We start from the raw sequence: 71,640 nt of genomic DNA, 5'->3' as shown, positions 1-71,640 counted from the left end.
GAAACTAGTTTACTAAACTGACTATGACTTCCTCCATCATTCTTATCTTCACTCTCCACACTTTTGTCCTCAAATGTCACCACCAGAGGTCATGCAGCGATGACTGACACACAGGTGTAACACTGTATGGGAGTACAATAATGATCATCATCTCACAGCCCACCCACCCGGCCACCTCTAGCCCCGTCCCTGGACCATCCTCTCCCCCACTGTCTCATAAAACACTGTCCCCTCTAGCCCCGTCCCTGGACCATCCTCTCCCCCACTGTCTCATAAAACACTGTCCACTCTAGCCCCGTCCCTGGACCATCCTCTCCCCCATTGTCTCATAAAACACTGTCCCCTCTAGCCCCGTCCCTGGACCATCCTCTCCCCCACTGTCTCATAAAACACTGTACCCTCTAGCCCCGTCCCTGGACCATCCTCTCCCCCACTGTCTCATAAAACACTGTCCCCTCTAGCCCCGTCCCTGGACTATCCTCTCCCCCACTGTCTCATAAAACACTGTCCCCTCTAGCCCCTTCCCTGGACCATCCTCTCCCCCACTGTCTCATAAAACACTGTCCCATCTAGCCCCGTTCCTGGAGCCTCTCTCTCTGTCCCTGGTGGCATTAGAGGCTGCGGTAAGGAGAGGGCAGATGAAGACGAAGGAGGTGAGAGAAGCCTTTGTCTCACTCAGCAGCAACTTATAGTCCCTTACCATCAACAGACTTACGCTTACCGGCGAGTTATAGTCCCTACCACACCCTGGTGATGGTGGTGGTGTGTTCGCGCGATGGTAGAGGTGGTGTTTTTGGTAGTGTGGTGGTAGCAGTGGTGGTGCTGATGATTGTGTAATAGTATTGGTGGTGGTTTTGATGGTAGTGTAGTGGTATTGGTGGTGGTGTTGATGGTAGTGTAGTGGTATTGGTGGTGGTGTTGATGGTAGTGTAGTGGTATTGGTGGTGATGTTGATGGTAGTGCAGAAGTATTGGTGGTGGTGTTGATGGTAGCGAAGTGGTATTGGTGGTGGTGTTGATGGTAGTGTAGTGGTATTTGTGGTGGTGTTGATCGTAGTGCAGTGGTATTGGTGGTGGTGTTGATGGTAGTGTAGTAGTATTGGTGGTGGTGTTGATCCTAGTGTAGTAGTATTGGTGGTGGTGTTGATGGTAGTGTAGTGGTATTGGTGGTGATGTTGATGGTAGTGCAGAAGTATTGGTGGTGGTGTTGATGGTAGCGTAGTGGTATTGGTGGTGATGTTGATGGTAGTGCAGAAGTATTGGTGGTGGTGTTGATGGTAGTGTAGTGGTATTGGTGGTGGTGTTGATGGTAGTGTAGTGGTATTGGTGGTGGTGTTGATGGTAGCGAAGTGGTATTGGTGGTGGTGTTGATGGTAGTGTAGTGGTATTGGTGGTGGTGTTGATGGTAGTGTAGTGGTATTGGTGGTGGTGTTGATGGTAGTTTGGTGGTATGGGTTGTGGTGCTCGTGGTTATGGTTGTGTTTTGGGTCATGAGACTGCAACCTCTTAGTAGACTGTGTTGCAGGCTAGGCTATGCCCCATGATGTGTTTGTGTTGCAGGCTAGGCTATGACCCATGATGTGTTTGTGTTGCAGGCTAGGCTATGCCCCATGATGTGTTTGTGTTGCAGGCTAGGCTATGCCCCATCATGTGTTTGTGTTGCAGGCTATGCGAGGCACCATGATGATCGGAGCGGTGGTGGCAGTGATGGTGGCAGCGGTGGTGGCAGGTCGGATGTCAGCAGCACGAGCAGACACTTCAGCCGTGGAAGCCCTACAAGCCATGCATGAAGCAGCCATGGCTGGCATCCTGGGCTCAGCTGAGATCCAGTACCCTAACAGACCCAGCATGTTCAAGTCACCAGTGGAACTCAGGCAATACCTCGACGCTCTCAATGCTTACTACGCCATTGCTGGACGACCAAGGTACTCCCACGATAACTGTATCGTCAGATAATATTATTATTTTTATTATCACACTGGCCGATTCCCACCAAGGCAGGGTGGCCCAAAAAAGAAAAATAATAATAATAATAATAATTTTTTTCTACAAGTACAAATACAACTTATACAGACCGTAGCTGACATCAGTGACATACTATATAGAAAGCCCCTTGTTATGCAGAGTATTTCGGGCAACTTAGGTTAATCTTGTCCCTCAGGATGCGACCCACACCAGTCCACTAACACCCAGGTACTTACTGCAAGGTGAACAGGGACAACAGGTGTCTTAAGGAAACACGCCCTAATGTTTCCACCTGTACCGGGGATCGAACCACGGACACTCAGTGTGAACTGACTGCGCTACCAACCGAGCTACGGGACACGACTATACTAAAAAAAATGCTTGTAACAACACCAATGAAAAATTTTAGGCGTCATCCTTAACCCCAAGTTGAAATTTTATTTTAATTTTTCATGTTAGGAGAAGAATATGCGTAATATCACGCTTGTAACTGCAGCCTATTGTGAACTAAATTATCCTAGGGCTGTATGGAACCTAGAGTGAGAATAACTCTTATGTATATTGCATTTTATTCACTATTTATTTAATTTTGTAACAAACGTGGAAAACCAGATGATGATTGTCTGGCTCATGTGATGCCATGATCTCATCTTATTTAACTACACGTGAGTTTGGCGTGAATTCACGTCTATTTAAACGCACCAAACACACACATGTAACCCATATACCAGTAAAAAAGTTTTAATCATTAAAACAGAGATTACAGTAAACTCTCCGTGTATATAAACCGAGAGACTCACATCTCGGTCCATCTTTCCTGGAATGACTTAACAAATTCATTCTATATTACAGGTTTGGTAAACGAGGCAACCACGGCCCCCAGCGGACTGAGGAACTTGATGATTACTGACCCACTAATCTTCCCATAACTCCCACCCATCATACATCCTTACAATAAACTCTCCGCCACTCAATGACCCACTAGTCTTAACTCTCACTTATCATCCCTCCCTAATTTTACCTCTAGTGCCCCGCCACCTATTTTCCCGACCCGCCTACAGTGTCAGCCGTCCGGCTTCTCTTACATCCTACAAACAACACATTAACTTTACATAAAACATGCAACCCCTACAAACAATCGTGTTAAAACTCTTACAATCCCTGCCTGCCAGGTAAACACAACCAACATTTACACACTCTGAACAGTCCACATCCCTCTTCCCCATCCCTAAATCCTTAAACTACTGTTGCCTCCGATTACGAACATGCATCCATTTTATAAGACGCTTCAGGAATTTCACTCAGCTGTACGGTGACGTCAAGTGAACGTAGTCATCAACAGCCAAAACGTTCTTGTGTGCTGTCTAGAAACTAAACTGAGGGGTTCAAATCTGGCTGATCATCCCGTGTACATGCAAGTTGGTCTCGTCAGTTGGTTTCATCGTATATCAATGATCTTGTCTAATAGTTAATAGTTTCACCTGAAAAAATGGTCTCCCCTCCTCCGCTGGTTTTGCCTTGCATGTTTCCTGGTCTAACTTCAAGCTCTTATAGTCTTGTCAGCACGAAAGTCTGGTTCCATGCAACAGCAGCCACCACACGCTCACCCTCTGGTCTCAGGCCACCTCACTGTCACTAACTTACCGAGATAAAGGAAAACTCCCGGAAGCTGCTCAGTGTTGTCGACGCTCCGAGCAATTTGTTCTCGCTCCTGATTCCATGTTAAGGAAGTTCTGGTTCACCTGCACTAAGAAGCTAACACCTTTCACATACTACTGATACTCCTGCTGTAGACCTCTCCTTGAATACTCCATAAAATATACGAGAACTACATCTCTCTATACTGTAGGAGGTTCAATACTACATACTAAGACAGAACAAACTGATGTCTTATTTTTTATTTTATTTACATACTGTATGTGCCAAACATTATATATTAAGAGAAAAATATATAAGAAAAATAATATGAATTTTTTATTATACCTCAAAGCAACAAAGGTTAACCTAGTGTTATTGGTATCATCCTAGCAGGTAAGACTAGGTTTTAAATCAAGTTAAATTATGACTATATTTCTTAATCTGCTAATTCTAGTATAAAATAAATCTCATTGTTTTGAGTAGACTCCAGAGGTAGATTTAGTATCAGAAACATAGTTGATAAATATATACATTTTAGTAATTATTTTGTACATGAGATCAATCCAGAAGTCTTAAAATAGTTTAAATGCTAGAAAAAGGATCTTTCTTTTAGCAGAATTACCTGTTTTTGGAACCCATATAGGTCATATAGTGCCTGGGGAATCACAGGTAGTCAAGCTTAATTCGAGGAAGGGTACGGTAGCTCCAATACCTTGGAACAAGAACCCTTTGCCATAATAAAGGCACCCTTCCCACCCCCTTTAAAGAAAGCTGGTCATAGCTGTCTAGGTACAACTAATATATTCATATGCTGAAGGGTGTGTTCACCAACCCTCTAATTAGTGCAACTGGAAGTACCAGTGTTATGTAGAACGATGGATTTAGTGTAGACACTGGAGAATGCATCAACTGAACTGTTTGGTATACTTCTTACACTCATATTTATGTCCATACATTTAAAGTTGACATTTAATTGTATGTGATTATCATCCATATATGTTTTCAACTCCATGAGTGTTAATTGTGGCATGCTTGTGCCAGGAGCCAGACAGGTTTGAAAGAATTTTAGACTGGAATCAGAGTACACTTTTGTGGATTCCCTCTAGTACTGGCCTTCAAATGCATGACAGAACTTTTGAATTGGCAACAGCGTATGCCTTCACGGAGGGAGATTAAAATTTTGTCCGCCATCTGGTAGTTTGAGGACAGTAATACGAAAAGAACTTCAACTGTGACTTGAGACAGAGGGAGAGTGGTACCAGTCAATCCATCTGTCACCATTCTATCATGGGAATCTTTATTGAGGAAACGTTTCGTGCAACATACGGGAATCTTCATTGAGGAAATGTTTCCTCAATAACCAATCTATCATGCAAGAGGAGTCACAAGTCTATGGTGCATCCAACAAAATTAACACTTGATGTCACCACTGCCCAGCTTCAGCTAAGCTCAAGGCACAAGCTGATGTAAGCCTAAACTTACCACAGTATACAACACATGTGCGATACTTATCTCATCCCGCGTCATTATATATTGGACTACGATAAAATTTGTGAATTCAATTACAATTCACAAATGTTCAAGAAATGTCGAATTAATTTACCCAGTAACATATTATCAGCAATTCTGGAAAAAACTATTCTTTGCCTATTTTTAAATAACTCATAACCACATATCACTCTATTGCAATGTTTTTGTGACTGAATTCATGACTGTTTAAAGTCATTACTATCTTTCCTGAAGCTAATAAATTTGTAAATAGTTCATTACTTTGTACATTGGGGCCCAATTCCTGGACCCATTATGTGACTCCATAATTCTATGACACCGCCCACAAGAATCGTATTTGGGGCAGAGGAGATAATAAATAACAATAAAAGCCACAATATCGTGACTGGAACTTTGTAAATGGTCCAAGTCGGACCGAAACGCCGTCGTAAGCTCCTCTCTTCTATGTGCGGGTTATTTGTGTACAGAGGAGTTAATAGTTGACTAAACTGTCAGTTGCATAGTAATCTGAATGTGTAAACAAAATCATATGGGATCGAGCCAGGCGGCTGTTGTTTGCATAAGAAGTGGGAAATCTTGAAGTAAGTGAACGTGTTAATCCTGCTCAGATGAGGTCAGCTCATCCTGGAAGAGGCCAGGTGATCCTAGTACTGAGGCCAGGTCATCCTGATTAAAATGCTGAGATTGGCACCTACAGCAAAGTCATGTTGCCTTGACTGGGAGATCAGGTTGCCCTGATAGGGAGATTAGGTTGTGGTGATAGGGAGATCAAGTTGCCCTGATAGGGAGATCAAGCTGCTCTGATAGGGAATTCAGGTCATCCTGGTAGTGAGTAAGACAGGCTTGGCACCAGCAGCACGGATAGAACGGGGTGCCACAATAGAAGACACACGACCCTGAACCTGCAACACAAATATAATACTTAATATTTAAGATAAAATCATAATAATAAAACTTCAGCGGTGTAAACAAAATTTAGATTGAATAATTTCATGACAAAAATGTGAATGTAGTAGATGAGAGACGATGGAGAAATGTTTGGTATAAATAACACAAAAAAGAGACCTACATTAGTACTACGTGTCGCCTACATGAAGCTTTATAAAGTATTTAATAAAGCTTCCTTTTGATGTAGGTGTTTTTTTTACCAAGTGATCCCTCTATCGTATTAATAAAGGAGCCCTTTATTAGTACGATGTTTCGCTTATATGAGTTTTATCAAACAATTGATACAGCTAACGAAGAGTCGTTATGCTGTGTCTTTTACCACTTGTCATCTACGCCATACTCCAGCTACGAGAGGTGATATTCTTACTGGTGAATAGTAACGTACCTGGTGAAGGTAGGTGATTATTAGGCTGTGGAGGCGCTTACGGAGACCCCTTAACCTGCTGTCAGAAGTACCGCGGGCCAGCAGGTCCACTCCTCGACGAGCCAAACTTCTTATATCCGCTGCCGTGCGACGGGTTCTTGGTCCATCATCATGGGTGGGGCAGTACTGCTCTACCTGGAGCGCAGAACACTCTTACTCTCAATCTGTCAGCTCTCCATGCACATGTATGTCAATTCTCAGGTTAGGGATTTGTTCAAGTTACATAATGATCAGTTTCATTGCAGTAAACTTAGTTTCTAATCAGTCAGCTACAATATTGGCTGAAACTTATCACAACAATCCCAAAAATTAAAGATAATGGTAGTTTCGCGGTTTGTTAATGGTCCAGTGCGAATCGGAACGTAGTCTCGTTTTATCACTAATTTATGAATTAGGTGTGAATTAAGAGTGAATTACTATTTCGTATAAGTTGTTGAACTGTTGGGTGCGAAGTTCTGCTGTAGCGTCTTGTTGGAGAGCTGTAGCAAGGGCTGCCAGGACTCTAATAGGCTGTGTGTCTGGAGTCTCCACCTCCACTCCTCCAGCAACGCCACTAACCCTCCACACCTGAGCACTGGACACCTGTGAGGATCACATCCATTACAACCACCAATCTTTCAGCACATTACGGTAAAGAAGTATCCGTTATTAAAACCATGAATAATTTATATGTATATATATATATATATATGTATATAGTATGTGTATATATATATATAATGTATATATATGTATATATATATATATATATATATATATATATATATATATATATATATATATATATATATATATATATATATATATATATATATATATATATATATGTGTGTATATATATATGTGTATATATATATATATATACACACACATATATATATATATATATATATACACACACATATATATATACACACAAAACCACGGGGAAGGGGAGTTGAATGATAGTTCTGGGCCTTTCGTGTTGCAATCAACACATCCTCAGGAGCTTGCAATGTTGCAGAAAAGAAGAAATGGTCCGAGCAAATGAGATCACAGGAATAGAATTTGCGTTGATTGAACACAAAGTATTTTCATGAATCAAGACTGTTATGCCCTTTGATACATTTAAATACTTGTAGTGAGTCACCTCAGTGTTCGCCTTGCAAGTGGGGCAAGTCAGACGGTTTTCATGAAATTGACACGATAGTCTAGGTACCATGTTGGTCGTTAGGCGCTGCTCACCCTCATCTTTAGTTATCCTGTCTCTAATATGCTAACCAAAACTGTACACAAATCTATAATAGGACTTTCTAGAATACTCTTCCAAGAAATAATTATATTACTAGGGAAGCGCTAAATCCACATGGATCAATACAGTGCCTGAGGACTTGGAAGTGTGACGTGAGGAAGGGGAGACATTTCTTATTGTCTTAATGCACTAATATAATAGGCTTTACTTGTTATAAGTAACAGGAATTTGTGTTCATTTGTTTTTAATGTAGGTAGATTTTAAGGTGTTCATAAAATAACTTATTTATATTTTTGCTTCCGATATTTATTACATCTCACAAACAATGGAACTGATGTGTTGTGATGTGACAGAAAGTGAGATATCTTGACCAACTGAGTGCAGTGAGGTGACGTACCAGTCATCATACCTAGTGATCTCTAGTAAAACAAAGTAAAATGTGATGCCCGATACATTGATACAGTGAAAAGTAATGAACCTAAGTGATATAGTAAGTGTTGTGTAAGGGCATTTATTGCTGTGCAGGGTTAATTACTTTGTGTAAATTATTTAATGAGTGACCTTACCTGCTGCGCTGAGTGATGAGGATTAATGAACTGTGAAATGATGTGTAAATGTGTTAAAGACGGTGCTGTTAATATCTCCAGTATGCCCTAGTCAAAGTATTAAGTTATTTAATGTGCGTGAGCATTCCAACTGACGAACACACATGCACATCTAATTTGCCAAACAATATGGTTACTCTATGCTTTGGACCGCTAAATCATTCATTAGAACTTTTATATCAACTCTTCATGTCTTGCGTTCATCACATTGTACCTACATGAACTATACAAGAGTTATATTGCCAGAACCATCGCATGCCTTCTCTACACCTCCGGTAACGTCGCCATCTCCGGCACCTGCAAACACAAACATGTACCAAGCTGTCAATTTTCACCTCAAAATATTACGACGAATTATGGACTCCTGTGCCTAGTAGCTCCTGCGATCATCTGTCTGTTAGTTAGAATATCTATCTATTTTTTTGCCCGTATTAAAGAAACTTTATAGCTCGGGTTTGCTCCCTCTTGTGTACACTAGTATGACTTACTGACCTGGGGAATATATTTTATGGTAATTTAACTAGTGATGTTACTGTCTCGCTTATCGTAACCTCGGGCAAATTTGTCCGATTAATTACAAAGTACATTTAGCGAGCAGGACAAAATATAAATCGGATTTTTTTAATCGACCAGCTCTTTTTCGTTGTAACATTGTTTCATTATAGTATACGACCAATTGTAATAAAAATAACTAAAGTGAGCTCTATAGACTTATAACACTGAATATCTCTTTATTAGTATGATTATATAATTTTATTATACGTTATTTGACTGCATTAGCTACTTTATTATAATATATATACCAGTTTATCAAAAACTATTGTTATTAAATTCTTGATACGTGAAATATTTGGTGGAAGTGTTGATCAGTGCTAATTATCATTTTAATTCAAATTTGCCTTCATTTATCAAAGTAAAGATTGAATTAGAAACAGAATTAAGTATATAAACCTTAAACATCTTGCATATACTTATTAATAAGGTGAGTAGAAGGGCAGGGCGAGACCTGCTGGCCCTGCTCACCTAGCAATGAAAAAGAACCTGGCAGTTTATAATATGTTTTGGGTCACTTCCTGGGAGTCTGCTACAGCATACTATAGAGTCAGACTTTGACATGAGCTGAGGTATAACAGCTCTTGGCCTGTCGCATGAACTGCTTAAAAAAATCATAGCTATTACTGAGCGGGTCGTGATTTGATTAAGACACATACCAGGAGACTTTCCTGACGCAGAAAACGTCAACAATCACTACAATATATCTCCTAAGATATACATTTTTACAGTAATTTAAACCACACCGAACACTGACCTCTTGCAAAAACCTGGCTATGTCAGCGTTCCTCCGCCTAGCAGAGCGGGCAGCTCTGTGAGCCTCAAGTGACCTGAGTAACTCAGTTTCCTTCTCGAGGAGAGCGACCAGTGCTCGTCTACGATCCTTGCCCCTCAGTGTGGCGTTCACTTGAGACACTTGATTCCTGCGCCAGTTCTCCAGACGTGAGTATAACTCTGTCATGGGTACTGCCTGCCGCCACGCCTGCAACCATCACCATATGTTAGTCATGTGAGGGTGAGACTAAGGTACTGAAATTCCTTTGGGAGATACCTACATATAGTGATTTCATTGTAAAATAGTCGAGTTGTGAGCAGGGTTTTACTTATATTTGATTAATTTCATATATTTTCATGGTAAAGAAATCATGAATAGAAGGAACAGACTAGAGGAACAAATATTGTTTCATCCCTGGTAAAGAGCCTGCCCTTGTTTACCCTATGTCCATGTATACTTTTAATATCAATACTTATATCCCCTCTTGTTCTTCGTTCCTTCTATGGCATGAGGCCTTATTCGAGCATTCTTTCTTTGTAGCTCATTCCTGTTATATCAAGCACTAGTCTTAATGACATCCTTTGTAATTTCTCGAGTTTCGTTTTGACATATGTATGGTGAGATCGTTATATTTCGATGTATATACCGTGAGGTGTATGTAAGAAATGGTTACCTGGTGTGGGGTGGGGCTGCTGGATGTGTCAGACTCTACGCTCGCCACGCTTCTTCTTTCACTTGCTTCTGCTGCTTGTAGCTCAGTCTCTCTAATCTGTTCGAAAGTACATACACTAGAGAAAGATTTCTCCTCAGAGCTACCATTCAAAATATATCCTAATATTATCATAAAAGAATCATGCGTGTCAGAACCTACAGGTATCATGGATAGTACCTGACGTAGTCTGCGCAGTTGTTTGCGAGCAAGCCACCCTCGCAGCATCCGTTGTAGAACCAACACCTGCGAGACAGTTTTTGTATTATCTTTCAACACCTGCTCATCCACCTTAGTGTGATATGTCTCTCAGCTCACCGACAGAAGAATATTTTTCCCCTACCTTTGCGATATCATAGCGACGAGTAGGGGAGTAGGGTCTGGGCGTGATGAACACGGGCGTGGATATGTACACCAGAGGATGGAGGTGTGTGGTCTGGGTGTAGGCAGTGCGGAGGGTCTGACACCCACGCCCGCATGCCCACACTGTTTGGGTGCCCCTGGTCACCTGCCCTAAAGGAAGAACGAAAGGCTAAATCATGTGTTGTTAGTAATATCCACTTTTGTTCTATCTACTGTCTCTCAAACTGGGCAGCAGTCTTGTGATAGTGACGTACCTGGTATTCTCCTGACTCTGGGTATAGTCTGGATATCAGCCTCGCGGTAGAGTAACGTACCTGGTATTGTCATGACTCTGGGTATAGTCTGGGTAGCAGCGTTGTGGTAGAGTAACATACCTGGTATTGTCCTAACTCTGGGTATAGTCTGGGTAGCAGCGTTGTGGTAGAGTATTCCTGAGAGTTTGTGTCTGTAGCCCCCCAGCCACGGCTTGGGTCCTGCCCCCCACTCCACCTCCACTACCACCTCCCTCTCCACACCTCCACCTGCAACACCACCGTCATACACATTATATCTGCTAATCTCCCCCGCGACTCGGTCTCTGACCAGCCACCTTGGGCTCGCCAGTGGCTATAAATGAAGGCTAGGACAGCATAAAGTCTTAACACTTTAATCCCTAAAATATGGAATAGAGTAAACTCTCATCATATATACACCGGATATATACCTCTCTCTGTATATAACCTATTGTTATTTTAAATGTTATTAGAATATATTACAAAAATCTGAAAGCATAAAACGAGAGGCCTAATTTTATTGTATATCAGACAAATTTATTCTAAATTACAACAGATCCTAGAAACTGTCGGAAAATATAACAGTATTAAAGGCACACTTTGCTCAGTAACATTAAAAAAGGCAATAAATCGAAGCCCCCCCCCCCCAAAAAAAAAAAAAAAAATCAATTATACTCAGAGTAACAATAATACAGGAACAGAATCTTAGTCGGCGGGTGATATTAAACGTTAAAATCAATAAAAGAGGAAGAGGATTGTCTTGTTGCCTGTGATCCAAGGAACTGAAGCTACCGTCCTTATCCTCAGGTCAAACCGGATAATCTTTCAAGACGCTGAATAAGTTTTGCGGGTTTAGCGCTCTTTCAATAATTCAAAAATTAATAATAAAAGGAAATGTAATAGTTGAGATGACGGTGGACAACCAGTGAGTACTTCACCTTCTGCGACGATGACAGTGATGACGTCTGGTGTGGGCAGTGTGGGCGTGGTGGGTGCCAACAGGGTCAGTGGATGACTGTGTGGGCGTTTAGAGGAGACGCCCACCTGCACCGTCTCGTTGGCCTCGACGCCCACACTGCTAAGAGTGGCGTCGTCACTCAACACACGCCCGTGAACCACCAGCTGCACGCCCACACACATGGGTGGTTACTGTACTCATGACTCAATATTTACTATAATCTAGCACACAAAACACCAATACACCTTTTTTCTAAGAATTATCCCCATCTCAAAAAAAGTCTCCACTGTAAAACCCACATAATATTCTACACATTAAAATACAAATTATCACCTAGGTTAGGATAGGTTCGTCAGGAAACAGAACAAGTGTTTCCTGACGCGGGTCTTACAAGATGACCCGCCGTTGGAGCTTTTGGTCATCTGACCGAGGCCTTCCACTGGCTTACCCCTCCACCCCTTTAAAAATTAGTCATAGTTATAACCATTTTTTATATAAATTATCACCGAACTCTACAGAGGAGTTTATGCAAATGTTAATCCCTGATTCCACAGCCTCAATAACAAACACTGACAACAGTTGGTAGGCTTTAACAGAACATACTAAGTGTAACTATAGAAAAGAAAAAAAATCAGATCAGTTTGCTATTATGATTTTTGGAGTTTTCCGAAAAGAATTTTAGAATATTTGTAAATTTGGAATCCAGCTATATGAAATCCTTATGTGTAATGAAGTTGAATCTTGTACATAATGAAATAAGATTGCATAAAAAATATATATACAGGAGCCTACGAGCTTCGCTACAGGTATGTAATATTACAGGTATTTAATAATGTGTGTGTGTGTGTGTGTGTGTGTGTGTGTGTGTGTGTGTGTGTGTGTGTGTGTGTGTGTGTGTGTGTGTGTGTGTGTGTGTGTGTGTGTGTGTGTGTGTGAGTGTGTGTGTGATTATAACAGTTCTGAACGCCACACAGCTCACTCTGCAACATAACACTAATCAGCACCATTTCAAAACTTCCCACAAGAGATAAGGGATAGGTCTTACCTGCAGAAACTGGGCGGGAACCTGGGTGGTGTTACTGAGGTGGTTCTTGAGGGCGTGGGCGGGCTGGAGTAGCGGCCACGCCCTTGTGATCACCCCCACGCCCGTCTCCAACACCAACTTCACCGTGGCCACGGGACCACTCTCCGTCCACCAGCTCTGCTGCGGGATTATACTCTGGTAATGGTGGTAGGGGTAATGGTGGTAGTACATAGTGATTATATGTTAATAATTCCATTCTGGAACTATTAATATATAATCACTGTGATGCGGGGGTGATGATCTGGAAGTTCCAGAACCCCCCCCCCCTCCCCCGCGTATGGGTCTGAGACCGAGCTTCTTAAGTTGGACACCAACTGTTTAATAATATTAATAAAACTACAAAAAAACATACTGAATGTAAGTACGTATATCTTTATAATAGTTACCTATCTTATTATGTTCATGAGATGCTAGTATGTTCATGAGATGCTAGTATGTTCATGAGATGCTAGTATGTTCATGAGATGCTAGTATGTTCATGAGATGCTAGTATGTTCATGAGATGCTAGTATGTTCATGAGATACTAATATACTCATCTGTTGTTATTATGTTCATGAGATGCTAGTATGTTCACGTGTTACTAATATGTTCAAAATTTTAACGGTTCTGTATCTTGGTAAAGCGATGGTCGGGATTGTTAGTAAACAGTGGAGCTGCTAAGATGATAATTTTCTTGTGGGTGTAGGATTATTATTATAATAAAAAAGAAGCGCTAAACCCACTGCGGGTGTAGGAGCGGGTGGTGACAAACATCTATCTGGTTTACTGTTGTAATATATGTTAGCACGGTTAGGTTAAGTAAGGTTTGTCAGGAAACAAGTGTTTCCTGACACAGGTTTTAGTCAGATGACCCGCCGTTGGAGCTTTTGGTCATTTGACCGAGGCCTTCCCCTGGCTTACCGGTCAACCCCTTTAAAAATTATGGTCATAGTTATAACCATTTCTATTTATGTTAGCACGTAAAAATATGGGATGTGTGAGCATTATTGCAAGGCCAGATAAACATAGGAACAGTAATCCACAAAACAGAGAAGAAACTGTGGTCGATATTTTGGTCCATCAGGTATAATGCTCGTGGGGAAATATTAAACTGGTAATGGACATAGAGTGCCTGGGACATGGGAGGTTATCAGGTCTGATGCGAGGGAAGGGAAGGGCAGCTACAATTCTTCGAAATAAGATAGGTTGTAACTTACCTCATTGTCATCTTCGTCATCAAGACTGTGTGTTGAGGCGGCCTCACGTGCTGACACCCTGCTGTGTGTGGCCACAGACTCCTGTGGCCACAGGCACCCGTGTTGGTGGTGGCCACCTGATCCAGCCAGAAGGCCACCACCTTCACCCATGATAGTGGTGGCTCCCTCATCCTCTAGATCCGTCACCACCACACTGCCGCCTGGGGCCCTTGTCTGGGCTTCCTGGGCCACATATCTGGGGCCCGGAGAAGAACTAGGACTCTGTAAGTCAGTTTGTTGGGTAGGTACTACTTCCCCGGAGGTGCTGGCGTCGCTGCAGTGTGTGACCTCCTCCAAATTGGGCGTCATGAGTGATGTTCACACTTCTCTCCTCGACTTGCACACTGCCAGCACGCGCTAAACATCACCGCACTAACATAGTTTAACTTAACAAATTCACTTCTCTGCATGACACAGATACTCACCCTGTTGACAGTACAAGTGTGGAGTAGTGTGACTTAGTAAGGTAATGAAGCGTTGTTTTCTCCATATATACACACACCAAGTAGCATCACACTAATCCCACGTCCTAATAGTCTTAAAACACGTATACATTACAATTTCTAACATCGACATACTCAGGCCATAATCAGACCTGCAGGTTGTTAGCTTCACCTAGCAGTAGACAACACTGAAGGCCTCAGAATCATTAAGATGTTGCAGGTAACCTTCAGAAGAATGAATGCAAGTAAACACACTGAGGTTGCCTGGCAACACCAGCTTGTGGGTCAAGATGTTGGTCGATGTAACCACAAAGGTTGCAAGGCCACCACATCCATCCTGCCATTGGCTAGGACCTCTGCTCGTAAATTCTCTTATATAATCATGCATAAAATATCACATTGTGACGTATATGGCATCAGTGTTGTCAGTAGCAACACAAGTTTTACTTGGATACAATGATTTACGAGTTCAAAATGCAGAATAATGAAACTAAAAAGTCTGTCTTTGACTTTATACAGATAAAATTATTTATTCTGCGAGCTTAAACCTTTTATAAGTCTATTAGTTAACTTTAATATTTGTTTCGGGCATATGTAGTTGTGCTAAGATATTGTAGTTTCTTGAGGCGTTTGGCATAACAGTACGTTTATATTTGTTACCATAGGAACCACCGGCACACACACACACACACACACACACACACACACACACACACACACACACACACACACACACACACACACACACACACACACACACACACACACACACACACACACACACACACACACACACACACTCAGGAAGGTCAGGGGAGACATGATAATGACATACAAAATACTGCGTGGAATAGACAAGGTGGACAAAGACTGTAAAAAACCTTAAGACGCCTATAACAATCGGTGCCATTTACCGGATACCTCACACAAACATCCCAAATTTCAGTGAGAAATTAAAGTCACTAATAACAAACAGACAAATGAATAAGCACCACCTTCTCTTAGCTGGAGACTTCAACATCAACCTTGGCTTACTAGATGATCAGCCTGTAACTGATTTCATCAACAATATGAACAACACACTTCTCATACCAACAATAACTAAACCAACCAGGCTCACTGAGACAAGTGCAACCATAATAGACCACATATGGACCAATATACTAGCCCCCCTTAAATCAGGGATAATCACAGATAGCACTACAGACCACTACCCTACCTTCCTCCTGACAAACATTAGTAAACCACCACTTGAATACAACAAAGTCTCATTTAGACTCCATGACGAGGCCTCAGTAAGGAAGTTCACAGCTGACCTAGAGATTGTTGATTGGCCTACAGAATTCTCCAAGGCCAATGGTATTGATGACTGGACAGACATTTTTCTTAACAAATTACTTAGACTATACAACAAACATTGTCCTATAAAAACAAAACAGATCACAAACAAACGGCTTGGTTGCCCATGGCTAACCAGCACCATTCTGAAATCCATTGACAAGAAACACCAATATGAAAAGCAATATAGACAGGGCTTAATACACAAAGATACTCTTAAACACTATTCATCAGCTCTCACCAAAGTAATAAAAAAAGCCAAACAACTATACTACTCCAGCAGATTCACAGACACTAGAGGAGATATAAAAAAGACCTGGAAAACACTCTCTCAGATTCTAGGGACCCACAAACTGAGAAAAACCAAGAATATTGTCCTAACTAAACCTAATGAAACACCACTACATCCCACTGACACAGCTAACAAGATAAACGACTTCTTCTCAAACATAGGATCTAATCTTGCCAGTAAAATCCCACATACCAATGCCCATGCCGGGGACTACCTAGATGGAAATTTCCCTAATTCCTTCTATCTTGCACCAACTGAGCCCACGGAAATCATTGAGATCATAAAGTCACTTAAAAATAACTCGGGGAATCTGTCTCATGTCCCACCATTACTGTACAAGCGAGCGGCCCATGTCCTTTCGCATGCTATTTCATTACTTTTTAACAAGTCAATAGAGACTAGCACCTTCCCGAAACTACTCAAGATGGCAAGGGTTACGCCAATACATAAAGGTGGTGACCCTACAGACTTAAACAACTATAGGCCAATATCTAACTTACCATTGCTATCCAAAATCTTTGAGAAACTCGTGCACATGAGACTGTATTCATTTATAACGGCTCAAAACATACTCAACCCCTGCCAGTTTGGATTCAGGAAAAATAAAAGCACTAATAATGCAATCATAAAAATGCTAGATCTCCTTTACACAGCATTGGAAAATAAGGAATATCCACTAGGAATTTTTATTGACCTAAGAAAAGCTTTTGACACAGTAGACCACGACATCCTACTCCACAAACTTGATCACTACGGTATAAAAGGCCATGCGCTTGCTTATTTCAAATCTTACATTACTAATAGGTATCAGTACGTCACCATTAAAGACACAGCATCAGCAACACGGCCACTTGATACTGGAGTTCCGCAGGGAAGTGTCCTTGGTCCCCTGCTCCTCCTCATATACATCAATGACCTTCCAAACGTATCCCAACACCTGAAACCCATTCTCTTTGCTGATGACACGACTTATGTCATCTCTCACCCTAATCTTGCCACCCTCAACACCATTGTGAATGAGGAGCTGATTAAAATATCGACTTGGATGACAGCCAATAAACTTATGCTTAACACTGACAAAACCTACTATATTATGTTTGGTAGCAGAGCAGGAGATGCACAAATTAACATTAAGATTGACAACACTCTAATTACCAGAAATAATGGGGGAAAATTCCTAGGCTTATACCTTGACAACAACCTGAATTTCAGCACCCATATCCAGCATATAGCCAAAAAAGTATCCAAAACGGTTGGGATCCTCTTCAAGATACGATACTACGTGCCGCAAAATGCCCTTCTCACACTATACCACTCACTTATTTATCCATACCTCACCTATGCTATTTGTGCTTGGGGATCAACTGCAGCAACACACCTAAAGCCAATAATAACCCAACAAAAAGCTGCAGTAAGAATAATCACTAAATCCCATCCCTGGCAACACCCCCCCCCCACTCTTCATAGATCTAAACTTACTCCCAGTTCAGTACATCCACACTTACTACTGTGCAATCTATATCTACAGGGCCTTAAACTCTAATATCAACCTTGACCTAAAACGCTTTCTTGATAGTTGTGACAGAACCCACAGGCATAACACCAGACACAAACATCTCTACAACATTCCCCGTGTCCGACTAAACCTTTACAAAAATTCAATGTATGTCAAAGGCCCTAAAATCTGGAATACCCTACCTAAGAACTCTAGAACTGCAGACACATTCATCACCTTCAAAACTACCATTAGAAAACTTCTTATCTCCCTGATACACCCCGTCAACTAACTACACGAATACCACCTGGTGGTTCACACTTACACTCACTCATTTGACCATAAACAGAAATATTAATCTCAGTCTTAAAATAATGAATCCTGTGATACTCCAATACTGAAACTATGTACTGTGCCAAAACAAAAGCATTCACATTGCTAAACTCACAAACTAGTATTTAGTCACTTAGCCATAATACCAACTTACCTCATAATTTGTAATATTTTACAATTAAGAATAAAACTAAGTATGCCCGAAATGCCTAGCCATGCTAAGCGTTCTAGTGGTACACTCTGTAATCACAATTTTACTACATGTAAACCAAACAATAACCAAATTTCTGTAAACTCAGCATTGTAATCCTTATAGAGAATAAACTTTGAATTTGAAAAAATTTGAATTTGAATGTTCCACAGATGGGACACAGAAACAAGGAGTCACAATTGGAAGTTGAAGACTCACATGAGTCAAAGGGATGTTAGGAAGTATTTCTTCAGCCACAGAGTTGTTAAGAAGTGGAATAGTCTGGCAAGCGATGCAGTGGAGGCAGGAACTATACATAGTTTTAAGACGAGGTATGATAAAGCTCATGGAGCAGGGAGAGGGAGGACCCAGTAGCGGTCAGTGAAGAGGCGGGGTCAGGAGCTGAGTCTCGACCCCTGCAACCACAACTAGGTGAATTAGGTGAGTGTACACAAATAACCCGCACATAAAAGACAGAAGCTTACGACGACGTTTCGGTCCGACTTGGACCATTGACAAAGTCACACTTTGTCAATGGTCCAAGTCGGACCGAAACGTCGTCGTAAGCTTCTGTCTTTTATGTGCGGGTTATTTGTGTATCGTTCCAGTCACGGTATTGTGCCTTTTTGTTATTTAGGTGAGTGTACACACACACACACACACTGCTGCTGTCAGGAAGACAGCAGCGAGTCATGGTACGTGGCGAGGTGTCAGAGTGGGCACCTGTGACCAGCGGGGTCCCACAGGGGTCAGTCCTAGGACCAGTGCTGTTTCTGGTATTTGTGAACGACATGACGGAAGGAATAGACTCCGAAGTGTCCCTGTTTGCAGATGACGTGAAGTTGATGAGAAGAATTCATTCGTCCGAAGACTAGGCAGAACTACAAATGGATCTGGACAGGCTGCAGACCAGGTCCAGCAATTGGCTCCTGGAGTTCAACCCCACCAAGTGCAAAGTCATGAAGATTGGGAATGGGCAAAGAAGACCGCAGACGGAGTGCAGTCTAGGGGGCCAGAGACTACAAACCTCACTCAAGGAAAAAGATCTTGGGGTGAGTATAACACCAGGCACATCTCCTGAAGCGCACATCAACCAAATAACTGCTGCAACACATGGGCGCCTAGCAAACCTCAGAACAGCATTCCGACATCTTAATAAGGAATCGTTCAAGACCCTGAACACCGTGTACGTTAGGCGCCCATATTGGAGTATGCGGCACCACACCTAGCCAAGCACGTAAAGAAACTAGAGAAAGTGCAAAGGTTTGCAACAAGACTAGTTCCAGAGCTAAGAGGTATGTCCTATGAGGAGAGGTTAAGGGAAATCAACCTGACGACACTGGAAAACAGGGGAGATACAGGGGACATGATAACGACATACAAAATACTGAGAGGAATTGACAAGGTGAACAAAGACAGGATGTTCCAGAGATGGGACACAGCAACAAGGGGACACAGTTGGGAGTTGAAGACACAGATGAATCACAGGGATGTTAGGAAGTATTTCTTCAGCCACAGAGTAGTCAGGAAGTGGAATAGTTTGGGAAGCGATGTAGTGGAGGCAGGATCCATACATAGCTTTAAGCAGAGGTATGATAAAGCTCACGGTTCAGGGGGAGTGACCTAGTAGCGACCAGTGAAGAGGCGGGGCCAGGAGCTTGGACTCGACCCCTGCAACCTCAACTAGGTGAGTACAACTAGGTGAGTACACACACACACACACACACACACTCCTGGCGGGGCCAGGAGCTAAGACTCGACCCCTGCAACCACAAATAGGTGAGTACACAATCTATGACTCGACCCCTGCAACCACTGGTACACACATCTATGTGGGTAGCAGTAGAAGGTAGCTTGTATAAGATAAGATAAGATTTCGTTCGGATTTTTAACCCCGGAGGGTTAGCCACCCAGGATAACCCAAGAAAGTCAGTGCGTCATCGAGGACTGTCTAACTTATTTCCATTGGGGTCCTTAATCTTGTCCCCCAGGATGCGACCCACACCAGTCGACTAACACCCAGGTACCTATTTGCTGCTAGGTGAACAGGACAACAGGTGTAAGGAAACGTGTCGAAATGTTTCCACCCCCCGGGAATCGAACCCAGGCCCTCCGTGTGTGAAGCGGGAGCTTTAGCCACCAGGCCACCGGGCCATACCTTCCATCTGCTTCTATCTTTCCTGTAAATTCCATGCCATTTTTTTCCATAATCCATGCCTGCAGTGGGCAGAGGAAGTGTGAGAGCAACAAGTATGGAACACATCTTAGATATCCTCCCTGTGGTTGACTGTGTAACAATTTAGTGCGCATCAAAGGCCCTGAAATCTTTAACTCTCTGTTTAAAAATTTAAAAGGTTTCCTAATGGAAATAAAACAATCCATGATGACGCACTGACTTTCTTGGGTTATCCTGGGTGACCCACTGACTTTCTTGGGTTATCCTAGGTGACGCACCGTCTTGGGTTATCCTGGGTGACACACTGTCTTGGGTTATCCTGGGTGACCCACTGACTTTCTTGGGTTATCCTCGGTGACGCACCGTCTTGGGTTATCCTGGGTGACACACTGTCTTGGGTTATCCTGGGTGACCCACTGACTTTCTTGGGTCAAAAATTCCAACAAATCTTATCTTAAAGGTTTCCTATCAACCAACCACTTCTAAGCTACTGATACAAAGCTCCTTCTTGCCTTAATTAGTGTAATCTTGACAGCCATATGCTATGATAAACTTGCTAATTTAATCCAATTCTATCCCTTCCCTTGTTTCAGCTTTCTCTCAACTGTCATATACTGTTAGATAAGCATAAACTATCTCATTATATATTGTATTGCAATCTAACTAGTGCCACTTATGGCGCCAAATGACTTCGAACAGGCGATAAATAACATGCCCATGCACTCTGCCCCAGGGCCAGACTCATGGAACTCTGTGTTCATCAAGAACTGCAAGAAGCCCATATCACGAGCCTTTTCCATCCTATGGAGAGGGAGCATGGACACGGGGGTCGTCCCACAGTTACTAAAAACAACAAACATAGCCCCACTCCACAAAGGGGGCAGTAAAGCAACAGCAAAGAACTACAGACCAATAGCACTAACATCCCATATCATAAAAATCTTTGAAAGGGTCCTAAGAAGCAAGATCACCACCCATCTAGAAACCCATCAGTTACACAACCCAGGGCAACATGGGTTTAGAACAGGTCGCTCCTGTCTGTCTCAACTACTGGATCACTACGACAAGGTCCTAAATGCACTAGAAGACAAAAAGAATGCAGATGTAATACATACAGACTTTGCAAAAGCCTTCGACAAGTGTGACCATGGCGTAATAGCGCACAAAATGCGTGCTAAAGGAATAACAGGAAATTAGTAAGTAAGTAAGTAAGTTTATTCAGGTATACACAAATACAGTTACATAGAATTATCATACATAGCAGCATATGTGTAGAGAACCTAGGATAACCCAAAAAAAGTCAGACAGAGTGACTTATTTCCATTGGGGTCGATGGATCTATAATTTCCTCACTAGCAGAACACAGAGAGTAGTCGTCAACAGAGTAAAGTCCGAGGCAGCTACGGTGAAAAGCTCTGTTCCACAAGGCACAGTACTCGCTCCCATCTTGTTCCTCATCCTCATATCCGACATAGACAAGGATGTCAGCCACAGCACCGTGTCTTCCTTTGCAGATGACACCCGAATCTGCATGACAGTGTCTTCCATTGCAGACACTGCAAAGCTCCAGGCGGACATCAACCAAATCTTCCAGTGGGCTGCAGAAAACAATATGAAGTTCAACGATGAGAAATTTCAATTACTCAGATATGGTAAACATGAGGAAATTAAATCTTCATCAGAGTACAAAACAAATTCTGGCCACAAAATAGAGCGAAACACCAACGTCAAAGACCTGGGAGTGATCATGTCGGAGGATCTCACCTTCAAGGACCATAACATTGTATCAATCGCATCTGCTAGAAAAATGACAGGATGGATAATGAGAACCTTCAAAACTAGGGAGGCCAAGCCCATGATGACACTCTTCAGGTCACTTGTTCTATCTAGGCTGGAATATTGCTGCACTCTAACAGCACCTTTCAAGGCAGGTGAAATTGCCGACCTAGAAAATGTACAGAGAACTTTCACGGCACGCATAACGGAGATAAAACACCTCAATTATTGGGAGCGCTTGAGGTTCCTAAACCTGTATTCCCTGGAACGCAGGAGGGAGAGATACATGATTATATACACCTGGAAAATCCTAGAGGGACTAGTACCGAACTTGCACACGAAAATCACTCACTACGAAAGCAAAAGACTTGGCAGACGATGCACCATCCCCCCAATGAAAAGCAGGGGTGTCACTAGCACGTTAAGAGACCATACAATAAGTGTCAGGGGCCCGAGACTGTTCAACTGCCTCCCAGCATACATAAGGGGGATTACCAACAGACCCCTGGCAGTCTTCAAGCTGGCACTGGACAAGCACCTAAAGTTAGTTCCGGATCAGCCGGGCTGTGGCTCGTACGTTGGTTCGCGTGCAGCCAGCAGCAGCAGCCTGGTTGATCAGGCTCTGATCCACCAGGAGGCCTGGTCACAGACCGGGCCGCGGGGGCGTTGACCCCCGGAACTCTCTCCAGGTAAACTCCAGGTAAACTTAGAAAGAATAGAATTGACACAGTACTGTGACCTGAACACTACACAAATAACCTGCATGTAGGAAACAAACTTATGACGACGTTTCTGCTCAAAACGTCCAAACGACCGAAAAGTCATGATAAGTTTCAATCTGATATGTGATGGTCACATGTGTATAGTTAGTTTAATATCCTTATGATGCTCCCCATAGCGATGATGTGGGTGGTAGTCACAGGATTACAGAGGCACATAATGGGTCCAGTAGTTACAGTGGTAATGAAGTATTTACATCACATGTGTATAATACCACTCACTCTGCTACACTACACAATTATATTGTCTTATTGTGATATTATTTATGAATTAACCTGTGACTGTATTCCATATAAAAGTTCCTGTTAATACTGTGTATTATATCATTAAGGGGAAATATATATATATATATATATATATATATATATATATATATATATATATATATATATATATATATATATATATATATATATATATATACCAACAGACCCCTGGCAGTCTTCAAGCTGGCACTGGACAAGCACCTAAAGTCAGTTCCTGATCAGCCGGGCTGTGGCTCGTACGTTGGTTTGCGTGCAGCCAGCAGCAACAGCCTGGTTGATCAGGCGCTGATCCACCAGGAGGCCTGGTCACAGACCGGGCCGCGGGGGCGTTGACCCCCGAAACTCTCTCCATGTAAACTCCAGGTATATATATATATATATATATATATATATATATATATATATATATATATAGATATATATATAGATATATATATATATATATATTAATAAAACTAGGTACTAAATTTTAAGTATTGCATAGACATATACTTGTTGTGGAAAATACTGTATATATTTTCCGGAAATACGGTAATTTATAGGTAAATAGATGCCCTATATTGTATTTTTAAAAGAAGTATGTTATCGAAAATGGGAAACCTGCAGCTGGGGAGGAGAGTCGCCATTGTTAATTTGAATTGGATACAACGTTAGTGTAATGGGAAGGAATTTTCGTGCTCTCTAGAGGTTAAAATTGGGCTGACACCTCTCAAATATGAGGCGAAATTGTTGGATGTGCATTCCTGCATAACTTGAGATATCAGGCGACAGGACAGGACAACTCCAGGAACCTCAGATAAGTCTGTTATGTTATAACTCTGGCCAGTTGTTATTTTCATGTATAGACAGTGAGGTTTTCTGAGTATGATACAATTTAATCTCCAGTTAAATTGGTGAGTGATATTAAGATATTTTCCTTCTGTTATGTAAATGTGTGTATATACTATAATCCTTTTTAAATTTTAATATACAGTCCACAAATTTATATATTTACCAGCATTCCTGGTGATGTATATTTCATTTAATTAATAGGTCCAGAGCAACTTGTGGATATGACAGTGGTAGGTATCGAAGGGGGACATTTTTTGCGACCTAGGTGTCCCAAATTCCTACTTGTCTAACTGATAAATAATAATTATCTATGTTCATTTACTGTTATGTATATAATGATACATTCAGATAAATGCAATTTTCCACACTTGTAGTAAATAAAGATATTATTATATTGTTATTATTATGTTAAGCCTGAGAACTCCATGGGCTTACAGGTTACTGTATGTTCTGTGCAGTAACACTGAAATATAGATTAGTGTTTGACCAACATTTGCAATAACTGCTACAAACGTTATAGCTAATTGTTTTGCAAAAAAAAAAAGTCCAAAACATGTCATGATCAATACCAAAGTGTTATGTGTACCTGTACCTGAATAAATTTACTTTGTAGAAATAAAGTTAATAAAGCATGGAAGCCGTCAGTGGCCCTTACAAACCCAACAATAACAATAAAAGTGGTGTTATAAATAAGTAAATAAATAAGTGTATTTAGCTTCAGGTACACATAAGTGCAGTTATACAAATTTAGGTGATTACCATTATCATACATATTAACATATGTGTAAATTACTTTGGATAACCCCCAAAAAAAGGGCCAGGTGAAGTAACTTATTTCCATTGTGGTCCTCGTTGTGTGTCCTGTAAGCGGTATTTTAATTATATTTAATAACTATAAGATGTCATCCATACGTGTCAGAATAAAAGAAAAGCAATAATAATTCCAGCTGAAATAAGTCACAGTGACTAGTGACTTATCCAAGGTTAAAGGACCTCAATGGATTTATAAGGACCAATGGAAATATAAGGACCTCAGTTAAAATATAAGATCCAAATGGAAATATAAGGATCCCAATGGAAATACAAGGACCCCAATAGAAATATGTAACTTTGACTTTTTTTTGGAGGTTATCCTAGGTAATTTATACATGAAATTTAAGGTTGCAGTCAAGGTCTTCACCTTGACTGCAACCTTAAATTTCAGACCCACATCCAACATATATCCAAGGTCTCCAAAACAGCAGGCATCCTTTCCACAGTATGATACTATGTACCTCAAATGGAACCACTTCACTATACCACTCTCTGATCTACCCTTACCTCACCTATGGTATTTGTGTTTGGGGATCTACCACGTTCAATCACCTTAAACCATTAATAACCCAACAAAAAAATGCTGTGTGGGTGATCACCAACTCCTGCACCAGACAACACACCCCTTTGCTTTTCAAGAGTTTGAATTTACTTAATATACAAAATATGAACTCATATTACTGTACCTACTATATATATAGAATATTAAACTCCAATATAAACCCTCCTCTCAAACACAACACAAGGCACAAAACTCTCTTTGTCTTCCTTCATGTCTGTCTCACCCTGTGCAAAAATGCAATGCACATGAAAGGCCCCAAGATCTGGAATTCATTGCCTGAACCAACGAAAGGTCCGCTATGTGCCAGTCAATTTATGGCTATAACTAAAAATCACCTCATCTCTCAAATTTAACTGTACCAATACTATACTGTATCTGAAATCACAGAACCAGTTTGCAACTACTCAAGAAATCCCAATTAACTAAAGAACACTAAATTAATTTCAGTATTAATACACACTTAAAATTGCACTATTGTAAATTGTACTAATTGCAATATTTTTTTTGTTTGTAACCCCTCTACTATAAATTGTACTTATAAAATTATTGCCACAACTTTTTTTGTATTAATGTCTCATCAAAATTCACCACTCTATAACCTGTGTGTAGTTTTAAGTGGTGTGTAAGAATTAGGATTAGTTTGTCTGAAATGCACATGCCTAACAATATTTTACTACATGTAAACTGCACATTGTATATTTTGCAAAGAAATAAATTTTTTAATATGAATTTTGAATTTGAATATGTATGATAATTGTACTTATGTGTACCTATACCTAAATAAACTTAATTACTAGTACATAAATTACTGTAGATTTAAATGGTGTTTTCTGATCAGATATGATGGTGTCCCGTGTATGGGTGTACATGACAGTGTACCTGTGTCTATGTCTGCTGGCTAACATTATCATGGTGGTGGTGTTCCTAAGTGGCCACTACTGGACCCCTCTCACACCACCACCACCACTACCTCCACTCCAACCTTATGGTCAGTCGTGCATATGAGCTTTAATTTTATTTTTTTTATTTTTAAACCAGGAATAACCCAAGAAAACTAAGTAAGATTTTTTTTTATTGGGGTTCTCATTTAGAATGCAATCCACATCATCTAACACCCAAAATGGAAAAGACATACATAGAGGTTATTTTTTAACCTGAGAGGATTATTAGCCTCGACTAACCCAACAAAGCCATATTGTGGGATAAATTTCCATTATCCCTCAATAGGATGTCACCCACAACACTTCACTAGCACCCAGGTATCTGTTTATTGTTGTGTGAACTAGGACAGTAAATGCAAGTAATGAGACTTGTCCATGTCTCAGTACTACTGCCAAAGATTCAGGCTTGGGTCATCTCATCTGGAAACATATACCCCATGAATTTGAAGGAACATTATAATTGGCTTGTTTTTTTTTTTTTTTTTTTTTTGGGGGGGGGGTTTTCCTTTGTTAAATTTTAATTTTTTCCCTCTGTCTATAATAATCTTGTGCTTAATGCAAGTTCTTTAAATCTGTTAACTCCTTGGCTTTGGATACAGCACTCAGGAGCATATATGTACAAGGGGGATTACACAATCCCTGAGATATCCAAGATTATGATTGGCTTCTCTCAGCAAAATTATTATACATTACAGTACTGTCTTTTTTTATATAACAATGTGTCTGAACTTGCAAATATGCTCAGTTATTCTTGGCTCCTGGAATGTTAAACATCTAGAGCTGAGTGGAAAAAAAAAAAGTTTTCATTCATTTTATGAACTTAATAAGAAAGAATAATTGTGTTGATGTTCATGTTTGAATTCAATAGTTCAGGTGGATTTTTTCAATGTTTCCTTTTTAACACCAGCATTTATGTACCAGTACCAAAATAATTATTAACTTATATTTGTGTACATGTATTATAGAATGGGATCCATCAAGTGGACAGAATCTGAAATGTGCTGATATCTCCTCCATTTCTAACCTTAGCATTATTGGCTTTGGATGGACCAAAGCTGTATATAGGTGAGTAATACTGAAAGTTCTTAAGAAATGTGGTGTACAGTACCATATTTTAATTACTCATTGCATGATTAGAAAAAAATTAGAAATAAAAAAGCTAGTTGATTTTGAAGAAATATTGTTGTAAATGTAATTAATTACTGTTTTATTTAGTCTGTTGAGAAGTACCATAGAATCTTTCACATAAATATTTCTGCACACTATCATCCCCAATTGATAAGTCTTAAAGTACAGATCTAGTACACTGAAGTATTTGTTAAAAATATTCTACATTACATGCTTACATGTCTGTCTGTCTCTCTAAGTAAAATAGTTTGAAGATACAATACTAGAAGATTAATCTTAAATTTACTGTGACTTTAATGTATCAAATAGAAATTCAAGAGTACAGCTACTCACCGGACTTGGCTAGAGTTGCTTCCGCACACGATGTCTGCCCGAAATGCTGTGCATAGCTGGAGTTTATTTTTTGCATGAAAAGCAAGGTGTGGATATTGGAAGAGCTCTTGGTTTCATTATACATCGTTTCACTTAAAGTCACAGTTTCCAAGGACCTATCAATAACATTAAATGAGGACTTTATTATTATTATTGGAACTTTTTTAGCACACTGCCCATCTCCTACCGAAGCAGGGTGACCCGAAAAAGAAATGCTTTCACCATCATTCACACTATTATTATTGTAGGTATATTCTTATTCTTATTATTATTGTTATTGCTATTATTGTTATGTATTTTTCCAGAGGCCAGTATGGTAAAACGTGGTTGGCCATTAAGACTGTACACACCTCTGGCCATGACATGACCGAGTGCTTCGACTCGGTGAGCATCTGCTATAAGCAGTCTGCCGCGAAGATCATAAAGGAGGCTCGGCTCTTGCAAGAACTGTCTCACACAAATGTCATCAAAGTAATATCCATTAGTCATTAAAATTCTATTTTACTTGGACATCTGGTACAGTAAATCATAGAGATCTGATGGACATGGCAAAATATTTAGTTAATGTATTGGTTTAATATGTCAAAAGGTCTCCAGAACATTGGGGAAATAGAACATAATCAGTTTCAGGAAAGTAATATACTACCAAGTATATATGTTATAGTTTATTAAAATTATGTGTAAACTTCACAAATCATATAATGGTACACCACTGATTTTCCGGCACCACTGGTTCCAAAACTTAGCCGAATTAACTGTTTTGCCGAACCAGTGGTGGTCACCTTCATCAGCACACACTAACCCCTTAATTATACACTTCCTGTATATCTCTAAAGCATCATGGACTGCTAGAACCTTAAATTAAAGAAATACTAAAACTTCTTTCAACAAACTGGCCATATCCCACTGAGGCAGGGTGGCTCAAAAAGAAAAACAAAGCTTTCTCTTGTTAACTTTAGTAATATATACAGGAGAAGGGGTTATTAGGCCCTTGCTCCTGGCATTTTAGTCATCTTTTACGACACGCATGGCTTACAGAGGAAGAATTCTGTTCTATTTTCCCATGGAGATAAGAGGAAATAAACAAGAACAAGAACTAGTAAGAAAATAGAAGAAAACCCAGAGGGGTGTGTACATATATGCTTGTACATGCATGTGTAGTATGACCTAAGTGTAAGAAGAAAGTAGCAAGACATACCTGAAATCTTGCATGTTTATGAGACAGAAAAAAGACACCAGCAATCCCACCATCATGTACAGCAATTACAGGCTTTTGCTTTACACTCACTTGGCAGGATGGTAGTACCTCCCTGAGTGGTTGCTGTCTACCAACCTACTACCTAGTAAATTGAAATAATATTAAATGTAAATTAAATAATTAAAGAAGATTTTTTAACAAGAAAATGTATTTATCAATCTGGAAGTTGAGAGCTGTCTTTGTATTTAATTGTTTTAAGGATTACCAGTGCTGTATGACCCTGCTGGGTTTAGCACTTAGTTTTGATTATAATAATAATGTAAGGATTGCATTTTGGATTATGATTACAGGATTAGCAATAAATTTGGGAATTACAAGGAGGGTAAACAAGCATATTAACACATTATTTAAACCATTTATCATATTTAATTGTAAGAATTACAGGTAATGAAGATTCCATAACATAATAGTAGTTTTATATGTTTCTGGTTGAGAGAATTGCTTAGCATATTAACACATTTATCATATTTAGCTGTTGTTGGGATATATTAGGGAAAGAAGGTATTTTTTACGATAGTTTAAAGTATGCATTATGTTTTACACATAATCACTATTTATACAACAGTGACAAACACTGATGATTTTTCACAATCAGTATAGACATACTGTACAGTGTCTCCTCACTTAACGACTGAGTTCCGTTCTTAAGATCTCGTCGATAAACGAATTCATCGGTAAATGAAGAGCATAGTATAATGATCGTGGGTTTGTGTCAACCATCTTTGATATTTTTTAATGTCACATTTGCACCATTTATAGCATTTCTAGTATATTTTTTAAATGTTTATACAGTAGTGTACTGTGTATTGTAATAAACAGAATATAGGAAATCAGCTGTAACATACATTATTTAGGTATGAATACTGGTCAAAGAGCCTATCGTAAATCCGAGTCGTCGGTAAACGAGTACGTCGCAAAGTGAGGAGAAGCTGTATAATGCTGACAAGTGATAATAATTACAGGTGGGCCTTGCTTATACAGCAGCTTAGACTCCAGGCTTTTGCTATAAAGTGAAACATAACCTTTTTTCACTTTCAAATGCATATAAAAGCCTGATAACATGTACACTATCATATATTAAGTGAGAAATAGAGCCAAGCCTAAAAAATTCATATACACTACGTGCATTACTTACCTTAAAATATTTTTGTCCTTAGCTCATAGTGAAGAGGTGAATATATATATTGTTGGAAGTCTGTATAAATGTAGAATGGGTATAATTGAAAACCGCTGCATTAGCAAAATGCCGTAAAGCAGGGCCCACCTGTAATTGCAAAATAGCCCCCCAGAAAGCATATCATAGACTTCCATGATTATTGAATGTGTTCAGCTGGGTTTTTATAGTCAAATAGATAACAAGCCATTTAATAACAAAATACAATCCACATCAGGTATTTGGAGAATGTGTGCCTAGCATGAAGTACTCTGCAGGCCCCCCAGTAACTGGCATTGTGTCGATAGTGACAGAATTAGGACATCCAGTTGATGTTATTGGTGTGCTCCGGATGAGTTTTGAGGAGAGGTTGCAGGTGAGTTATACAATACCATTATGAAATTGCTTGCTTTAATCTCTATACACAAATAACCCCCACATGGAGAAAGAAACTTATGACAACATTTCAGTCTGACTTGAACCATTAATTAGTCATGCACACTAGTCAATGATTCAAATCAGACCAAAACATTGTCATAAGTTTCTTTCTCCCATGTGCAGGTTATTTTTGTATTGCTCCTTCATGGTATTGTACCTCGTATTCCTCAATTTCTGTTTCAGCGACTGTGGTCATAGTGAGAAATGATTTAACATAGAGTAATAAATTTTTTTTTTTTAACAAGTCGGCCGTCTCCTACCGAGGCAGGGTGACCCAAAAAGAAAGAAAATCCCCAAAAAGAAAATACTTTCATCATCATTCAACACTTTTACCTTACTCACATATAATCACTGTTTTTGCAGAGGTGCCCAGAATACAACAGTTTAGAAGTACAGTGGACCCCCGGTTAACGATATTTTTTCATTCCAGAAGTATGTTCAGGTGCCAGTACTGACCGAATTTGTTCCCATAAGGAATATTGCGAAGTAGATTAGTCCATTTCAGACCCCCAAACATACACGTACAAACGCACTTACATAAATACACTTACATAATTGGTCGCATTGGGAGGTGATCGTTAAGCGGGGGTCCACTGTATATATATATACAATATATCCCTCCAAACTGCCAATATCCCAAACCCCTCCTTTAGAGTGCAGGCATTGTACTTCCCATTTCCAGGACTCAAGTCCAGTTATATAAAATAACCGGTTTCCCTGAATCCTTTCACTAAATAAAAGTAATTTCAGTGACCATGTAATAACTTGGCTGGTAGGTCTTCTTTCGAGTAATAATATTTTTATTAAACTTTTAAGTAACAACTGACCCATATGTGTTTAGTGTTTGATATTAAAATATTTGTATTGAATTTTCAGTTAGCAAGGGATGTTGGAAGAATTTTATACCATCTGGCACAGTCGCCTCTTGGAACTCTTCTAATGCAAGATTTACGGCGAGAGCAGTTTGTCATCTCAGATGGATTACTCAAGCTATCTGATGTTGATGACATAGTAATTGGAGATCCTGTGTGTACCAGTGACATGGACTGTACCATAAAAGATGGGAACAAAGAGAGCATTCTTATTAAATGTAAGTATTATAGTATACTGTAATATGAGAAACCTTAGCTGTTGTTGTTAAAATAATGTACATATTGATTTACTAAGATATCATTAACACTGTTGTATATAGTACAGCACAGGATATGTTTTTGTATATGCAAAAATAATTTGTTACACTGTGAAGAACAGAAATCTCTCTTTATACATGTATTTAAAGATGAAATCATGATTTTGTTAACTGTATGACCTCTGGGGTTTAACACTTCCCCTTTAATGTAATACTTTAAAAATTACAACATTCCATAAATATGTGATTGGTGAGCAAATATAGATTAGTGTGAAATACAAGTGAAGTACTGTTTATTACAGTGATAATCATCGTATTCAGAATAATGTATGCATGAGAGATGAAGGTAATGGTGGTTGTATTGTAAACAATATCTGGTTTATAAGAATCAGACTCAAGACTCACATATTCAGAGGAGAAAGTTGTAAAAGATATTTTGTGAAATAATTTGCTCTGATCCTACAAAAAGAAATGAGGTTTTTGCTTTCATACATTTGTAGGATGGTCAACTGGTGTAACACCTAATTTATTACAACCAGCCTAAATTATTACCATCAGATGCTGTTACTAAAATCTTTAAGATCTGGGCAGTGATACACTATTTTCCAAGATGCTACTAACAAAATTCAATCCAGATCTGACTGTTAATACAAATACCTAATTCATATTAACTACCTCAGTGGGAGAGGACTGGTGTGTTACAACCAAAAAATTCTTTTATGATTTTGGGGAGGTAATGCATTCTTTACACAATTACATATTCTTAATCTTTCATGTTAATAATAACTAATACTCTAATAATTCACTTATTTTTGTATACTGTATTACCCATCAGTGTCGTGTGTGAATGGGTTATGCAAAGGCTTCAACAGTCGCCTTAATGCCATCCATGCAAGCCAGCACTTAATGCGTCTACTGATCCTATATGGAGGTCCAGCAGCCCTTGAAAGCACTTGTCAACACCTTGTAAACCGGCAGTCATTTGGATTATTGGATTCTGAAGCCGTATACAAAGAAATTCAGATGTTAGTGAAGAATTATTCCTCTGGAGTCTACTTATCTCCTGCTGAGAAGGAAATTATCCACAGTAAGTACACTGGGAAGGAAGGATTATTATTAAATGCTAAACCCACAAAGGTCATACAGCAGAAGGAAGGATTAAAGGATTTTAGGTGGGACATATGTGAACATATTAGGTCAGAGTGAATGGAGAATAATAATTTGCATTAGTTCATGATATTGAATCTTGGATTTGGGAAGTAGAGTGACTGCACTCTTAGGAGGAATGAGGATATGGCAGTTTTGGGGGTCATTTGAACTGTGATGGCTGGGTGTCTGGCAAGATAGCTATGGAATGAATGCATTACTTTTTTGGGGGGTCACCCTGCCTTGGTGCAAGACAGCCATTCTGGAAAAAAAGTACAATATTCTGTTATCATTATAACCTACGTCTTTTTAATCGATACGTCCTGCTCTATCCTTCCTGTGTGACCAAGCCTAAGCAACCCTTCTTCTGATAAATAATTGATGGTATCAGATACCGATGAGTGAAATGAATGTGTAGTACCTTTAGGATATTTATTGAGACATTTCAACTGGGGAAACTTTTAAAATTCAGTGACACATTGGATTATGAAAGCTTCCCTGGCAAAATGTCCTCACAATAAATATTGTAGGGCTGTATGGCACAACTTACTTCACCATTCTCTGCTCTTTGAACTTTACATTCCATTCAGTCTCACTGTTTCCTAACTTGTTATTTACATATATTACGTGCATAATAATTGCACCATAAAGTAATCTCCCACATCATTTCCACTGACTCCATGCTTCTTATTGCACCACTCAAAACATACCTCACAATCAAGCTTTGTATAGTATATAAAAAAATAATGTTAATTGCTTAACCCACATAGGTCATTCAGTACAAAATGTGATGGAGGCTCAACTCTGTCTGCTGAGTGCAGGACAAATTTATACTCTGTCTCATCATCTCTCTTCTGTTTATAATGATTTTAAAACAATGCTTTTAATTTATAATTTGCCTTTGTTCGACTTATGGTTGCAGTTATTCCTCGGCAGTTTCAAAATTGCTGGCAACAGCATTGGTTCACATTAAACAGTAAATTGTTTTTCATGAAACCACAACTAGGTAATTGGTCATCTTTCCAGTGTTGTCATATGTGGGAAACTATCCTCTCATTTTGAATCAGAGAGCATGAATCTCATGGAGATATGCCAGGTGCCTCTCTTCTAAGTCTGCCAGATAACACTATCCTATATATCTAGGAGCACACAATTATCATAACTAAGTGCTAAACCCACAGGGGTAGGAGCACACAAAATGCACTTTATGCTAACACCCAGACGAAATCATTCCTGCTGAAAATCTCACATTTCAAGACACTTGCTCTCAGATTGAAGAAACTGACCTTGTACAATCACAATTTCTTAATAAACTGCCCTGTCTGTTAGCAGGCACACACAATTTACTTGACATCATCATCCTTAATTATTATAATCAAAATGAAGTGCTAAACCCACAAGGGTTTCATCACCGTAGAGCACTCTTGACAGCCCCAACTTTGTCAGCAACTTCCTTATTACACCAACTTTGATTATATTTTCACCTTAGTGCTCCTCCACTACATTCGCTAACTCTTGCCTGTTGCATACCCCTGATCTTAGTATATTCCACCCTGCATAGCCCTCATGGAAGTTTAGCAATTGGTTTTGATACAACTATTTACTTTATTTTTAACCCTCTTTTCCCCTATCTTAAAGTTTACTATATATACCCACTGCAGCAGTGACCCCCATTACAGTTTAGCATTTACTTTTTAGTACAGTAATCAGCAGGAGTTATTATCAAAAAGTGGTAATAGTAAGAATTGACAGCTGCTTTGAACCAATGAGTAGTATATTTTCCAGATATGGAGTTCTCTGTTTTATAGAATTTGGAGGGTTTTACTGTAAATTATTATAATGGAGTGCTAAACCCATAGGGTTATACAGTTTACTGTAAATACTAAATAGACTGAAGTTAGATTATTATTATTATAATCAAAAAGAAGCGCTAAGCCACAAGGACTATACAGCAACTGAAGTTAGAAAGTGAATTAATGTACAGTATACACAATATTGAGGGTTAATGGGGTGAGGCTGCACATACCTTTTCACCACCAGATATACTTTATCCTTGAAATAGGGATTAAAACAAACTCAGCTTATATACAAGATTTGCACCTCACAGGGGTCACAAAATGTTTACCTATTCTGTGGCAGTTTCTTTAAAATTTTAATTTTTTATTTTAATATGCTTGGTACAGTGTGGTATTTCCATCAATCTTTTTTAATTATAATTGTTAAACCTGTTTTCTATAGGTTACACAGTCCTCCATGGATCCACTGTTTTTGCAGCAGACTTCTCTTGTTCGACAATACTGAGCACAAGGTGTGTCCAGTCAGTGTCCTCACCAGCTGAAGGAGCCTGGTTATGTTTGCAGTTGAAGAAGTGTGTAGCATTTGTTTTGATTGATGAGTGGACATGGACAGGTAAGTCTGGTTTTTGTGCTGTCAAATATATTACACAGTTTGAAAACAAGAAAAGCATAACCCCTCACTTCAGTCTAACCATTCATTATAGAAACTGTAGAGCAAAGTTCCTAAAGCGACTTTCTTTGCCAGGTCGCCAGGTTGTTGTATTTAAAACAGGAGCAAGAGAGGTGAAAGCAAATGAGCGACATACACTCTACATTCGTCGTGGGCAAGGATGAAATTTTAATTACTTGGAAAATTAAATTTAACTATTGTAGATACTAGGATGTACATATGTAAATTTACCCCTCAAGAGGTTCCTTATGTTGATTAAGGGCCTATATCTGAAGAATTATACCTTCTCTTGGATCAAACTAATGCCTCCCAGCACTAAGACCACTACACAGCCAGTGCTCCATTAATGTATTATTATTATTATTATAATCAAAAAGAAGTGCTAAGCCACAAGGGCTATACAGCTCCATTAATGTAATCTGCAGATTTTTTAATTCATTTTGAGTGTTTAATCTCTTGTTGCCTGTGCATATGATGTAATAGCATTTATTAAATATAATACTTATATGGTGGCTAAATTTGACAACCATAGGTTTGTATACCTAGTCTTGTTAATGTGTATGTTGAAAATTTTATAAAATACCAACAAGTTAAGACTTGTGCAACAGTTGTGTATCTTGTTGAAATGTTTCACCTACACAGTAGGCTTCCATCAGTCAAAGAGAATGTATTGTAGGCAGCAGTAGCAGCGAAGTAAAGATGTAATCAATCTGCCAATATTTAAGCCTAGGCAAAATGTTTCTACATCTTAATCCATTTTTTTTTTTTTGTCGATATTTTTTTTATATCGAAAAGGGACCAAGTCAAATTGGCAAGGAAAGACAGCAGGTAGTCTACTGTAATTGGGCTTCATTTAAGGAAAGGCTAGCATAAATTCTGTGAACAAAAAACTTAGCAAATTTTGTGCCTGCATTCTTAACTTGCCCCCTCCCAACCACCACCTTTCCAATGTGTGTGGACTATAAAATGACCATGAGTTGAGCGATATATAATTTTTTTTTTCAAACAAGTTGGCAGTTTCCCACCAAGGCAGGGTGACCCAAAAAGAAAAAATCTCCAAAAAGAAAATACTTTCATCATCATTCAACACTTTCACCTCACTCGTACATCATTGTTTTTGCAGAGGCACCCAGCTACAACAATTCAGAAGCATATATAAAGATATATAACATATCCCTCCAAACTGCCAATATCCCAGACTCCTCCTTTAAAGTGCAGGCATTGTACTTCATTTCCAGTACTCAAAATTAAAATAACTGGTTTCCCTGAATCCCTTCACTGAATATTACCCAGGTCACACTCCAACAGCTTGTCAGGTCCCAAAACACCATTTGTCTCCATTCACTCCTATCTAACAAGCTCACGTATGCTTGCTGGAAGTCCAAGCCCCTCGCCCACAAAACCTCCTTTACCCCCTCCCTCCAACCTTTTCGAGGACGACCCTATAGATTTATACGCTGTCATTCTTTGATCCATTCTCTCTGAATGACCAAACCACCTCAACCCCTCTTCGGCCCTCTAATACTTTTATTAACTCCACACCTACTCCAAATTTTCTGCATATTTACACCACACATTGCCCTTAGACAGGACATCTCCACTGCCTCCACCTGCCTCCTTGCTGCAGCATTTACAACCCAAGCTTCACACCCATATAAGAGTTTGTACCACTATACTTTCATACATTCCCTTCTTTGCCTGCATAGATAACATTTTCCGTCTCCACATATACCTCAACGCACCACTCGCCTTCTTTTCCTTCATCAATTCTATGGTTAACCTCGTCCTTCATAAACCCATCTGCTGACACGTCAACTCCCAAATATCTGAAAAATTCACTTCTTCCATACTTCCTCTCTCCAATGTTATATCCAGTTTTTCTTTAAATCATTTGATACCCTCATCACCTTACTCTTATCTATGTTCACTTTCAACTTTCTACCTTTACACACTAGTGACAAATTCTCTTTAGCATGTCAAGGGGGAGTGCTATACTTGCAAGGATCACACAACCCCTTGGGGTTGTGGGAGGTATTCAGGTTTGATCCAGGAAAAGTGAGCAAAAGTCCAATTCCTAGGATTAAATAACCCACACTGGCTTCAAGGAACTCCCTTGAGGGGACCTTTAAGACAAGAACTTCACCCCTCCCTCCCTCCCTTGAAAGGGCATGGAAGCATCAATAAAACTACAGGCAGTGCAAATAAATTATATTAAATCATCACAAAGGAAATTAAAGTATTCAAAACACTGTATAGCCTCTTAGGTCAATGAGAGTTTTAATTAAAATACCTTAAAAAATACCAAGTACATATAGAAATTTTGCATAATTTCTTTAGGCATTTATATAAATCTCATTTACCTGTATGAAAAAAAAAAATTAGCCACTTTTGCTCAGTATGTAACAAAGTTTAGCAGCACCGCAGCATCAAAAATTCCTCTTCTACTTGCCAAATTCATCCTGTAAAAATAAAATGTTACATTAAATTATCTTGCCATCACTGATTATTTGTTCACAATGTAATGCTATGAAATTTTATTTACTATTCTCACAAGAGGTGTAGCAACTATTACATATGAACTTGGAATGCCAGTTTATCTACAACAATAGAACCTGGATCTGTTGTGCAAATAACTTTTTAACAATGAAGACACTACCAAATTTAAAATATTCCAAAAAGTTTAAATCTCAAAGTACTACAATTTAAAAAAAAAAATGTAGTTTCATCCTTCAATTTCTTTCAAATCCCACCTTTCATTCAGTAAAGAATGCATTTCCAAGCTTATTTAAAATTCTAAAGAGACATTCTAATCATTACTAGGCAACTCCCTTAAATAACACTAAATACAAACAATAAGACCACCACAACTTGCCAGTTTTTACTATAAATAGATTTTGCCAGTAATCAGTAGACTACATGCAGTTCTGTATAATAATAATAATAATAATTATAATAAAAAGTATTTTTCAATTAAAAATATTACCTGAAGATTTCACTAGGCACTTTGGTTTAAAGCAAGTTGTACAAGTCATGAAGGCTGTTTATTAAATTACCCTACAATAAAAAAATAACGTCTCCAACCCAAGTGTTTATGGTTTGCATAAAATATACTTACACTAAAGGGTTGATGAAGGATGAGGTTAACCATAGAATTGACGAGGAAAAAAAAGCGAGTGTTGCGTTGAGGCATACATGGAGACGAAAAACGTTATCAATGAAGGCAAGAAGGAAATGTATGAAAGTATAGTGGTACCAACACTCATATGGGTGTGAAGCTTGGGTTGATATGCTGCAGTGAGGAGGCAGTGGAGATGTCCTGTCTAAGGGCAATGTGTGGTGTGAATATTATGCAGAGAATTCGAAGTGTGGAAATTAGGTGTGGAGTTAATAAAAGTATTAGTCAGAGGGCTGAAGAGGGGTTGTTGAGGTGGTCTGGTCATTTAGAGAGAATGGATCAAAGTAGAATGACATGGAGAGTGTATAAATCTGTAGGGAAAGGAAGGCGGGGTAGGGGTCCTCCTCGAAAAGGCTGGAGGGAGGGGGTAAAGGAGGTTTTGTGGGCGAGGAGCTTGGACTTCCAGCAAGCATGCATGAGCGTTAGATAGGAGTGAATACAGACGAATGGTTTTTGGGACCTGACGAGCTGTTAGAGTGTGAGCAGGGTAATATTTAGTGAAGGGATTCAGAGAAACTAATTATTTTTATATGGCCGGACTCGAGGGGTTTGGGATATTGGCAGTTTGGCGAGATGTGTAATAGGACGGTGTATGTGTGTATATATATTTATATTTATATATAAATATATATAAATATATTTATATACACACCAACCATCCGACTTACGGCCTGCTCAACTTACGACCACTCGACTTACGACCGTGTTTTTTATGCCAAATTTCTGGGAAATAAACAACTATTTGTGTTGTACACAGTGTTTATCCAAAACCTTACAGTATAAAATACAGTACTAACAGCATAAAAAGTAAAGTAAAACATGAAATACCAAAATAAAACAATAAAATAAAGTCATTACAAAAATGTTATGTTGATATTCAGTAGTGAAGTTCGACTTATGACAGAGTTCGGTTCCGAGAAACCGGTCGTAAGTCGGATGGTAGGTGTATATGTACAGCAACCGCCCAGGGAGGTACTACCATCCTGCCAAGCGAGTGTAAAACGAAAGTCTGTAAATGTTTTACATGATGGTAGGACTGCTGGTGTCCTTTTTTCTGTCTCATGAACATGCAAGATTTCAGGTACGTATTGCTAATTCTGCTTACACTTAGGTCACACTACACATACATGTACAAGCACATATATACACACCCCTTTGGGTTTTCTATTTTCTTTCTAGTTCTTATTCTTTTTTATTTCCTCTTATCTCCATGGGGAAGTGGAACAGAATTCTTCCTCCGTAAGCCATGCGCGTTGTAAGAGGCGACTAAAATGCCGGGAGCAAGGGACTGGTAACCTCTTCTGCTGTATATATTACTAAACGTAAAAGGAGAAACTTTCGTTTTTCCTTTTGGGCCACCCCGCCTCGGTGGGATACGGCCGGTGTGTTGAAAGAAAGAATATATATATAATTGGGGCCCTAATATTGTAATTATTTCAGGTCACTTTTTATATTGTATCTATACATGCTTCTAAACTGTTGTATCTGGGCATCTCTGCAAAAAACAGTAATTACGTATGAGTGAGGTGAAAGTGTTGAATGATGAAAGTATTTTCGTTTTGGAAATTTTCTTTCTTTTTGGATCACCCTGCCTAGTTGGCAGACGGCAAACTTGTTAAAAAGACCAAGTCCGTGTAGTGATTTTCAAAAGTCAAGGACTGGGGAAAATGACAAGGAACAACTTTCATAAAACATGGTAAGAATTAATATAAAATTCAGGCCTTTTGTACATTCTCCAAGGACTACATAAAAACTGACAAAAATGAAAGCAACAAAGAGCCAAGACACCACCACTAATAGAAACTTTTACACAAGAAACAGCCCTGGTAAAGAAGTTCATAGGCCATGGAGTCAAATATTGAGGATCATTGAGAAAGTACAGAGAACAGTATGTCAGAGTAGACACTTAGTACTCAGGGACTAGCTTGTAAAAGCAATGTAAAAACAGATTGCTACTCAGGGACTAGCTTGTGAAAACAGTTTGTCTGGAAGTATACACCAACTCCTGCTCAGGAACAAGTTTGTGAAAGAAGAGGCCAGCACATCAGGAAACTAAAGGTCATAGTTTCTCTACACCAAACTGTCTCCAAGACCAGTGTGAATAGAGGCAAACCACTTTCCTATCAATGAAGTACAAGAGGTGGCTGGTGGAAGTTCACAACAGGAGACCCTGCAAGGATGTGGCCAAACAACTTGCCAGTCACGTTGCACAAGTGATACTCTTGCAGCATCACCACATTCATACAACAAATTGCATTAATAAATATTTCTAGCACAAACAAGTCATTCAATCATTAAAATTATGTAAACCTGAGGATGTACATAACAGCCACCTATTCCAAAGAGAAATTTCATAATCTGTAAGCCATTTCAATTGTTACTGAACCACAAAAGTTGCAGATTGGTCACTTCTACCCCTCAAGGAAGGTTCCTTGATGCTGGTGAAGGGCTCTTGATCTAGGGAACTGGATCTGTGCCCCCAGTTCCCTGAACTGAGCTTGAATGCCATCCATCCCCCCCCCCATACACAGGTGCAATAATCCCTAAGGGTTTAGTGCTCCCCCATAATTTTTACTGCAAGCCATTTTTTTTTTCTATTTAAACTAATAAAGCTGGGCAATACATAATCTGAACTAGAATTTTCAAAATTACCCAGCCCAACGGTTAACATTTGTCTCCATTGCTTCCTCACACTGTCTAATGATAGAACAGTGCTTGACTTTGCTAGGCATTTCTTTTGCACCATGGTTTAGAACCCATATGGTTTTGAACCACAAGGTCAGTACAGGGTGCCAAATCTCAGGTTTAACTATCAGTACATTATGAAATACTAACCTGCTTCAATAAGAAATTTAGAAGCACGCCATTGAAGTTAAATGTGGACTTCAGCTCAGAAGGTTCACTGCTCTATAATCTAGAAAAAAAAATGAAAAGGTTACAAAAAGTTGTGCACAATGAATAATCTAAAAATCATTTTGTTCTTCCATCACCCTGCATAAATGATCACAGGCAAAATGCGTACTTTGATTTAACCTGGAGATTCAGGCAGAATATCTGTTTCACCCATTTTCTGTCTGGTAGTTTAAACCACTGCTATGTACTTGTACATACACCTAACAGCATTAGTATTAGCTATATTACTGTTACCCTTATTTAGATATTCGAATTATTCCTAAAAGTCCACAATACCAATAGAAATTAATACACAACTGTGAAGCTGCTTTCTTTGAAAAACTGCATTTACACAAACCACCAAAGTAAACCATTTGAGGGCAAGTGAACATGTTACTATTGGGCATTATTATTATTATTATAATCAAAAAGAAGCGCTAAGCCACAAGGGCTATACAGCGCTGCAGGGTAGGGAAGGAAGCAAGGGAATTGGATGGCAGAAGGGAGGGGGGATGATCAGCAGGTTACAGAAAACAGCGGGGCAGGGGATAGTACGGGGGTAGAGGGTAGCAAGAGATACAAGTAGAAACGGCTGAAAGTATCAGAATTTGTGAAGTAAGTCAGTCGTTGTCAAAAAGTCAATGAGAGAGTCCGGATGAAAGGTGGGTCCATCAGCGAGAAGGGAAGGTAAAGAGAGAGCAGCGGGGCGAAGACGACGACAGAGGTAAATTCTGCGTGCTCGCTGATAAAGTGGGCAGTCCAACAGAATGTGGCTGACTGATAATGGAGCTTGGCAATTCTCACAGAGAGGAGCAAGACGCCTCTCCATGAGATATCCATGAGTAAGACGAGTATGGCCAATGCGAAGACGGGAGAGAGTAGTCTCCCAACCTCGACACTGGTGATAAGAAGACGGCCAGTAACCTATACTCGGTTTAATAGACTGAAGTTTGTTGCCGAGCATAGTAGACCAACGTTGTTGCCAACGGGTGTGAAGGTGGGAAGATATTACAGCAAAATAGTCCGTACATGGAATACCTCTATAAGAAACTGGTAGGTCATGTACTGCTGACCGCGCAGCAGTGTCTGCCTGTTCATTGCCCTGTACGTCAACATGACCAGGGACCCAACAAAAAACAATATCTTTATGCTTAGTAAAGATGCGGCATAGCCAAAGTTGGATACGGAGGACTAAGGGGTGAGGTGTATCAAATTTTTGTATAGCCTGTAAAGCACTAAGGGAGTCTGAGACAACCACAAATGATGACACAGGCATAGATGCAATACGGATAAGTGCTGTAAGGATGGCATATAATTCAGCAGTAAAAATACTAGCTGAAGATAGTAAATGCCCTTGTACGACGCTGTCCGGAAACACTGCTGCGAATCCTACGCCGTCAGAAGACTTAGAGCCATCTGTGTACACAGCAATGGCATGAGAATGAGAGTGAAAGTGGTCAAGAAAAAGAGAGCGGGAAGCGACCGTAGACAGTTGGGCTTTCGAGCAATTGAGGGAGAAAGAACAGACTCGAACAGCTGGAACTTCCCAGGGGGGTAGGGAAAAGTGAGATGCTACATGTACATAGAAAGGTGGTAGTTGAAGAGAAGACAAGAGCGAATGAAGGCGAAGAGAGAAGGGACGGAGTAAGCAGGGGCGGCGAACAAATAAAGAATGTCTACTAATATCAGTGACCATTCTATAAATGGAAGGATTGCGGAGATCATGAGAGTGTACATAGTAGCGCAGGCAATGGGCATCACGGCGATCGGATAAGGATGGAACGTTCGCTTCTGCATAGAGGCTTTCGACAGGGAAAGAGCGAAAAGCACCAAGGCATAAACGTAATCCTTGGTGATGAATGGGGTTAAGGCTAGAGAGAGTAGCAGGAGATGCCGCTGAATAGATCTGGTCACCATAATCAAGTTTCGATAAAATAAGGGTGGAATGTAGGTGAAGGAGGGTTCGACGATCAGCTCCCCACGAAAGATGAGCAAGGGTTTTAAGAAGGTTCAGCCGGCTGTGACAAGTTGCCTTCAGAGAGGTAATGTGAGGTTTCCAGGATAACCTACGATCAAAGAGGAGGCCCAGAAACTTGACTGTATCACGTTCAGGGATACACGAGCCATAGAGGTACAAAGGATGATCAGAGACGACAGAGCGTCTAGTGAAAGTGATTTGGTGGGTTTTAGTGCTGGAAAATTTAAACCCATGTGTGGTGGCCCAATTGGAAACACGGTCGACTGCATGCTGGAGAGAAACTGTAAGGAGGTGACAGTCAGCGCCTGCACAGGCAATAGCGAAGTCATCAACATAGAGTGATGACCAAATATTTGATGGAAGACTAGAGGCCAAATCATTAATAGCAAGGAGAAAAAGTGTTGTGCTCAGAACACATCCCTGGGGGACACCTTCAGCTTGGACAAAGTCCGGGGAGAGCACATTATTAACCCGAACACGGAAATGCCTGTCAGTTAAAAAGTTCTTAAGGAAGGATGGTAGATTGCCTCGAAGGCCTAAGGAGTGGGCTTGGGCTAAAATATTATACCTCCAAGTTGTGTCATATGCCTTCTCAAGGTCAAAAAATATGGCAATAACTGAGTGGTTATTCGCAAAGGCATTACGAACATACGTATCCAAGCGCAGTAAGGGGTCTATGGTAGAACGTCCCTTACGAAAGCCATATTGACGAGTGGAGAGACTGTTGTGTGTCTCTAAATACCACACTAAACGTCTATTTACTAGACGTTCCATTACTTTGCAAACTGCACTGGTAAGAGCAATGGGACGATAGTGGGAGGTTTCATGTCCCGTAGTGCCTGGTTTGCGGAAAGGGAGAACAATGGCGGATTTCCACAGCTGTGGAAGAACTCCTTGTGACCAAATAAGATTGTAAAGGCGTAATAGGACTGCAAGGGCTGACTGATGTAAATGTTGTAGCATACGAATATGAATGTCGTCGGGCCCAGCTGCCGATGATCGACAAGCTGAGAGTGTTGCCTCCAGTTCTTGAAGTGTAAAAGGCACATTATACTGTTCTTCTCTGAGAGAAGAAAAGTCCAAGGGTGCTAACTCTCTGGCAGACTTTGAGGAAAGAAATGAGGGGCATAGATGGAGTCCCTGAGAAATACGGACCAGATGATTGCCAATTTCATTGGCAACATCTAGTGGGTTTGCTATATCAACACCGGCAACCCGCAGAACAGGAGCCGGGTCAGGAGAATATTTACCACTCAGTTTTCGTACTTTTTTCCAGACTGCACTCATAGAAGAAGCAGAGGTGATGGTAGAGACAATCTCGCCAGCAAGTGCGTTTAGCGTCACGGATGACACGGCGAGCGATCGCACGCTTCTGTTTAAAATCAAGGAGTCGCTCTGTGGTTCTATTGTACCGGTACCTGCCCCATGCAGCGCGTTTCAAACGTACTGCACGAACACAAGCAGGAGACCACCAAGGCACGCATTTCTGAGAATGCCTGCCCGAAGTTTGGGGTATAGAATGAGAAGCTGCGGTGAAAACGGAGGACGAGAAGAGGTGTAAAAGCTCATCGATGGAGGACGAAGAAGGAACCTCTTTAAAAACAGTCAGGTGTGAGTAAAGGTTCCAATTTGCCCGATTAAATTGCCAGCGTGGGGTGCGAAGAGGTGGCGAATATGAAGGGGAAGTAAGAATGATTGGGAAATGATCACTGTCATGTAAGTCCGGGAGAACAGACCAAGTAAAGTCTAATGCGGCGGAGGAAGAGCAAACTGAGAGATCGATGCAAGAGAGAGTATGAGTCCGAGGATCAAAATGGGTGTGAGTACCTGTATTTAAAACATGGAGGGGGTGGGTGGCAAGAAAAGCCTCTAACTGAATTCCACGGGAATCACAGTGAGACCCTCCCCAGAGGAAATGGTGGGCATTAAAATCGCCAAGTAACAGAATCGGTGGCGGTAATGACGAAACAAGGAAGGCAAAATCCGGAATAGATAATGCCCGAGAAGGAGAGAGATATAAAGAACAGAGCGTATACCACCTATGTAAGTGGATACGGGCTGCTGTGTAATGCAGCGAAGTATGAATAAATAGCTGATGGTACGGAATATCAGTGCGGAGAAGAAGGGCACTTTCATTAAAGGTCCCATCAGGAAAAGGATCTGAAGAATACAATAAATTATAGCCTGAGATGTGAGAAATAACAGCAGAGTGTAATTTTGGTTCCTGTAAGCAAACACCAACAGGGGCAAACTGGGAGAGTAACATCTGAAGCTCACCCCGATTACCCCTGAGGCCGCGTATATTCCACTGTAAAAAGGCCATGATTGGCAATGATAAAGATACTTGAAATCCGCAGGTAAGGGTTCCTACGGACTAGAAGGGTTAGAAAAGTCCACATGCGGAGGCAGTGGAAAATGTTCAAGCAGCGAAGGAACGGTGCGCTGTGAAGAAAGGAGTTGCGCAGATGGAGCAGAGGAGAGAGAAAGAGCGGAAGGTGGATCAGTGTCCATTGATGGTTTGGTCTCTGCAATATATTCAGAGATTGCTTCAAGTGTTTCGGAATTCAGAGATGTCGTATGGGAGACAATATTGGGAATGGTAGGGGGAGGATGAGTAAAGATTGGAACTGTATTGGACTGTACCAAGGTAGGGGGGGGCGAAAGGGTGGAGGGAACTGGAGAAGCGTGGCAGGGGACAGAAGAGACAGGAACCTGGGAGGTGGCAGAAGAGGAAGAAACTTGGGAGGGAACAGGGGAGGAAGGTACATTACGAGGAGGAGGGTGAACCTCTGCACTTGTAACTGAGCCAGTGAGAGGGGAAGAACTAGGGACAGAGACAGGGAGGGTAAAATGAGGAGGTGGAAGATGGGTAGGAGGTGTTACCGGACCTTTTTTTGACTTTTGAGAAGTAGAGGGACGATTGGGAAGAGGTGTCGTACGAGGTCTCGTCGATACTGAGGCTTGTAAGAGAGAACTCGAAGAAGCGAGATTAGACTGAGGCGTTGAAGTAGGGACGTCTGAGCCGAGGACAGCAAAAGGATTAGATACAGGAGTGATTATGGGAGAGGTAACCACAGAGGTGGGTGTAGAAGATGGGATACCAGAAGTGGGGGGACGTTTTGAAACACGGGAATAAGAAACACGTGGGAGTCTCCCTTGGAGGCGGAGATGAGAAACTGCCATGGCATAAGGAAGACCTGTCTCTTTGAGGTAACGGATTTCCCGCTCGTTTAAATAGACCTGACAACGGCGAGAGTACGAAGGGCGAGCCTCATGACAGTTAAGGCAAGAGGGAGATCGATTGCAAGACGTATTAGAATGGTCATCGGCACCACAGACTGGGCATTCGGCGATAGATCTGCAATATTTCGCTGGATGGCCAAATCGCCAGCAATTTCTACACTGTTGTGGTGTAGGGATCACCTTTCGAACTTGTAACCGATGTCCTGCTATATAAACGGAGGATGGGAGTTCTCGGCTGTCAAAAGTTAAACGAGCCACATTGCTAGGGTATCGTCTCCGCCCACGGGCAGGAAGAACGTAAGTGTCTACCTTGAGGATTGGGAGATCTTGGAGTTCCAGCTGTTCTAGAATGTCGGTGCCACATGTCTGGAAATTTTGTTGAACTATGGTATGGGGCAGAATAACGGTACCACTACAAGAATTGAGGGAATGATGTTTTTCAAGGGTGACAGGAACAGTATCTATATGGGAAAGACGAGAGAGCTCACGAGCCTGGGTAGCATTCTGTACGGTAATGATGCGCGTACCGCTCTTAAGAGCATGAAAAGAAATATCTTTACCAACATGGCGTAGGAGTGCCTTGCCAATACTATGGTCAGAAAGATAGGCAGTAGAGGAAGTTGGTCGTAAAGTGAAGAATTTAGTCCACTGTTCAGTCTGAAACTGAGCGTGGAAAGGTAGTGAAGGACGTGTCGATCGTTTCTGAGAAGAACGAGAAGGTGAAGGTGGAGAAGTATCATCAGCAGGTAATTGTCGTTGACGTTTAGGCATGGGACCAGAGTTGGTCCGACGTGGAACGGGTCGGCGATTTGAAAATTGCCGCACCGTAGAGGGAGAGGCCGGAAGCATAGTCAGAGGAGAGCGAAGGTCTGATAAATCGAAGGAGTCAGTCGAGGCCTCAGTACCTGAAGCGGGTGAGGAAACAGCACCGGCAATAGGTACAGAGGCATGAGGAATGTCTGAAGAGTGGTCCAAAGACGAGGCGGGGTCAGAACGGGGTGCGGTATCAAGAAGGGGCCCGGGGGTACCAGGTTCATGGACTAGGGCTGCCATGGTTAGGTTACTTCTTTCTTTTTGTTTTTAAGAAAAAAAAAGAAAGAAAAGAAAATAAAAATAAAAAAAAGAAAAAAAAAGGGGGGACCGGGGAGGGATAGTTCCTAGGAGGAATGAAAGGGCCAGAAATCTCCCTCCGCGCCCAAGAGGACTCGACACCGCTAGTAGCGCAGATGCAGCATGGAACCCGTGCCATACCCTACCCTTCATGCCAGTAAACCAGCAATCTGGGATAGCAACCTCACATCTGCCGAGCTACCTCGGTGGACAAAAGAGAGGGCGGCCGGATATCCGCCACAAAGCATACCTCCTTCAGCCACCACCCCCGGAATCCGAAAGGTGGCTTCCAGAGATACACCCGTCGCCCAAAAGACACCCAAAGCTACTCCGGGATACCGGAAAGGGATCGGGACATCCCTAGGCAATCCAGATTCCACGGCAAACTACGCCACCGCCAAGAAACCTCAACGGAATGGGATGGACCCCGGTGTCCTTTCCCCTACCTAGGAACTAGCGCGCCTGTGGGAGAAATCACGAAGGCTAAAAAGAGGAAGGGCAAAAGGGAGGGGTGAGGAGGAGGAGGAGGAATGGAAAAAGGGGAGGATGGGGAGGATGGGATAGGGGAGGGGAGAATGGGGGGTAATTAGGTTCGGTCTGAGGAAGAAGACCGACAGGGCTAATTCCTCAGACCAAGAGCCTCTTCACCACGCCAAGGAGCCCCCCTTGAAGAGGTACTATTGGGCAACCATGCATAAATTTTCATACTTTTTTTTATATCAATGTTATGGATGGTTATTTTACAATTTTAGTCAATTTTTTATACGTATATACTATACACATACCTGGAGGGCAGGGATATTATAGGAAGGGGGCTTGAGGATTTGATTAATGAACAGAGGATAGGTTACTTTAGTTGCTGGAATGCAAAGTTTATTTTGGATTGTTTTAAATTTAGCATTGTTGAATTTAGTGTAAAACTGGCTGAATTACAGACTCCTGTGCACTTTATAGGCTTTTCTGATTAATGGACAGTTTATTTGGGTCCTCAAAGTAGGCAAAATCACTTGTGTAAATTGCACTCAGACAGCACTTTGTGCCTGCACAATACGGGAAGGTTTCCATTAAATTTCACAATTTTGGTGTCATTACCTTCAGATTCTCTACCATTCCAGAATTTGAAAAATCACAACACTCGGTTCCTAATTTCAGAGGGAGGGGGCTGTCAACAGTTAAAGGTTAAATATGGAAAAAAGCTGAAAAAGCCATTTATCACAAAAGCTAAAATTAGAATATTCCACTGCCATGTAGCACTGGTTGCACTTTAAAGGACATGCCTGTAGCTACTGATTTTTTTTTTTTAATTTATGTTACACAAGTTGATCAGACTATAGATCACAGCACTTGAAACAATTATAGATTATACTTTAGTGCCCTCACCTGTGCTGGTTTCAACTGAACCAGTCCTTGTCCAGAATGCCTCCTGAAGCATTTTATAAACTACCCCACGAAGCATCTTGGCATTAATTGGAAATGCCCATCTTGCTGAGCAACAATTATCCTTTTAGGTAAAAGGACAATTGCAACTAACGTGACATTTTATCGTGGCAATGTTTCACTCTCCAGGAGCTTTATCAAGCCGTTACAAACAATACATGGAAACGGAGGGTACATATAGGCTTAGAGTGAGGTGAAATACGAGTGGTAGTAGTAGCAGCAGTAGTAGTAGTAGTAGTAGTAGTAGTAATACTATGTGGTAGAGCAATCAACTTGCACACGGTAAAATGTTATAAAAGCTGTTACTTGGGTAGCATAAAAATAGGTTAGACAAATATTTCTGTTACTGGTTGGATTTGAGAAGGCTCGTTTCAGTGTTCCTCCTGTTATGTTCTTGTGCAGTATTATCAGCAGTGACACCCTCTGTGTCCATGTATTGTTTGTAATGGCTCGATAAAGCTCCTGGAGAGCGAAACGTTGCCACAATAAAAAGTCTCGTTAGTTACACTTGTGTCCTTTTACGTAATATTGTTGGAATTCCATCAACATTGATACAATAATTATCCTCCAATATCCAATACATGGAGAATTAATTCACCATCTCATCTAAAGCTTCAGTCAAGCAGTTCCTCTGCAACCTTATTTTTAATTTAGCCTTCTCCCAAGCTTTAAATTCACTGCTCCTTATCTTAAAGTCTGCCAGCTTGCTCATTCTTGCTTTATCCAAATTGCCCGACATCTGAAAGAATGCAGTTATTACATAAACCATTAAAATAATACATAATTACTACATGTACAACATATACAGACCTAGCTGACATCAATATAAAAAGTCCTTTGCTATACAGAGAATTTTGAGCAAATTAGGTCAATTTTGTCCCAAGATGCAACCCACACCAGTCGGCTAACACCCAAGTACCTATCTACTGCTAGGTGTAAGCTGGGAGGCAATTAAACAGTCTTGGGCCCCCGATACTCATCTCAGCATACTCGTGGCACCCCTAATTTTCATTCGGGGGGGGGGGGGAGTTGTTGCATCACCTACCATGTGATTGTGTGCAGATTTGGGACCAGTCCCTCTTGGATTTTCCAAGTGTATATTATCATACATCTTTCTCGCCTGCCTAGCATAGGCCAATAGGCCTGCCGCCATGCTCCTCCTTTCATGGTTCTTAAGAATCAAGTCAATTGGGTTATTTCCTAGAGATGGTTCAGAAAAAAAAAATTCCTGGATAACAGCCGCACAATGGGGCTAGATTAGTGTATGGCGAGGAAATTACCTTTCAGGACAGTGTCTGGGGGTATTAGAAGAATATAGAACAATGTCTGGGGACTAGAAGAATGTCTGGAGAGGATAGAATTATTATAATCAAAGAAAGTGCTAAACCGACAAGGGTCATACAGCTTGGGGGGGGGGGGAATATAGAAGAGTATGTTAAGTTTATTATTTATTCAGGTATACACAAATACAGTTACACAGATTACCATACATAGCAGCATGTGTGTACATTATTATTATAATCAAAAAGAAGCACTAAGCATGTGTGTACAGAACCTAGGAGTACCCAAAAAAAAAAAAAAGTCAAAGTGGCTTATTTCCATTGGGGTCCTTTTAATACCTTATTATACAATTTAAGAGATAATATATTACTATATAAGGTAGGAGATAATATCTTTTTTTTATGTAGGAGAAATCTTATTATACTATAAAGGATATACGCTAGGAATAAGGTTAAAAATAAAAGGAGTTATTTTCTGGATGGTAAGACATCTGAGACTTAGAAGAATGAAAGCGAGACATGTACCTTGATGGACGGTGTGTGGGGCTGAGATATTACCTCCCTGGAGGTGTGTGGGGCTGAGATATTACCTCCCTGGATGGTGTGTGGGGCTGAGATATTACCTCCCTGGATGGTGTGGGGCTGAGATATTACCTCCCTGGACAGTGTGTGGGGCTGAGATATTACCTCCCTGGACGGTGTGTGGGGCTGAGATATTACCTCCCTGGACGGTGTGTGGGGCTGAGATATTACCTCCCTGGACGGTGTGTGGGGCTGAGATATTACCTCCCTGGATGGTGTGTGGGGCTGAGATATTACCTCCCTGGATGGTGTGTGGGGCTGAGATATTACCTACCTGGATGGTGTGTGGGGCTGAGATATTACCTCCCTGGATGGTGTGTGGGGCTGAGATATTACCTCCCTGGATGGTGTGTGGGGCTGAGATATTACCTCCCTGGACGATGTGTGGGGCTGAGATATTACATCCCTGGACGGTGTCTGGGGCTGAGATATTACCTCCCTGGATGGTGTGTGGGGCTGAGATATTACCTCCCTGGATGGTGTGTGGGGCTGAGATATTACATCCTTGAACGGTGTCTGGGGCTGAGATATTACCTCCCTGGACGATGTGTGGGGCTGAGATATTACCTCCCTGGACGATGTGTGGGGCTGAGATATTACATCCCTGGACGGTGTCTGGGGCTGAGATATTACCTCCCTGGACGGTGTCTGGGGCTGAGATATTACCTCCCTGGACGGTGTCTGGGGCTGAGATATTACCTCCCTGGACGGTGTCTGGGGCTGAGATATTACCTCCCTGGACGGTGTCTGGGGCTGAGATATTACCTCCCTGGACGGTGTCTGGGGCTGAGATATTACCTCCCTGGACGGTGTCTGGGGCTGAGATATTACCTTCCTGGACGGTGTCTGGGGCAAGAAGACCACCTGAGTCACTATCCTCCCTGGCGTCCCTCCCTCACACATATGGTTCTTTCATCAGTCATTACCTCTTCACTTTTTATATTTAAATTTATTAGCATGAAAATACGTTTTTAATCAAATTTGTAATTAAATGATAGAATTCTGATATTTATTTAGATGTACAATGGAAATAAGTCACCAGACTGAAATTCCTCTATAGACAAGCACAATGTCTACCTACTGAGACTCGCAGGACCCTTTGTCTAGCCCTTATACATAAGAACATAAGAAAGATGGAACACTCCAGAAGGCCTACTGGCTCATGCGAGGCAGGTCCAAGTCTCCTATCGGCTTAAGCCAATGCCCCAACCTAGTCAAGTCAGGTCAGGTCACATTCACATAAGGAAGGAACACGGCAATTGACCTAGTAGCACAAGCTAGTCAGGTCCAACTCACACCCACTCATGTATTTATCTAACCTATTTTTAAAACTACACAACGTTTTAGCCTCTATAACTGTACATATAACAGTGTCATATGGATTACACTTGCTCTTCATGATACTCTGCCTTGACGAAAAAAAAAAAAATGAAAGATAGACTGCAAATCACCCAGAACAAAATGGTAAGATTCATCCTGGACCTGGGACCAAGAGCACATGTAGGCCAGGATGAATTACAGCAGTTGGATATCCTGAATGTTGAAGACAGAGTAAAACAACTGAAGTTAAATCAAGTTTATAAAATTACTCACAGTGTCCAGAATATCTTGTTGCCAATTTTGTAGTAGCCACAGTCATTGGCCAGACTTCAAACACCTTTTATTGTACAGCAATAAAGGAATGGATCAGACTGCCTGCACATGTCAAAGCCAGTCATAGCATGAACCAGTTCAAGAAAAGTGCCAAACGGTGCCTAATGAATGTAGCTTCAGAAAGGGAGGGGAATGATTTTTTATTTTTTTTTAGCTAACACACGTGCAATTTTACTTTATTCCTAGTAATGACCCGTATTATAGATAGTCTTAATGATCCTCATGTAGTAGTCTTAATGACCCTTGTGTAGTAGATAGTTTTAATAGTATGATAATAAGATGTTATCTCCTTTATAGAATAATAATAAGATATTATCACCTTTATATTATAATAATAAGGTAAAAGGATCCCAATGGAAGTAAGTCACTCTGTCTGACTTTTTTGGGTTATCCCAGGTACTTTACACATATGCTATGTATGATAATCTATGTAACTGTATTTGTGTATACCTGAGTAAACTTACTTATTTACTTATTTGGCTTTTTTTGGGTTATCCTTATCTATCTCTTATCATAGGTAATTTTCACTATGTATAATAATTGTACTTATGTGTACCTGTGCCTAAATAGACTCACTTTATAAATTTTAATTCCATTATTTCTGGGGCATTTTTTTTATTTATTTGCAGTAAATTTGCTGGTAACAAACTACCCATAGATACAAAATTTTGGCTGAAATGCTGTGCAGTCTATGAGCCTTCAGATTTTTTACTGTACATTAATTTTGAAATAAAGGTAATTTACATATATGTTTCTATGTATGATAATTGTACCTATGTGTGCCTGTACACATAAAAGAATGAAACTTATGAGGACGTTTCGGTCCAGCTTGAACCATTAATTAACTAGTTATAGATCATTTATGTAACTTTATTTATATGTACATGTAGTACCTGAATAAACTTACTTAATTAGATATAATGGGGTCCACCTCTGGTGTAAATTGTGGGACCCATAGTCTCGGAGAAGTGGATAAAAAGGCTTCAGGGAAGAGCATATGGATTTCTTCCTGAAGTTTAGTTTAATATCTTTATTATGCACCACATACCCATCCTGTGGGCGGTAGTCAAAAGATTACAAAGGTACATAATGGGTCCAGGGACTGGACCCCAAAGTTATGATAGATGAACTAGTTTAAATACTCTGTTTAAATATGGTGGAATGATGATGTAAAGAGAGTAGTAAAGGAGAAAAAGTTAGCATATGAGAAGTTTTTACAAAGTAGAAGTGATGCAAGGAGGGAAGAGTATATGGAGAAAAAGAGAGAGGTTAAGAGAGTGGTGAAGCAATGTAAAAAGAGAGCAAATGAGAGAGTGGGTGAGATGTTATCAACAAATTTTGTTGAAAATAAGAAAAAATTTTGGAGTGAGATTAACAAGTTAAGAAAGCCTAGAGAACAAATGGATTTGTCAGTTAAAAATAGGAGAGGAGAGTTATTAAATGGAGAGTTAGAGGTATTGGGAAGATGGAGGGAATATTTTGAGGAATTGTTAAATGTTGATGAAGATAGGGAAGCTGTGATTTCGTGTATAGGGCAAGGAGGAATAACATCTTGTAGGAGTGAGGAAGAGCCAGTTGTGAGTGTGGGGGAAGTTCGTGAGGCAGTAGGTAAAATGAAAGGGGGTAAGGCAGCCGGGATTGATGGGATAAAGATAGAAATGTTAAAAGCAGGTGGGGATATAGTTTTGGAGTGGTTGGTGCAATTATTTAATAAATGTATGGAAGAGGGTAAGGTACCTAGGGATTGGCAGAGAGCATGCATAGTTCCTTTGTATAAAGGCAAAGGGGATAAAAGAGAGTGCAAAAATTATAGGGGGATAAGTCTGCTGAGTATACCTGGTAAAGTGTATGGTAGAGTTATTATTGAAAGAATTAAGAGTAAGACGGAGAATAGGATAGCAGATGAACAAGGAGGCTTTAGGAAAGGTAGGGGGTGTGTGGACCAGGTGTTTACAGTGAAACATATAAGTGAACAGTATTTAGATAAGGCTAAAGAGGTCTTTGTGGCATTTATGGATTTGGAAAAGGCGTATGACAGGGTGGATACGGGGGCAATGTGGCAGATGTTGCAAGTGTATGGTGTAGGAGGTAGGTTACTGAAAGCAGTGAAGAGTTTTTACGAGGATAGTGAGGCTCAAGTTAGAGTATGTAGGAAAGAGGGAAATTATTTCCCAGTAAAAGTAGGCCTTAGACAAGGATGTGTGATGTCACCGTGGTTGTTTAATATATTTATAGATGGGGTTGTAAGAGAAGTAAATGCGAGGGTCTTGACAAGAGGCGTGGAGTTAAAAGATAAAGAATCACACACAAAGTGGGAGTTGTCACAGCTGCTCTTTGCTGATGACACTGTGCTCTTGGGAGATTCTGAAGAGAAGTTGCAGAGATTGGTGGATGAATTTGGTAGGGTGTGCAAAAGAAGAAAATTAAAGGTGAATACAGGAAAGAGTAAGGTTATGAGGATAACAAAAAGATTAGGTGATGAAAGATTGAATATCAGATTGGAGGGAGAGAGTATGGAGGAGGTGAATGTATTCAGATATTTGGGAGTGGACGTGTCAGCGGATGGGTCTATGAAAGATGAGGTGAATCATAGAATTGATGAGGGAAAAAGAGTGAGTGGTGCACTTAGGAGTCTGTGGAGACAAAGAACTTTGTCCTTGGAGGCAAAGAGGGGAATGTATGAGAGTATAGTTTTACCAACGCTCTTATATGGGTGTGAAGCATGGGTGATGAATGTTGCAGCGAGGAGAAGGCTGGAGGCAGTGGAGATGTCATGTCTGAGGGCAATGTGTGGTGTGAATATAATGCAGAGAATTCGTAGTTTGGAAGTTAGGAGGAGGTGCGGGATTACCAAAACTGTTGTCCAGAGGGCTGAGGAAGGGTTGTTGAGGTGGTTCGGACATGTAGAGAGAATGGAGCGAAACAGAATGACTTCAAGAGTGTATCAGTCTGTAGTGGAAGGAAGGCGGGGTAGGGGTCGGCCTAGGAAAGGTTGGAGGGAGGGGGTAAAGGAGGTTTTGTGTGCGAGGGGCTTGGACTTCCAGCAGGTATGCATGAGCGTGTTTGATAGGAGTGAATGGAGACAAATGGTTTTTAATACTTGACGTGCTGTTGGAGTGTGAGCAAAGTAACATTTATGAAGGGATTCAGGGAAACCGGCAGGCCGGACTTGAGTCCTGGAGATGGGAAGTACAGTGCCTGCACTCTGAAGGAGGGGTGTTAATGTTGCAGTTTAAAAACTGTAGTGTAAAGCACCCTTCTGGCAAGACAGTGATGGAGTGAATGATGGTGAAAGTTTTTCTTTTTCGGGCCACCCTGCCTTGGTGGGAATCGGCCAGTGTGATAATGAAAAAATAATAATAAATAAATATTCCACTTCCCCTACCACCCCATCTTTACATGTTAGATATTGTATTTTCTTTGTGAATTTTTACGGCTTTTGGGAAGCTGGTTACTGATTCAGTTGATTATTGGCGTCTATCACTGCCGGAATTTTAGCTCGGAATCCACCTGACCTAATTCAAAAAAATTCATTCCCATTTATTTTCCGAAATTAAGAAGGAAACTTGTTTTCTTCCCAATTCATGCCCAGTTTTGGGTACTATTTCTTTCCTGGTAACCGGAATCAGGGTTCAATACGACGTGGATTCTGCTGCCTCTATAAACCCCCAACAAACAAAGAATTTATTTTACTTATTATATATTTATTCCATAAAGTGTCTTGACAATATTAAGGTTTGTAGTAGCAGCACAAGTTATGCTGTAAAGTAAAAGGACACAAGTGCAACTAGTGTGACATTTATTGTGACAACAATAAAGCTCCTGGAGAGCGAAACGTTGCCACAATAATGTCACATTAGTTGTACTTGTGTCCTTTTACTTTACATATTGTCGGTAATTCTACCAACTTTATTACAAGTTATGCTGGTCACTACACAGCCTCTAAGTTCACTTATAACTTTAGCAAGTTAGTAATTATCTTCAAGCAGCATGTAGTAGAATAATAGTAGTATGGAAGTAATAGTAGTAGTAGTATGGAAGTAGTAGAATAACAATAGTGTCATGGAAGTAGTATAGTAGAATACTAGTAGTAGTAGGGAAGTAGTATAGTAGTAGAATAGTACTGGTAGAATAGAATTAGTAGTATAGTAGAGTAGTAGTATATTTGTAGTTTGAATATAATAATAGGGAGGGCAGCTCTAATTACTTGGATCAAGAGTCCTTCACCAGCATCAAGATATGCCTCATGAAGGGTGTTAAATGTCTATAGAGTTGTACTGTAAGATCTTTGCTGTACTAGAGTACGATTACTATCATTACATTTATAACAACTACTTTGTGTATTATCCTGACAGTCTAATATCTTATTTTGCTTGTCATGTTGATTCAGCTTCTGTCAGTCACACCTTTAATGCAGATTATGTCTATTTTTCTTCTTAACTGATTTTGACTTGCTACAATGACAAATTCTTGCTTTCCATTTTTTTACTCAGGACCTCAGTGGAAATGAGTCACTTTTTACTTTGACTTTTTGAGTTATCCTGGGTAATCTACACACATGCTGCTATGTATGATAATTTATGTAACTGTATTAATGTGTGCATGAATAAACTTACTCACTTATCCTTGGCACTTCATCCTTCTCACTCAGCACTGACATACACACACACACAAGGCTTTCATGAATATAATTTAGTAATAATAATTAAAATAATATAGGAGTTGGAAGTTAATATGGACAATACTGTATTGAGAACTTTTGAATGAAAATAAAATAATAATATTACATTTATAAAAGAATGCTAAACCTGTAGGGGTTATACACCACCAGGGGTATGGGAAGCAGTGAAGGTCAATCCAAGGAAAGGGAGAAAAGAGAGATCATATTCCTTGGGTCAGGAATCCCAATAAAAGTTCCTTGCTAGGATAAAATTTTATTCATAGATTTAAATTGTTGGCATTCTTATGCCTTAAATTAATTTTTCTTTATACACAGGGTGAACGTGAGACCAGCTTCCTGGTTAATTCTGTAAATAGCATCATAAGACTACAAATGATTTATAAGGTGTGTATATTATTAAAATCTGCTTTATTATTAATGGGTAATGATTATGGCTATCAATGCTTGAATACTTTTTTTTGTAGTTAACATTAGTATAGTGTCTACACTCTGAAAGAGGGGTTAGGATATTTGCAGTTTTGAACTGTAGTATTGGTCTGCCTCTGGCAAGACAGTGATGGTGAAAGTGTTTCATTTTTGTTAGGTAAAAAGACACAAGTGCAACTAATGTGACATTTTATTGTGGCAACATTTTGCTCTCCAGGAGCTTTATCAAGCTGTTGCAAACAATGTATTTTTGGGTCATCCTGCCTCGGTGGGAGATGACCAGTTTGTGGAAAAAAAATAGCTTTGTATGTATCTTTTTTAGTATGATTCATATCTTAGCTCAGTTTAAAATAATATTTCTGAGAAAAAGAATAATGCCAGTACAGTAATTAGCTACAGTATTTGAAGTGCAGCATGATACTCCAAAAGCCCAAAAATTTGTGCTCTTAATATAATTTTTATATACATATTTAGGATGGTTTTTATAGCTGATGCATCTGATGACCACTTCATATAATGTCCTTGCCATGAACACAAAACTTACTAGACACAGATTCAAATAAATAAATGCTTTCTTAAGGTAATGGAGAAGGCAATAAAAAATCAAGTGGTCAAATGCTGATAGAGGATGGATTCATAGACAGCAACCAGCAGTGGTTTAGGGATGGGGAAATCTTGTCTTGCTAACCTACTGCAGTTATGACAGCAACTGATGATAAAGTAGGAAAGAAAATATATTTTTGACACTACCACACCAGATGTTTATCCACAAGTTGGAGAAATAATCTGGGATAGCAGAAAATATAAAGAACATGTGCCAGATGTAGCAAATCATATAGTACTGTACATTTGTTTGTGAAGGGTGTAAAGGTGTTAAAACAAGAATGAAAGATGATGGACAGGCACCAAGAGGACCTGTAAAGACTGCAAGGTGATAGATGAATAGCTGCTGTACTAGAATTCACTCTCACCATATGCAAAATTACGTATAAGTAAAAGAGAAGAGGAAAAAAAAGACTGATCACTAAATAGGAGCCAAGTAAGAGAAATACTGAAAACCACAAACAGTTGAGAGGACCTTAAAGCAAGTATAATAACAACAAGCATATCACCAGAGATGTACGTGAGGCAAATTATTTTATTTTTTTTTTTTTTTTTTGGCATATGAAAACATGTGCTCTACTTTCTGGTACATACATGAAATTTTTCTATGCTTACTGTTTATAAGTTTAAGCGCAGTATTGTATATCATTTTGTATGCTTGATGTTTGTTCTGTGCAAAAATTTTCCTTTTGAAGGACAGCCATACTTTTAGAGCTGTTGATAGAAATTAAGTATTTTAAACTTTCAACATCAGTTTTCTTTGCCATGACTATGTATTTTTTCCCAGTCCATATGCCGGAGGCCAAGCACAGACATGTTGCGGAGGGAGATCCGCATGAGAAGATACCGACAGTTCCTCCTCCTGAGTACAGAGTTACAAGACCCTGCAGATCCATTATCCAAATATACCACACAAGAATTTCAAAATATATACAGGTTTCAGTATTATGAATAGTTTGTTTGTATTTAAATAAGTACAGCATCTAAAATTGAAGGAAGACTCTCAGTCAAGCATTACCAATTATAATTATGCACAGGTGCAGTGTCTGCCTAGTTGGTAGCAAAAATAATGTTTAGTATAGTATAATGTATTTCCCTAACAATACTCTACCATAGCTATAATGTTATTACATTCATGGGGAATGCTAAATCCATAGGGGTTATATAGTGCCTGAGGGAATCGGAGGCATTCAGGTTCAATCCAAGGAAGTGAGAGCAGGCTCAGTTCTTTGTATCAAGAGTCCCTCACCAGCATCAAGGCGCTTGCCTTGAGGGTATAGCTATTAACCCTTTGACTGTTTTGGTCATATATATACATCTTACGAGCCATTGTTTCGGACGTATTAATACGCATAAATTCTAGCGGCTTCAAATCAAGCAGGAGAAAGCTGGTAGGCCCACATGTGAGAGAATGGGTCTGTGTGGTCAGTGTGCACCACATAAAAAGAATCCTGCAGCACTCAGTGCGTAATGAGAAAAAACTGACCGTTATTTTGGATTAAAACGCCGACTTTGAGGTGTATTTTCGTATAGTATTTATCGTTGTATTCTCGTTTTCATGGTCTCATGTGATAAAATGGAAAACTTATTATAGAAATAGAGATGATTTTGATTAGTTTCATGAAGAAAACGACCTTGAAATTGAGCTCAAAGTAGCGGAAATGTTCGATTTTTAACAATGTTCAGGAGTAAGCAGATCACACCACACGTCCAATATACGTCAACTGGGGAGTCTAATATTCTTTCACTAGTATACTGATATTATTTATACCATTTTTACAATAATGCAGTAGTCTGCATAACAGTAAATTATTTATTTTTTGTATGAATAAAAAATCAAAATAGAAAGCAATAATAATATAAGAGGGGCCCTAGAGACGTGACTAATGAACAGAAGATATGTTATTTTAGTGCCAAGAATATCTACATTGTTTGTTCTGGACCCTATTTTGAAATTGGCATCATTTTTAATTTGCATGAAATTGGCCAAATTGCCAATTTCTGACCACTTTATTGGGTAGTTCAAATCGGTAAATGGGCGGTTTCTTGTGCTCAACTGATGGAAAAAATGGAGTTCTAAAGAAATAGCTATGAGTTTGGTCAACTGGAACAACAGAATTGGCCAAAAACAGGGCTCAAAGTCAGTGAAATCGCCAATGTGTTTATGTCGCCGAGACCGCTAACTTCGCAAGAGCGTAATCCCATGAGTTTTCTACCAAATTTCGTACTTTTGGTGTCATTACCATTGGGAAAAGATTCTCTATCATTTCAAAAGAAAAAATAATTTTTTTTTTTCCAAAATTTTGTGACAGAAAAACAGTTTCAGAAAGGGGCTTGTGACAGTCAAAGGGTTAAAATCAGCATTATGAACATTACTACTCAATTTCCCACTTGTATGAGGTGGAAAAGCACCTGCCCAGAAATGATTAATTATTTTTTAACCCTTAACCCTTTCAGGGTCCAAGGCCCAAATCTGGAGTCACGCACCAGTGTCCAAGAATTTTAAAAAAAAAAAATTTGTTATTTTTTCTTATGAAATCGTAGAGAATCTTTTTGTGAAGGTAATAAAACAAAAAGTACGAAATTTGGTGGGAAATTGACGAAATTATGCTCTCGCGAATTTTGATGTGTCAGCAATATTTACGAATCGGCGATTTTGCCGACTTTGACTCCCATTTTAGGCCAATTACATTATTTCAATCAACCAAATTCTTAGCTATTTCACTAGTATTACTTCTATTCTATCGATTGAGCACAAGAAATCGTCAAGTCAACTGTTTCAACTACAAAATAAAGTGATCGGAAATTGTTAATTTGGCCAATTTAACACAAAGTTCAAAATATTCCAATTTCAAAATAGGGTCCAGAATAAACAATGTAGGCATTCCTGGCACTAAACTAACATTTCCTCTGTTCATTAGTTATGTTTTGAGGCTTTACAAATAAATTCCATTTTGATTTTTTATTCACATAATGAATTTTTATTCACACCAAAAAATAGAAGATTTACTGTTATGCAATACTGTAATAATTGTATAAATATCATCACCATATTTGTGAATGTATATTAGACCCACCAGCTGACGTGTATTAGATGTGTGAGGTCGTTTGTTTACTCATGAATATCGGCAAAAATTTAACATTTCCGCTACTTTGAGCTCAGTTTCAAGCCATTTCCAATGCTAAAACCAATCAAAATCATCTCGATTTCTGTAATATGTCTTCCATTCTATCAAATGAGACCAAGAAATCGCAAATACAACTATAAAAAACATACGAAAAAACACTGCAAAGTTGCTGTTTTAATCGAAAAATCATGATTTCAGTTTTTTTCTTTCATTATACACAGTGTGCTGCAGGATCTGTTTTATGTGGTGCACACATACCACATAGATGTATTCTCTCATATCTAGGCCCAAATGTACCACTCACAGTTTATCAGAGTGAGCTGAGCTCATGGCGTAGATCTACGGTTTGGACACTCACTGTAAAGCCGTAGATCTACGGGACGGACCCTGAAAGGGTTAAACTGTCCAAGCAAATTTACGTTCACATGTGTAGTGCTCCAAAAGTAGATCTACATTTTTTTTACATATTTTCAAATATAAAAAAAAAAAAAGTAGATCAAAGTTTTTTTTACATGTTTTCAAATGTAAAAAAAAGAAAGAAGATCTACGTTTTTTTACATACTTTCAAAAGTTGAAAAAATGTAGATCTACGTTTGGACAGTTTAAGGGTTAAGTACAGCATTAAAATAATTATTAGTTTATTGGAATATGATGAGCAGCATTGTGTGCAAGAAAACACAGGCAAGTGGAAATAAGAGTACAAGTATTATTATAATCAAAAAAGAAGCGCTAGGCCACAAGGGCTATACAGGAAGAGTACAAGTAAGAGGTAGAAGCTCAAAAGTTAATGACAAAAATAATGGGCAAGCAACTTTCTTAGGGGTATCAATGAAAGCCTTACAGGATTGCTGGTCTTTGTCGTTTATGAATATGCAAGATGGCAGATAAATCTTTCTAACTTCTATCACTCAAGTGTGTACTTACAACCTTAATTGCTAAGAAAGACTTAGGAATATAAAGTTCTTATTTCTGTATTATTCCTTTTCTAATTTAGGAAGCTTGGTTTTAGATCAGGTGGTGGGATAGATGATCCCCACCACCATAAACAGATTTACTGCAATGGTTTGTGACAAAAATTTTAAGTGTTGTACATCTGAAAACAGCATGTATGATAAACTTTTCATTACACCTACACTTATTTGGGATTATTTATCAGGCTGTCTAAAGAGTTATTTTGCGAGCTTCTTAACATGATCCAGGGGGACCTGGAACGCTCTGACAACCGTGGTCGCCCTCTTCCTGCCGTCTACCAGCTCTTGATTGCTCTTCACTTTTATTGCAGTGGCTCTTATCAGGTACAGAACGTTTTTTACTGTATTTTGGACAGCTTATTTTTACTATATATGTACATATTCTGAAAGATGAACATATAATGTAAGGTGTACTCTGAAATATAGTACATTATTATTATTACGTATAATCAAAAAGAAGTGCTAAGCCACAAGGGCTATACGTACAGCTGAAATATAGTACAGTATAATACTGTACATTTGTGTCCTTAACTTTTTCATATTTCAGTTGCAGCAATGTTTTGCATTATTTAAAGCTTTAAATTAGTAAGGTACAAGATATATAGCTTTTAGTGTTGGGTAACAATTATACATATGCAAAGCCCCTGGTTATGTAGAGCATTTTGGGCACTGGAGAATAATATTTTATATGAATAAGCAGAATAATGGACAGCGATTCAAGTTGTGGTCAGTGCATATATCAGGCATAACACTAACCACTCTGCTACAATAGGATTATTTTACAGCCAGCACTTCTGTGACTTGGTTGTATCAGTGGCAGCAACCATGTGGGAGGTTTACTGTACAGTATTGTATATGTAGGTATGATACTGTACTATAATAGTCAAACATTATATAATCACATCTTTTATTTGTAAATATCTGTATTATCTATATTAATGTTAACATTTGTTGATAGTTCTGATTTTGTATTACTAGAAAGTTGTCGGGGATCAACATGGATTACAAGTGAGTCAACCTACAGTATGCCGAACCATCCACCGTGTATCGGAGGCCTTGGCCAAGCGCTACAGTCAATTTGTTACTTTTCCCTCTGTTGCTGAAGCTGCAGATGTGCATACCAAGTAGGCTGATGATATTGCTTCTGCAGGTTACTGCAACTGTCTAGTACTAAATTTTCTGCATTTATATTATACAGTGTATTTGTAATATCAAGATTCTGATATTTGATATCATTATACATGGGAAAGTGCTAAACCTATAGGGGTCATACAGCACCTGGGCAATGGGAAGCAACTAGGTTCGATCCAAAGAAGGGGAGGACAAGTCCAATTCCTTTGATCAAGAGCCCATTACCAGCATCAAGGGACATCTCTCAAGGGGTTGATATTTACTTGTTAATTACTAAGTCACGTGATTCTTATGTAAGACTATGGTTAAAACATTGCATGCAGTAATTCAGTTTTTGTTTGTGAACAGGTTCTATGAGGTAGCTCAGTTTCCCAATGTTATTGGAGCCATCGACTGTATCCACATGCGGATATCTAACCCTGGAGGCGCGATGGCAGAACAATGCAAGAACAGCAAAGGTTGGTATTCAGTAAACTGTCAAGTGGTAGTTGGTCCCGATTTAAGAATTTTAACAGCCATTGTTCGCTGGGGAGGCAGTGTACCAGATTGGCAGATATATGAGAATTCTAGACTAAAACAAGTACTGGAACAGGGAGAGTATGGTCATCTTGTGGGAGATTCTGCTTACCAGTGTCAGCGCTATTTGTTGACCCCAGTTATCAACCCTGTGACACCAGCAGAAAAGTGTTATAATCGAGCTCACTCTTCAACTAGGAGAAAAGTTAAACGTGTATTTGGAATGGTGAAAAGGCGGTTCCAGTGCACAAGTCAAGAACTAAGGTCCAATCCTAAAACATCTTGTGCAATTATCTTAAGTTGCTTTGCCTTGCATAACTTTGCACTTGAGCGACAAGGGCCGCCTGATGACTCTGAAGCTCTTTATGCCCCTGATGACAGTCCCCAAGACAGATTTATTGGGGACGATGACCCCGAAGGAGAATCATATCGTCAGCATATAATTTATGAGTGGTTCAGCCATGATCTCTCAGGAGTGTCCTACCAGACTGATGATGGAATGTGTAAAACACAAGGATGGTGATAGTTGATCCAGTTCACATGGACAGGTTATGGTATTGTCTTGGTATTTATCTTCAGCTATGGCCACCATTTTCTGTATCACATTTTTGTTTATAGGTGTAATTTTTTGGTAAATATATAATATTAAATTGGTGATAGCCCTATTTGACTTCTTAATTACCCTGTTGAGGGAGCACTAAGCCCATAGAGCTCATACAGATTTCCCATCACTTGATGGATTTGCTGTGTGTGATTTTGCTTATATGCAGTGACTATTTCTACCAGGAGTTTGCTATATGGTGAAAATTCACATTTTTTGTTTTCATTTAAGTGCAGCGACCATTTAATATTATTATTATTATTATTACAATCAAGGGGGAAGCGCTAAACCCGGAGGATTATACAGCGCCTGGGGGGGTATGTGGAAGGCATTCAGGCTTAATTTGGGGAACTGGAGCACAGATCCAATTCCCTAAATCAAGAGCCCCTCACCAACATCAAGGAACCTTCCTTGAGGGGAGCGACCATTTAATATTTAATCATTATTGCACTATATCACTATATATCACTCTAAACTAATGTAGTATATTGAAGGCAGTGGCGAGTGAGGGGTACTGTTGTCATATTACACACCTCGCCCACTAAACATGTCCAGGACTTGTGAGCTCCTGGCCTCTCCTGCCCTTACAAACACTGAAGAAGGTAATGAATGAGGGAGGTAGAGATGACCCAGACACCAGTCCAGGATAGGTAAACCTCCTGAGGTCCCAGCCTAATCCTCTTCTTTGGCTAGGGTTGGGGCCTCCCATGGCTCACAAGCTACCCACCCTCACATGTCCCACTAAAAATTCTCCACTTCTTCCCCAGTAAGCCAACAGCTCACATTCTTATACAGTAAATAATAAATCTACAGTTCTTGACCAGTCTTGTGAAAAAAAAAAAATGTGAGGGTTTATATATTCATGAAATGAGCATTCACAAAGTATGAATGCATTGGTTAAAACACAAATTGAGGAAAAAATAAATATGTGGAATTGGCAAAGTCTAAAAATGAATCCCTTTCTATTACAAGTTACAGTGAGTTTGCTTTATACGCCAATGGCCAGGAGCACATCTGTTGCATAAAGCGAGGGACATCTGTGTGGTGCCTGTGGTAATGGGAGGCAATTAGGTCTGAGCCAAAGAAGGGAAGGTTGGATCCAATTCCTTTGATCAAGTGCCCCCCCCTTCACCATCATCAAGGAACTTCCCAAAGGGACAGCATCACTAACAATGGTGGCAGCAGCAACAGTGGCAGTATGCATGCATCCACCCATTCATTACCCAGGACCCTGAAGTTCCCACACACACACTACATGTCTGTCAGGTGTGGATGCATAGTTAAGGGGTGCTAATGTTAATACTGTGTGGAGGGCAAGCATAAGGATTAAAAAATAATGTCATAGCTGGTGCAATAAGTCAGTTTTCTTAATAATAGTAATATAATCAAGGTAAGTGCTAAACCCGATCAATTTCCCTAACAGTCTAGAACTTGAAAATTTGCAAGTCATTTTATTAGGTTTCTGTTCAGACAGGTTGTTGTAACTGATATGTGGAGTGCAAGGAACAACTGATCAACTACAACAGTTACTAAGTGCCAAGGAAAAACTAATTTATTTACACATTTATTAAATGTCTCATAATGTTACATATCAATAATACATAAAGCTCTGCACTTTGGCTACAAATGAAGCAAAAACAATTCTCATATATCTTCAACAAATTAACAATAAAACATTCAGAGTATTTCTACTGCTATGTTGGTTATACATAATTTGCTATTCTTAAATGTACGTCACAGTATGGTATCTGAAAAAGTCGCAGAATTCTTGCTTTAGAGCATGATACAAAAGAAAAATATAGTATTTAAAAAATTATAAACTCATAATGTATGCATACATTTATCTTTCTTCTTTCAATGCACTGGCCGTATCTCACCGTGTATATTTCGCCTGCTCTTGCGAATTCCTTGCATTGTTAAAATCTCTAGTAAGGCTGATGCATGCGGGGGATGAGATGAAAAGCTGTAAGCCTTCTCCCTGAAAGCTGGCTGCCTTGGATCAAAGTCTAGCGCAAGCTGGACTCCAAGGTATTGGTCCAGTGTGGTGAGAATGGTATAGCACTGCGTACCTTGTTCCAAGGTTCGTAGATTCGAGTGTCCTTCAGCCAGAGATCAGTGTTTGTGTATATTTCGCCTGCTCTTGCGAATTCCTTGCATATATATATATATATATATATATCTTCTTTCTTTCAACACACCGGCCATATCCCACCAAGGCAGGGTGGCCCAAAAAGAAAAACGAAAGTTTCTCTTTTAAATTTAGTAATTTATACGGGAAAAGGGGTTACTAGCCCCTTGCTCCCGGCATTTTAGTCGCCTCTTACAACACGCATGGCTTACGGAGGAAGAAGTCTGTTCCACTTCCCCATGGAGAAAAATAAAAATAAAAATATATATATTATATATACGTATATATAAATTCTCCATGGGGAAGTGGAACAGAATTCTTCCTCCATAAGCCATGCGTGTTGTAAGAGGCTACTGAAATGCCGGGAGCAAGGGGCTAGTAACCCCTTCTCCCGTATAAATTACTAAATTTAAAAGATAAACTTTCATTTTTCTTTTTGAGCCACCCTGCCTTGGTGGGATATAGCCAGTGTGTTGAAAGAAAATATACATAAATACGTATATATATATACATTTTTTTTTTCAACAAACCGGCCGTATCCCACCAAGGCAGGGTGGCCCAAAAGAAAAACGAAAGTTTCTCTTTTTAAATTTAGTAATTTATAAAGGAGAAGGGGTTACTAGTCCCTTGCTCCCGGCATTTTAGTCGCTTCTTACAACACACATGGCTTATGGAGGAAGAATTATGTTCCACTTCCCCATGGAGAAAAAAAAATAAATACATGTATATATATATATATATATTTTTTTTTTTCAACAAGTCGGCCGTCTCCCACCGAGGCAGGGTGACCCAAAAAAGAAAGAAAATCCCCCAAAAGAAAATACTTTCATCATCATTCAACACTTTCACCACACTCACACATAATCACTGTTTTTGCAGAGGTGCTCAGAATACAACAGTTTAGAAGCATACACATATAAAGATACACAACATATCCCTCCAAACTGCCAATATATATATTTTTTTTTTTTTCAACAAACTGGCCGTATCCCACCAAGGCAGGGTGGCCCAAAAAGAAAAACAAAAGTTTCTCTTTTTAAATTTAGTAATTTATACGGGAAAAGGGGTTACTAGCCCCTTGCTCCCGGCATTTTAGTCGCCTCTTACAACACGCATGGCTTACGGAGGAAGAAGTCTGTTCCACTTCCCCATGGAGAAAAATAAAAATAAAAATATATATATTATATATACGTATATATAAATTCTCCATGGGGAAGTGGAACAGAATTCTTCCTCCATAAGCCATGCGTGTTGTAAGAGGCTACTGAAATGCCGGGAGCAAGGGGCTAGTAACCCCTTCTCCCGTATAAATTACTAAATTTAAAAGATAAACTTTCATTTTTCTTTTTGAGCCACCCTGCCTTGGTGGGATATAGCCAGTGTGTTGAAAGAAAATATACATAAATACGTATATATATATACATTTTTTTTTTCAACAAACCGGCCGTATCCCACCAAGGCAGGGTGGCCCAAAAGAAAAACGAAAGTTTCTCTTTTTAAATTTAGTAATTTATAAAGGAGAAGGGGTTACTAGTCCCTTGCTCCCGGCATTTTAGTCGCTTCTTACAACACACATGGCTTATGGAGGAAGAATTATGTTCCACTTCCCCATGGAGAAAAAAAAATAAATACATGTATATATATATATATATATTTTTTTTTTTCAACAAGTCGGCCGTCTCCCACCGAGGCAGGGTGACCCAAAAAAGAAAGAAAATCCCCCAAAAGAAAATACTTTCATCATCATTCAACACTTTCACCACACTCACACATAATCACTGTTTTTGCAGAGGTGCTCAGAATACAACAGTTTAGAAGCATACACATATAAAGATACACAACATATCCCTCCAAACTGCCAATATATATATACACACACACATATATATATATATATATATATATATATATATATATATATATATATATATATATATATATATATATATATATATATATATATATATATATATATTTTTTTTTTTTTTCAACAAGTCGGTCGTCTCCCACCGAGGTGGGGTGACCCAAAAAAAGAAAGAAAATCCCCAAAAAGAAAATGCTTTCATCATCATTCAACACTTTCACCACACTCGCACAATCACTGTTTTTGCAGAGGTGCTCAGAATACAACAGTTTAGAAGCATATACGTATAAAGATACACAACATATCCCTCCAAACTGCCAATATCCCAAACAAGCATATATCTACACACCCCTTTGGGTTTTCTTCTATTTTCTTTCTAGTTCTTGTTCTTGTTTATTTCTTCTTACCTCCATGGGGAAGTGGAACAGAATTCTTCCTCCGTAAGCCATGCGTGTTGTAAGAGGCAACTAAAATGCCAGGAGCAAGGGGCTAGTAACCCCTTCCTCTGTATATATTACTAAATGTAAAAGGAGACTCTCGTTTTTCCTTTTGGGCCACCCCGCCTCTGTGGGATACGGCTGGTGTGTTGAAAGAAAGAAGATATATATATACAGTGGACCCCCGGTTAACGATATTTTTTCACTCCATAAGTATGTTCAGGTGCCAGTACTGACTGAATTTATTCCCATAAGGAATATTGTGAAGTAGATTAGTCCATTTCAGACCCCCAAACATACACGTACAAACGCACTTACATAAATACACTTACATAATTGGTCGCATACGGAGGTAATCGTTATGCGGGGGTCCACTGTGTGTGTATATATGTGTGTATATATATATATATATATATATATATATATATATATATATATATATATATATATATATATATATATATATATATATATATTTTATTTATTTATTTATTTATTTATTTATTTATTTCAACAAGTCGGTCGTCTCCCACCGAGGCAGGGTGACCCAAAAAAGAAAGAAAATCCCCAAAAAGAAAATACTTTCATCATCATTCAACACTTTCACCACACTCACACATTATCACTGCTTTTGCAGAGGTGCTCAGAATACAACAGTTTAGAAGCATATACGTATAAAGATACACAACATATCCCTCCAAACTGCCAATATCCCAAACCCCTCCTTTAAAGTGCAGGCATTGTACTTCCCATTTCCAGGACTCAAGTCCGACTATATGAAAATAACCGGTTTCCCTGAATCCCTTCACTAAATATTACCCTGCTCACACTCCAACAGATTGTCAGGTCCCAAGTATCATTCGTCTCCATTCACTCCTATCTAACACGCTCATGCACGCTTGCTGGAAATCCAAGCCCCTCGCCCACAAAACCTCCTTTACCCCCTCTTTCCAACCCTTTCGAGGACGACCCCTACCCCTCTTTCCTTCCCCTATAGATTTATATGCTTTCCATGTCATTCTACTTTGATCCATTCTCTCTAAATGACCAAACCACCTCAACAATCCCTCTTCTGCCCTCTGACTAATGCTTTTATTAACTCCACACCTTCTCCTAATTTCCACACTCCGAATTTTCTGCATAATATTTACACCACACATTTCCCTTAGACAGGATATCTTTACTGCCTCCAACCATCTCCTCGCTGCTGCATTTACCACCCAAGCTTCACATCCATATAAGAGTGTTGGTACTACTATACTTTCATACATTCCCTTCTTTGCCTCCATAGATAATGTTTTTTGACTCCACATATACCTCAACGCACCACTCACCTTTTTTCCCTCATCAATTCTATGATTAACCTCATCCTTCATAAATCCATCCGCCGACACGTCAACTCCCAAGTATCTGAAAACATTCACTTCTTCCATACTCCTCCTCCCCAATTTGATATCCAATTTTTCTTTATCTAAATCATTTGATACCCTCATCACCTTACTCTTTTCTATGTTCACTTTCAACTTTCTACCTTTACACACATTCTCAAACTCATCCACTAACCTTCCCAATTTTTCTTTAGAATCTCCCATAAGCACAGTATCATCAGCAAAAAGTAACTGTGTCAATTCCCATTTTGAATTTGATTCCCCATAATTTAATCCCACCCCTCTCCCAAACACCCTAGCATTTACTTCTTTTACAACCCCATCTATAAATATATTAAACAACCATTGTGACATTACACATCCCTGTCTAAGACCTACTTTTACCGGGAAGTATTCTCGCTCTCTTCTACACACCCTAACGTGAGCCTCACTATCCTCATAAAAGCTCTTTACAGCATTTACCACCTATTCCATATACTTGCAACATCTGCCACATTGCTCCTCTATCCACTATCATATGCCTTTTCTAAATCCATAAATGCAATAAAAACTTCCGTACCTTTATCTAAATACTGTTCACATATATGCTTCAATGTAAACACTTGATCTACACATCCCCTACCCACTCTGAAGCCTCCTTGCTCATCCGCAATTCTACATTCTGTCTTACCTCTAATTCTTTCTATTATAACTCTACCGTATACTTTTCCTGGTATACTCAGTAAACTTATTCCTCTATAATTTTTACAATCTCTTTTGTCCCCTTTCCCTTTATATAAAGGGACTATACATACTCTCCGCCAATCCCTAGGTACCTTCCCC

At 39.7% G+C, this 71,640-nt stretch overlaps 5 protein-coding genes across 14 annotated transcripts in view; 3 read left to right on the top strand and 2 right to left on the bottom strand.

Moving 5' to 3' along the window:
• The window catches only part of LOC128695403 (uncharacterized), a 43,843-nt gene extending 39,915 nt beyond the window's left edge, over positions 1 to 3,928 (top strand). The window contains exons 2-3 of the mRNA XM_053785976.2: positions 1,665 to 1,924; positions 2,817 to 3,928. Of these exons, the coding sequence (XP_053641951.1) occupies positions 1,668 to 1,924; positions 2,817 to 2,874 (315 nt within the window). The 5' untranslated portion in view covers positions 1,665 to 1,667 and the 3' untranslated portion in view covers positions 2,875 to 3,928. The remainder of the gene's footprint in view (positions 1 to 1,664; positions 1,925 to 2,816) is intronic.
• Positions 3,929 to 4,051: 123 nt separating this feature from the next.
• LOC128695402 (IQ motif and ubiquitin-like domain-containing protein) lies at positions 4,052 to 15,051 on the bottom strand. Of its 2 annotated transcripts, XM_053785975.2 has the most exons (11): positions 14,230 to 15,051; positions 12,994 to 13,152; positions 11,929 to 12,112; positions 11,093 to 11,239; positions 10,699 to 10,868; positions 10,536 to 10,601; positions 10,320 to 10,415; positions 9,629 to 9,853; positions 6,901 to 7,065; positions 6,445 to 6,618; positions 4,052 to 6,013 (listed from the first exon to the last, which is right to left on the bottom strand). In XM_053785975.2, exons 1-11 carry the CDS (start codon positions 14,575 to 14,577, stop codon positions 5,924 to 5,926), a joined length of 1,824 nt encoding a protein of 607 aa, XP_053641950.2. In that variant the 5' UTR covers positions 14,578 to 15,051; the 3' UTR covers positions 4,052 to 5,923. The 2 variants fall into 2 exon arrangements, with proteins under 2 accessions (XP_053641950.2, XP_069951670.1); XM_070095569.1 differs by lacking the exons at positions 4,052 to 6,013; positions 6,445 to 6,618; positions 6,901 to 7,065 and adding an exon at positions 7,421 to 8,616.
• Positions 15,052 to 24,786: 9,735 nt separating this feature from the next.
• Positions 24,787 to 36,099, top strand: LOC128695396 (extracellular tyrosine-protein kinase PKDCC). 4 transcript variants are annotated; one of them, XM_053785963.2, is made up of 9 exons: positions 24,787 to 24,881; positions 26,402 to 26,551; positions 27,470 to 27,569; positions 28,310 to 28,475; positions 30,654 to 30,791; positions 31,730 to 31,943; positions 32,818 to 33,069; positions 35,367 to 35,537; positions 35,670 to 36,099. In XM_053785963.2, the coding sequence occupies exons 2-9, from the start codon at positions 26,404 to 26,406 to the stop codon at positions 35,756 to 35,758; spliced, it is 1,278 nt and encodes a 425-aa protein (XP_053641938.1). In that variant the 5' UTR covers positions 24,787 to 24,881; positions 26,402 to 26,403; the 3' UTR covers positions 35,759 to 36,099. The 4 variants fall into 4 exon arrangements, with proteins under 4 accessions (XP_053641938.1, XP_053641937.1, XP_053641941.1 ...); XM_053785962.2 differs by having other exon boundaries at positions 24,802 to 24,909; XM_053785966.2 differs by having other exon boundaries at positions 24,823 to 24,881; positions 26,378 to 26,551.
• Positions 36,100 to 37,788: 1,689 nt separating this feature from the next.
• Positions 37,789 to 52,075, bottom strand: LOC128695399 (uncharacterized). Its single transcript, XM_070095568.1, has 5 exons — positions 51,925 to 52,075; positions 50,028 to 50,168; positions 49,373 to 49,493; positions 41,605 to 41,683; positions 37,789 to 38,053 (listed from the first exon to the last, which is right to left on the bottom strand). The coding sequence occupies exons 2-4, from the start codon at positions 50,166 to 50,168 to the stop codon at positions 41,655 to 41,657; spliced, it is 291 nt and encodes a 96-aa protein (XP_069951669.1). The 5' UTR covers positions 51,925 to 52,075; the 3' UTR covers positions 37,789 to 38,053; positions 41,605 to 41,654.
• Positions 52,076 to 56,522: 4,447 nt separating this feature from the next.
• On the top strand, positions 56,523 to 66,743 carry LOC128695398 (putative nuclease HARBI1). 6 transcript variants are annotated; one of them, XM_070095557.1, is made up of 6 exons: positions 56,523 to 56,679; positions 57,941 to 58,009; positions 59,442 to 59,590; positions 62,939 to 63,077; positions 63,732 to 63,877; positions 64,233 to 66,743. In XM_070095557.1, the coding sequence occupies exons 2-6, from the start codon at positions 57,998 to 58,000 to the stop codon at positions 64,921 to 64,923; spliced, it is 1,137 nt and encodes a 378-aa protein (XP_069951658.1). In that variant the 5' UTR covers positions 56,523 to 56,679; positions 57,941 to 57,997; the 3' UTR covers positions 64,924 to 66,743. The 6 variants fall into 6 exon arrangements, with proteins under 6 accessions (XP_069951658.1, XP_069951662.1, XP_069951659.1 ...); XM_070095561.1 differs by having other exon boundaries at positions 56,590 to 56,679; positions 62,982 to 63,077; XM_070095558.1 differs by lacking the exon at positions 56,523 to 56,679 and adding an exon at positions 56,758 to 56,911.
• The last annotated feature ends 4,897 nt before the right edge of the window (positions 66,744 to 71,640 follow it).

Source organism: Cherax quadricarinatus, chromosome 50, assembly GCF_038502225.1.
Source record: "Cherax quadricarinatus isolate ZL_2023a chromosome 50, ASM3850222v1, whole genome shotgun sequence".
Classification (NCBI taxonomy): Eukaryota; Metazoa; Arthropoda; class Malacostraca; order Decapoda; family Parastacidae; genus Cherax; species Cherax quadricarinatus.
Note: the sequence above shows the minus strand (reverse complement) of the source record. Positions and strands in the feature narration are given on the sequence as shown.

What these genes read in the sequence shown, in the direction of transcription:
- LOC128695396 (XM_053785963.2), top strand. Translation starts at nt 26,404, where the DNA reads ATGATGGTGTCCCGTGTATGGGTGTACATGACAGTGTACCTGTGTCTA. An exon ending in ACCTCCACTCCAACCTTATG is followed by an intron (nt 26,552 to 27,469) that starts GTCAGTCGTGCA and finishes CATGTATTATAG; the next exon opens with AATGGGATCCATCAAGTGGA. An exon ending in GTTTTGAGGAGAGGTTGCAG is followed by an intron (nt 30,792 to 31,729) that starts GTGAGTTATACA and finishes TTGAATTTTCAG; the next exon opens with TTAGCAAGGGATGTTGGAAG.
- LOC128695399 (XM_070095568.1), bottom strand. Translation starts at nt 50,168, where the DNA reads ATGTCGGGCAATTTGGATAAAGCAAGAATGAGCAAGCTGGCAGACTTT. An exon ending in CTGAAGCTTTAGATGAGATG is followed by an intron (nt 49,494 to 50,027) that starts GTGAATTAATTC and finishes TTTACCTAAAAG; the next exon opens with GATAATTGTTGCTCAGCAAG. An exon ending in TTCAGTTGAAACCAGCACAG is followed by an intron (nt 41,684 to 49,372) that starts GTGAGGGCACTA and finishes TTTTTTTTCTAG; the next exon opens with ATTATAGAGCAGTGAACCTT.
- LOC128695398 (XM_070095557.1), top strand. An exon ending in ATTGCAGTGGCTCTTATCAG is followed by an intron (nt 63,078 to 63,731) that starts GTACAGAACGTT and finishes TTGTATTACTAG; the next exon opens with AAAGTTGTCGGGGATCAACA. An exon ending in GCTGCAGATGTGCATACCAA is followed by an intron (nt 63,878 to 64,232) that starts GTAGGCTGATGA and finishes GTTTGTGAACAG; the next exon opens with GTTCTATGAGGTAGCTCAGT.
- LOC128695402 (XM_053785975.2), bottom strand. Translation starts at nt 14,577, where the DNA reads ATGACGCCCAATTTGGAGGAGGTCACACACTGCAGCGACGCCAGCACC. An exon ending in CAGAGTTAGGACAATACCAG is followed by an intron (nt 10,869 to 11,092) that starts GTATGTTACTCT and finishes TTCTTCCTTTAG; the next exon opens with GGCAGGTGACCAGGGGCACC. An exon ending in AACTGCGCAGACTACGTCAG is followed by an intron (nt 10,416 to 10,535) that starts GTACTATCCATG and finishes ACTTTCGAACAG; the next exon opens with ATTAGAGAGACTGAGCTACA.